Genomic DNA, 58582 nt, shown 5'->3' with positions numbered 1-58582 from the left:
AATCCCATAGGAAAATTGCCAAAAATGGCTTGTGCCCCCCCCCATCGGATGACCCATGCTACGCCACTGTCCCAACTTGCACCTAAATGGAATTGGCCAAATTTGTTGTATTTGTAGGTCAACAGAGCAAAGTTCGACATAATTCAAGAATTATGACATTTATGTCCTCCTATAGAACTGCATATTAAACGGCCAAAATAACCAGCAGGGTTTCTTTCACCTTACCTTGTTATTTCATCTCAAAATTGACAGAAACCCTTCCCTATATTTATTACTAGCATTATTTCAGCATTTTGAGTATATAATAACAATTTTGAAGGAAATCGTACATTAAGACTTTAAAGTGCTAACCCTTTGTTGTTTGGTTTGCCATTTTGTTCTAATCGTAAAATCTGATTTTCAAATCTAATTCACAATCATGTGGCACAGCTATAAAATGAGAAAGCAATTAATTTTGTAGGGTAACATGCATTAATGATAATGTCGCATTGTATTCAAAAGTTACTGATGTCTATTCTAGACCCTGAAAAAAGTGTAAAAAATGCACCAAATGGCTTCAATTGGACCTAGTGAGAAACATCCCACCATTGCATCCTTTATCATATGGGGTGTCTCCCGGTCTGGCCCCCACTTTCAAAATTGTTCCGCCGCCGCTGCATGCCAGATTTTTGGGAATTCCAACTTAAAACTTGATATTGTCTTTATATCATGTGATGCAATCAGAAAAGTTTCCACATTTTAATGTTTTTATTTTGTAACATGTTTCTACGTCCAATTTAGGGCGCATATGGTGCCCATATATCTGTGCCAAACTGCCAATATCGTTTCCCCCTTCATCCACTACCAAAATGATCTTTGCCCCCTGCCCTTTTAGCCTACCAAAAAAATCTCCCTTCTCCTTGAACAAAATTATAGCCTGCTAAAATGAAAAATTGGTAGGAGCAGGAAAGCGGGAACCTTTGAATCGACTTTCATTGGTCTTTATTTATGAAAATTAGGAAATTTATACAATGAAGATTGATTTAAATAGAGGATTGATTTATTTCATTGTTTGTCAAACAAAAACAAAATGTGTGAGAAAAAATATTGTCTGGAAATTTTGCTTTACGAATTTTGAAAAATTAAATAAAAAAATATTGCTCCAAAAATGGAATACTTGTTTTTTATTTGTTTTGTTGGCGGCATTTCGTGATCCATAGCCTCACCCCCCCCCCATTTTTCTCAAAAAAAGTTGAGATTTTGATACCGCTGGAAACCTCTGGCTATATACATAATGTTTATGTTCCAAAAATGTTTTGCAGATTAATTCGTAACACATTGTCTATGGAGCAGTGTAATACACATAAGGCCAAAGTAAATTAAAAAACATGTTTCACGTCCGGGTTTTTGAAAAAAAGGAGGAAGAGAGGGCTTTTTATCTTTTATCGCAAAATCAATGTAAATACCCATAATCGGAGCTATTTTAGCTTATACAAAATGCCTGGGGCTAAGCTTTAGTATACCCTACCACATTTGGTCGTCGCCGAAGCTACCCTAGTTTTAGCCCTGCTACACCGACGGCGCGAAATAGCGCACTATGCAAAATAGGCCTATTTAGAATTATACCATTAAACAAGGTAAAACTACTGAAAAGCATGTTTTTTAAAGTTCTGTGGTATCAGTATTACTCATACCACCGTTCCATAATCTCCCCGAAGTTGTAAACATGACATGTTTAAGCTCACTTTGGACCCCTACATTTTACCCTGACCCGACCCCTGCAACAAATTTACTAGTGACTCCCAGAAGCGAATGAATGCCGTATACTCTTGCTAAATGTTTGCATTTAATATGTTATTGTTATGCAATGTTTAAACATTTTTTGTGATTAGGGTGAACTTACCTCACACTTTGCAAAACTTTTTTGTTTGCTCTATCCTGTTGCTATTGTAAGGCCTTTAGTTCTGGGATTGTGGCCGTAGATATATGGGCTAATCAGGTCATCCCTAACCTTAAAATTGACATAGCTAGGCTGGTCTGAAAAATATAGGGCGAACACTCCCCGCTCTCCCCTAATGATCGGTTTCCATACAACAGGTTTTAGTAATTTGACCTCAGATGACCCCTGGGTGACCTTGGATGATCCCGAAATGACCTTCCAAAACTTTGGCTCTCAATGTTGACTATACCCATCAAGTTCCATGCCCATACAAGTTTTTAGTCATTTGACCTCGGATGACCCTGAAATGACCTTTCGAAAATTTGACTCTAAATGATGACTGCACCCACCAAGTACCATGCCCATACAACAGTTTTTAGTAATTTGACCTCAGATTACCCCTGGGTGACATTGGATGACCCCGAAATGACTTTCCAAAAATTTGGCTATAAATGTTGACTGTACCCACCAAGTTTCATGCCCATGCGACAGTTTTTACTAAAATGACCTCAGATGACCCCGAAATGACCTTCCAAAATTTGACTCTAAATGTTGAATGTACCCACCAAGTTTCATGCCCATACAAACATTTTTAGTAATTTTACCTCAGATGACCCCTGGGTGACCTTGGATGACCCCGAAATGACTGTCCAAAAATTTGGCTATAAATGTTGACTGTACCCACCAAATTTCATGCCCATGCGACAGTTTTTACTAATATGACCTCATATAACCCCTGGGTGACCTCAGATGATCCCGAAATGACCTTCCAAAAATTTGACTCTAAATGTTGAATGTACACACTAAGTTTCATGCCCATACGACAATTTTTAGTAATTTGACCTCAGATGACCCGTAGGTGACCTCGGATGACCCTGAAGTGACCTTCCAAAATTTGACTCTAAATGTTGACTGTACCCACCAAGTTTCATGCCCATACGACAGTTTTTAGTAATTTGACCTAAGATAGAGCCCTGGGTGACCTCGGATGACACCTAAATGACATTCCAAAAATTTGACTCTAAATGTTGACTTAAACCACCAAGTTTCATGCCCATGAAACAGTTTTTAGTAATTTGACCTCAAATGACCCCTGGGTGACCTTAGATGATCCCGAAATGACCTTCCAAAAATTTGGCTCTGAATGTTGACTGTACCCACCAACTTTCATGCCCATACGAGTTTTTAGTAATTTGACCTCAGAAAACCCCTGGGTGACCTCGGATGTCCTTGAAATGACCTTTCAAAAATTTGACTCTAATGATTACTGTAGGCCTATCCACCAAGTTTCATGCCCATACAACAGTTTTTAGTAATTTGACCTTAGAACACCCAGGTGACTTTGGATGACCCCGAATTGACCTTCCAAAAATTTGGCTATAAATGTTGACTGAACCCACCAAGTTTCATGCCCATGCAAGTTTTTAGTAATTTGACCTCAGATGACCCTCGGATGACCCCGAAATGACCATCCGAAAATTTGACTCTAATGTTGACTGTGTCCACCAAGTTTCATGCCCATACATCAGTTTCTAGTAATTTGACCTCAGATGACCCCTGTGTTACCTTGGATGACCCCGAAATGACCTTTCAAAAATTTGGCTATAAATGTTGACTGTACCCACCAAGTTTCATGCCCATACGACAGTTTTTAGTAATTTGACCCCCTTGGTGACCTCGGATGACACCAAAATGACCTTCCAAAATTTGGCTCCAAATGTTGACTGTACCCACCAAGTTTCATGCCCATACAAGTTTTTGTTAATTTGACCTCAGCTGACCCCTGGTGACCTTGGATGACCCTGAAATGACCCTTCCGAAAATTTGACTCTAAGTGATGACTGTACCCACCAAGTTCCATGCCCATACAACAATTTTTAGTCATTTGGCCTCAAATGACCCCTGGGTGACCTTGGATGACCCCGAAATGATCTTCTAAAAATTTGACTATAAATGTTGACTGTACCCACCAAGTTTCATGGCCATGCGACAGTTTTTACTAATATGACCTCATATAACCCCTGGTGACCTCAGATGACCCCGAAATGACCTTCCAAAAATTTGACTCTAAATGTTGAATGTACCCACTAAGTTTCATGCCCATACGACAATTTTTAGTAATTTGACCTCAGATGACCCCTAGGTGACCTCGGAAGACACCAAAATGACCATCCAAAAATTTGACTCTAAATGTAATTTGACCCCCTTGGTAACCTCGGATGACACCAAAATGACCTTCCAAATATTTGGCTCCAAATGTTGACTGTACCCACCAAGTGCCCATACAAGTTTTTTAGTAATTTGACCTCAGCTGACCCCTGGTGACCTCGGATGACCCTGAAATGACCTTCCGAAAATTTGACTCTAAGTGATGACTGTACCCACCAAGTTCCATGCCCATACAACAATTTTTAGTAATTTGGCCTCAAATGACCCCTGGGTGACCTTTTTACTAATATGACCTCAGATGACCCCTGGGTGACCTCGGATGACTCGAAATGACCTTCTGAAAAATTGACTCTAAATGTTGACTGTACCCACCAAGTTTCATGCCCATCCGACAGTTTTTAGTAATTTGACCTCAGCTGACCCCTGGGTGACCTCGGAAGACACCAAAATGACCATCCAAAAATTTGACTCTAAATGTTGACTGTACCCACCAAGTTTGATGCCCATCAAGCAGTTTTCGATAATTTGACCTCAGATGACCCCTGGGTGACCTTGGATGACCCCTAAATGACCTTCCAAAAAATTTGGCTATACATGTTGACTGTACCCACCAAGTTTCATGCCCATGCGACAGTTTTTACTAATATGACCTGAGATGACCCCTGGGTGACCTCGGATAACCCCGAAATGACATTCTGAAAAATTGACTCTAAATGTGGACTGTACCCACCAAGTTTCATGCTCATACGACAGTTTTTAGTAATTTGACCTAAAATGACCCCTGGATGACCTCGGATGACACCAAAATGACCGTCCAAAAATTTGACTCTAAATGTTGACTTGACCCACCAAGTTTCATGCCCATAAAACAGTTTTTAGTAATTTGATCTCAGATGACCGCTGAGTGACCTTGGATGATCTCGAAATGACCTTTTAAAAATTTGGCTCTAAATGTTGACTCTACACACCAAGTTTCATGCCCATGCGACAGTTTTTACTAATATGACCTCAGATGACCCCTGGGTGACCTCGGATGACCCCGAAATGACCTTTTGAAAAATTGACTCTAAATGTTGACTGTACCCACCAAGTTTCATGCCCATACGACAGTTTTTAGTAATTTGACCTAAGATGACCCCTGGGTGACCTCGGAAGACACCAAAATGACCATCCAAAAATTTGACTCTAAATGTTGACTGTAACTTCTTGCCCATAAAACAGTTTTTAATAATTTGACCTCAGATGACCTCAGATGACCCCTGGGTGACCTTGGATGACCCCGAAATGACCTTCCAAAAATTTGGCTATAATTGTTGACTGTACCCACCAAGTTTCATGCTCATACGACAGTTTTTAGTAATTTGACTTAAAATGACCCCTGGATGACCTCGGATGACACCAAAATGACCGTCCAAAATTCGACTCTAAATGTTGACTTGACCCACCAAGTTTCATGCCCATAAAACAGTTTTTAGTAATTTGACCTCAGATGACCGCTGGGTGACCTTGGATGATCTCGAAATTACCTTTTAAAAATTTGGCTCTAAATGTTGACTCTACACAACAAATTTCATGCCCATGCGACAGTTTTTACTAATATGACCTCAGATGACCCCTGGGTGACCTCGAATAACCCCGAAATGACATTCTGACATTCTGAAAAATTGACTCTAAGCCTAAATGTTGACTATACCCACCAAGTTTCATGCCCATACAAGTTTATAGTAATTTGACCTCAGATGACCCTGAGTGACCTTGTATGACCCTGAAATGACCCAAATATCATGTTCATACAACAGTTTTTATTAATTTGACCTCAGATGACCCCTGGTTGACCTTGTATGACCCCAAATGACCTTCCAAAAATTTGGCTCTAAATGTTGACTGTGTACCTACCAAGTTTCATGCCCATACTACAGTTTTTAGAAATTTGACCTAAGATGCCCCCTGGGTGACCTCGGATGACCCTGAAATGACCTTCCGAAAATTTGACTCTAAATGTTGACTGTATCCACCTAGTTTCATGCCCTATACATCAGGTTTTAGTAATTTGACCTCAGATGACCCCTGGGTGACCTTGGATGACCCCAAAATGACTTTCCAAAAATTTTACTCTAAATGTTGACTGTTCATACCAAGTTTCATGCCCATACGACAGTTTTTAGTAATTTGACCTCGGATGACCCCTGGGTGACCTCAGATGACCCCGAAATGATCTTAAAAAATTTGACCCTAAATCTTGACTGTACATACCACGTTTCATGCTCATACGACAACTTTTAGTAATTTGACCTAAGTTGACCCTTGGGTGACTTTGGATGACCCTATATTGACCTTCCAAAAATTTGGCTATAAATGTTGATTGTATCTACCAAGTTTCATGCCCATACAACTTTATAGTATTTTGACCTCAGGTGCCCCCTGAGTGACCTCGTATGACCCTGAAATGACCTTCGAAAATTTGACTCTAAATGATGACTGTACCCACCATGTTTCATGCCCATACAACAGTTTTAGTAATTTGACCTCAGATGACCCCTGGGTGACCTCGGATGACACCAAAATGGCCTTCCAAAAATTTGACTCTAAATGCTGACTTGACCCACCAAGTGTCATGCCCATCAAACAGTTTTTAGTAATTTGACCTCAGATGACCCCTGGAGGGCCTTGGATGATCCCAAAATGACCTTCCAAACTGTTAGCTCTAAATGATGACTACCCTCCAAGTTCCATGCCCATACAACAGTTTTTAGCAATTTGACCTCAGATGACCCCTGGGTGACCTTGGATGATCTCGAAATGACCTTCTGAAAATTTGACTCTAAATGTTGACAGTACCCACCAAGTTTCATGTCCATACAACAGTTTTTAGTAATTTGACCTCAGATGACCCCTGGGTGACCTCGTGTGACCTTGGATGACTCCAAAATGACTTTCCTAAACTTTGGCTCTTAATGTTGACTGTACCCACCAAGTTTCATGCCCATACGACAGTTTTTTGCAATTTGACCTCAGATGACCTCTGGGTGACCTTGGATGACCTTCCAAAATGTTACTATAAATGCACTGTACCCACCAAGTTTTATGCCCATACAACAGTTTTTAGTAATTTGACCTCAGATGACCCCTGGGTGACCTTGGATGATCTTGAAATGACCTTCTGAAAATTTGATTCAATGTTGACAGTACCCACCAAGTTTCATGTCCATACAACAGTTTTTAGTAATTTGACTTCAGATGACCCCTGGGTGACCTCGGATGACCCTGAAATGACCTTCCGAAAATTTAGCTCTAAATGATAACTGTACCCACTAAGTTCCATGCCCATACAACAGTTTTTAGTAATTTGACATCAGATGACCCCTGGGTGACCTTGGATGATCCCGAAATGACCTTGGATGATCCCGAAATTTGGCTATAAATGTTGACTGTACATACCAAGTTTCATGCCCATACGATTTTATAGTAATTTGACCTTAGATGACCCCTGGGTGACCTCGGGTGACCCTGAAATTACCTTCGAAAATGTGATGACTGTAACCACCAAGTTTCATGCCCATGCGACAATTTTTACTAATATGACCTCAGATGACCCCCGTGTGACCTCGGATGACCCCGAAAGGACTTTCTGAAAATTTGACTCTAAATGTTGACAGTACCCACCATCAAGTTTCATGTCCATTCAACAGTTTTAAATAATTTGACCTCAGATGACCCCTGGGTGACCTTGGATGATCCCGAAATGACCTTCCAAAAAATTGACTCTAAATGTTGAGGGGGCGCAACACTAAATAAGCGTCCCATAAGATAACGTGTGATGTCCCTGCAATGTTGAGGGGGCGCAACACTAAATAAGCGTCCCATAAGATAACGTGTGATGTCCCTGCAATATACTTGGCAAAATAAATTTGGTATCAAATTAAAGCTCTGTTTCTGTAGATTCCAAAACTTTTGTCGGCATATATCGATGACCGTTGACTTTTTTCGCTATTTGATTGCAAAAATATGGCCTAAAGATATACTAAATTCACCACTCACATTTCAAAATCGGAAGTTGTCTTCATCCGCCACAGAGAAATGCTTTTGAGATAAAATGTCCGGTTTTTTCTGCATGTTATCATTGAAGACACTTGTCGAATTCATATGAGCTGATATTGAGTGATTTAAAGTGAACATGTCGGTAGGCCTAGATATGGTCGCTACAACCTCATACTCGCCCTGATAACACAAAGAGGTTGGCCCGACGTCGGGTATTGGTCGCCATGGACGGTGGCTGAACGTCGGCTCAGATGTCGGCTGCTCATTGGGTATATGTCCTGCCGACGAGGTCGGCCCGACTTCGGTTCGACCACCGGCCGACGTAATGCCGACTGCTTAAGAGCCGGTGCCGACCCTAACCCGACTTCAACAACGTCGGCCCGACCTTGGAACTACGTTGGACCAACCATTATCCAACGTCGATCCAACGATTGGCAAGTTAGCCCAATGAGACGACCCAGGTCGAAATTCCAGTTGAAACCAGTTGAAATAGGCAACTGGTTTCAACTGGACTTAATTAGGTTGAACTATGTGCAACTGGGTGAACTAGGTTGTCAACTAGGTCTAACTAGGTTGACAACTAGGTCCAACTGCTTTCTCACAGCGAAAGGCCAATCCCAATTCCCAATGAAAACACAGTTAATGTCGGTTTCATTTTAACTGTGTTATCAACTGGGCTTATATCCCAGTTACATCCAGTTGATAACACAGTTAAAATAGAACACCCATTAACTGGGAATTGAAAACACAGTTAATGCATGTTCTATTTTAACTGTGTTATCAACTAGGCTTGTACCCGGGGGCTTGTATCCCAGTTACATCCAGTTGATAACACAGTTAAAATAGAACATACATTAACTGGGAATTGAAAGCACAGTTAATGTCTGGTTTATTTTAACTGTGTTATCAACTGGGCTTGTATCCCAGTAACATCCAATTGGACTTTCTAAACCTAGTTGAAAAAGCATGTCTAGACGTCCAGTTATATACTATTTACAACCCCAGTTAAACACAATTGAACTTTCAAATGCATTTGTTTTCCACTTGAGACTTTTAAACCTAGTTTGAAGGTCAAAATTCCAGTTGAAAGTTCCAACTGGGATGTACTAGGTTCAACTTGGTTGAACTGGGATGCCATTTATGTTTAACTGTGTTTCATATATTCCCAGTTACGATTTAAATTGGATAGGGGGAGGGGTTGATCCTTTACAATTTCAACTACTGCAATATTATATATAAATAAAGAGAAATAATACATACTCTACATACTTGTAAATCAAATACATTAATTTCAAACATTTAGAAAACATCACAGAAATATTATATCAGATTTATCAAATTTGACACCATAGAATTTATATAGTCGAAAAAAGAAGCATATATATATGACTGCTAAGCTCTGAATAATGTGGAAGCTAAGTTGTCCAGTTGAAATTAAACCATCCATGAATAAATCCAGTTCCAAGCAGTATGAAAACCCATTAAAAAAAGCTCAGTTAAACTCCAGTTGGCGAACTAAATATGACTTTAAAAAAAACACCTAGTAAGGAATTCCAATTGATCCCAGTTGAACTGGTTCCATCTCAAATCCCAGTTGAACTGGTTCCATCTCAAATCCCAGTTGAACTGGTTCCATCTCAAATCCCAGTTGAACTGGTTCCATCTCAAATCCCAGTTGAACTGGTTCCATCTCAAATCCCAGTTGAACTGGTATGTACATAATTAATCCCAGTTGAGTTTCAATCCCACTTGGACCAGTTGAACCGGTGTCAAATGAAACCAGTTCAACTGGGATCAACTGGTGTTCTCAAAACGGTTGAACCAAGTTACCAGTTTACCCCAGTTCAACTAGAGCATTTCATTTTCCAACTGGTTCAACTGGGATCAGCTGGTGTTCTCAAAACAGTTGAACCCGGTCCCAGTTACCAGTTGAACTGGAGTCAACTGGAACGTTCCAATTTCCGTGACGGAATTTCATCGCCCAGTTGTAGGCCTAAACACAGTTGAACTGGTATCAAATGAAACCAGTTGATACCAGTTCAACTGGGATCAACTGGAATTTTGACCTGGGGAAAAATCATGAAAAAAAAAGTAGTAGCGTATACTCTGCTTACACCGAGTCTTACACTTACCTAATACCTACTCTCTATTTTACAACGAACACAAATTTCCTAGCTTAATTTACACAAGTCACTTAGGGGTGGTGCAATAATTATGTGTACCAGGGGGGGAATTCTCTAAATGGTCTGCCAAAATCGCTTGCCCCCCCTTTGGCCGTGCTAAAAACCTTTGCCCCCCCCTTTCGCGTGCCAAAAACCTTTGCCCCCCCTTTGACGTGCCAAAAATCTTTGCCCCCCCTTACACATGCAAAATTTTGGGGAACCCCAATTTAAAACCTTAAATTGTCTTAACATATAATGCGGCGCTTATGAGCAGGAAATTTTGCATATTTGAAGCGTGTTAGTAACGTTTTCCCTCGCCTTTTAGGGCGTAATATAGAAACAGTGCCCAAAATATATGTGCCAAAATTGCTTGCCCCCCCCTTTCGACCTGCCAAAAATCGCTTGACCCCCCCCTTTTGACCTGCCAAAAAATGCTTGCCCCCCCCCTTTTGCCTGCCAAAAATCTTTGCCCCCCTATAATTCACCCCGGGGTACACATAATTATTGCACCACCCCTTACCTTAATGGACCTACCGGGATTCGAATCAGGAACCTTTGGTTTATAAATCTGGTGCTCTACCGATTGAGCTACCGATGTTTCTATATTTGATGGAGTGTTTTAAGTTAATATAAGCAATATTTTGATCAAATTTACTGTAAATATTGATAACATTTACTAAATTGGTTGATTTGTTTTCTTTATAAAGTAATATACATGTAAAAATATAAAATTTGGTCAATGGATGGATTAATAACATTGGCCCAACACGTATAACCATATCACACGCAATTTTAAGGTCAATATAAAAAATAAGAGAACAATATTATTCACAAGAAAAACAACAACGATAATAATTAAAAATAATAATAATTAACACTAATATAATAATAACATTAATTATTAAAGAACAATAATAATAATAATAATAATAATAATAATAGGCCTAATAAATAAATATAGGCCCCTATCATCTTTGCTTCTGTCATGGACGTCGTGCCGACGTCCATACAACGTTATAGGTCGGCACTCATTCACCGGAATTTCACCGACCTCAACCCGACGTCGCCCCAAAGTCAGCGAGCCGACATTCACTTAGTGATGTAGGGTCGACCTCAACCCGACGTCGCCCCAAAGTCAGCAGGCCTCAGCAGGCCGACGTTCACTTAGTGACGTAGGGCCGATGTCCGCCCGACTACTTTAGCAGGACCCCGACCCCTTGCCGACTTCGTCGACCAGTCGCCAACGTCGGGCCGACGGCATTGTGTTATCAGGTGATTAGCCGAATTTCGTTCTTACATAAAATGCGTACTGATTTAGTAAGGCGCCCCCTTGACTGTAGGCCTACCCACCAAGTTTCATGCCCAAACGACAGTTTTTAGTAATTTGACCTCAGATGACCCCTAGGTGACCTCGGATGACCCTGACATGAACTTCCGAAAATTTGACTCTCAATGATGACTGTATCCACCAAGTTTCATGCCCATGCATCATTTTTTAGTCATTTGACCTCAGATGACCCATGTGTGACCTTGGATGACTCCAAAATGACTTTCCTAAACTTTGGCTCTAAATGTTGACTGTACCCACCAAGTTTCATGCCCATACGACAGTTTTTAGCAATTTGACCTCAGATGACCCCTGGGTGACCTTGGATGATCCTGAAATGACCTTCCAAAAATTTTACTCTAAATGCACTGTACCCACCAAGTTTTATGCCCATAAGACAGGTTTTACTAATATGACCTCAGATGACCCCTGGGTGACCTCGAATGACCCCGAAATGACCTTTTTTAAATTTGACTCTAAATGTTGACAGTACCCGCTAAATTTCATGACCATACGACAGTTTTTAGTAATTTGACCTCAGATGACCCCTGGGTGACCTTAGATGACCCTGAAATGACCTTCCAAAAATTTGGCTCTAAATGTTGACTGTACCCACCAAGTTTCATGCCGATACGAGTTTATAGTAATTTGACCTCAGATGACCCCTGGGTGACCACGAAATGACCTTCCAAAAATTTGGCTATAAATGTTGACTGTACCCACCAAGTTTCATGCCCATGCGACAGTTTTTACTAATATGACCTCAGATGACCCTTGGGTGACCTCGGAAGACACCAAAATGACCATCCAAAAATTTGACTCTAAATGTTGACTGTACCCACCAAGTTTCATGCCCATCGAGCAGTTTTTAATAATTTGACCTCAGATGACCTCAGATGACCCCTGGGTGACCTTGGATGACCCCGAAATGACCTTCTGAAAATTTGACTCTAAATGTTGACTGTAGGCCTACCCACCAAGTTTCATGCCCATACGACAGTTTTAGTAATTTGACCTAAGATGACCCCTGGGTGACTTCGGATGACACCAAAATGACCTTCCAAAAATTTGACTCTAAATGCACTGTACCCACCAGGTTTCATGCCCATACGACAGTTTTTACTAATTTAACCCTGGGTGACGCCCAGAAGGACCTTCCAAAAAATTGGCTCTAAATGTTGACTGTACCCACCAGGTTTCATGCCCATACGAGTTTTTAGTAATTTGACCTCAGATGACCCCTGGGTGACCTCGGATGACCCTGAAATGACCTTCTGAAAATTTGACTCTAAATGTTGACTGTAGGCCTACCCACCAAGTTTCATGCCCATACGACAGTTTTAGTAATTTGACCTAAGATGACCCCTGGGTGACCTCGGATGACACCAAAATGACCTTCCAAAAATTTGACTCTAAATGCACTGTACCCACCAGGTTTCATGCCCATACGACAGTTTTTAGTAATTTGACCTCAGATGACCCCTGGGTGACCCCAGATGACCCCGAAATGACCTTCAAAAAAATTGGCTCTAAATGTTGACTGTACCCACCAGGTTTCATGCCCATACGAGTTTTTAGTAATTTGACCTCAGATGACCCCTGGGTGACCTCGGATGACCCTGAAATGACCTTCCGAAAGGGATCTGGAAATCGGAGCGTTTTGAGCGTTTCGACAGTATTTTTTGTGGAACATGAGAGCACATCAGACATATCGAATTGCATTCTGAATACGAAGAATGTCTTTCTGATATCAAATAATTTTCATTTTTGAAATTCATGATATAATACAAATTTTATGACAAATTATTAAAATTTGATATTTTTCACATTTTTTGATATATAACAGTCCTCTTAAATTCTTAAAGTATATGTAGCTGGGAGGAAAAGCCGACGATCAATTGAAAATTTTGACCTTTCATACCGGTATTGAAGATATGGATTATTTTCCCAAAAGACCTATTTTTTTTTTTTTTGGTGTTTTGGAAAAGAAATCCATATCTTCAATACGAAAGGTCAAAATTTTCAATTGATAGTCAGCTTTTCATCCCACCTAGGCCTACCACAGATTAGTATAGATCATGTGATTTATAAAGTTTACTTCGAGTACTGTTAAATATCAAAAATATCAATTTTTAATCATTTGCCATAAAATGTGTATTACATTATTGCGAATTTAAAAAAAAAATCAAATTTATTTGATATCAGCAGGACATTCTTCGTATTCAGAATGCAATTCGATATGTCTGATGTGCTCCAATGTCCCACAATAAGGCCGTATAAAATTAATGTTTTGGTTCTCGTCCCTCCCTCCTCAATTTCTGGGATTTGTCAGATTTTTTTGATTTTTTTAGATTTTTCAATTATTTTAGACTTTGGAATGATTTATGAATTTTTCATACATATAAATAAGTTTATTAGAGAACAGGGACCACTTCCAAGTCTTTTTGTGGTACTCTAGGGGTTTATCCTCAGAATCTCACATTTGAAAAAAAAAAAAAAGGACACAACCTATCCCCGAAAAAAATTTGAAAAAAACAAAAAAAAACGCTACAGACAATGCTGATTTTACACTGCAAAAAAAAAAAAAAAAAAAAACACCTCCTCCCTCATCAATTCATGAAAATCCTCTGGACGAGAACCAAAATATTAATTTTATACGGCCTAAATACTGTCCTAACATTCACACCCCATCCCTTAAGAGGGTCAAAAATTTCCAGGGCCCCGGCCCCTCTTTGTTTGTGAACTATACGGTATCCTAAATCATGAATATCGTATCTACTCGAACGCTCGAACAGCCAGGTCGAACAGTTGAACTTGGCAAAAAATAAAAAATTGTAGGCCTACCCACTGATCTCTACACAGATCAGTGATTGTACCCATCCACCTGACCACACGTGCCACCTGACCATCAGGCATATCGATGTGTTTGTACCGGGTATTTCCCAAATTAATCGCATCGCTTTTATTTTTCCCGCAAGTCCCCATGCATCTACTAGTCTCGTTTCCACACGCCTTTAATGTGCCGCTTCGTCGCAATAAGCAAACACGCACATATGCAACAAAGTAGCCACAAGCAGTCTGGGACTGAGACTTATGCATTGGCCGAAGTTTGGCGCCAAATTTGTGACCAACCAATCAGCTTTCGTCGAGTATACCAGACACCAAAATAACCACAAACAAAACAAGGACAGCTGATTGAAGCTGAAGTACCATCAGAACGTCCATTTTGTTTCCATTTTGATATCCATATCCAGATTTGCATGTTTTGCGGTTTTCGCTGATGGTTCCTCTTTTCTTGGCCAGCGAAACACGTCGAATATAAATAGCTTCTTTAACTCTGCTGGAGTGACAATCCGTAAATCGTAATTAATTTGTTGGGTGAGTACAGTGACCCAGTGCAGTGCAGTGTCATGTCATGCATGCATGTCATGAGTAAGCTTACAATGGCTAAATTATATGTACCGATACTTTAAGTTTAATATTTGAATGTTAAATTTTCAATGTCATTGACCATCACGATCGTGAAACTTTAAGGTAGGTCCAATCCATGAAATGAATCAAAATGTACTAGTAGCCTAGTAGGACTTGGCCCTATTAATACGTACAATGAATAATAGTTTTATACTGACAATCAAACCCAACCTTCAGAACCTTCAGAATGCTTATCCTGCACGAAAACGCCTGGTGTGGCTATCTAAACATGCAGCGTTGTCATGCATGCAGCTGACTAATTAAAGTGAGCCTTCTTAGAGAGTTCTTCATGGTCAATATTGTCAAGTTGAGATCTGAAATGCTTCAGGTTTTCTGTTGACTTCACTTCAGCGGGTAAGAGGTTCCATTCCGGAATGGTGTATGGGTAGAGTGCATGTTTATAACAGTCTTTGTTGACATTGATTCTCTTGAGATTATTTGGGTGATTATTTCTGGTTGATCTGCCATTTTGGTCTTGAGGTGTGAACTTGCGGTTGATAATATTTGATGGTGCCAATGAGTTGAATTCTTTGAAGATGATGGTGAGACGAGCTTTTTGGCGTCTTGTAGCCAGTTTTTCCCATTTTAGTTCATGGAGGAGATGAGTAACACTGGTTTCACGCTTGTAGGCATTACAGACAAAGCGTGCCGCTCTGCGCTGTACCTTTTCAACTGTTTCAATGTGGGTGTGTTTGTGGGGGTCCCAAATACTACTGCAGTACACAAGTTTGGGACGAACTAATGTCTTATAGGCAGTGGCTTTAGTCTTTTCGTCGCAGCATCTCAGGTTTCTCTTCAGAAGGCCAAGGATCTTATTTGCCCCGGCAGTAACTTGATTGATGTGCTTGGACCAAGAAAGATCTTTTGACAATTCCACTCCTAAGTAAGGATGGTGATCAGTTTCTTGTAAGATGGAATTTCCCATTTTGTATTGTTGGATGACTGGTTTCTTCTTGTGTGACATATGCATGGTGAAGCATTTTGAAGTATTGAAGCTCATTTGCCAAGTTTGCTCCCAGGTGCACAATGAATCAATATCTTTTTGTAAAATGTCACAATCACTTTGGGATGAAACTTCGCGATAGAGTATGCAATCATCCGCAAATAAGCGGATGTACCCATCAAGCATCATGCCTTGTTCACAGTGGTTGCCTCATTCTTTGGCATGCTAGTACATGTAGTACCATGGAACCAGATATAATGTAGTACAACAAGGAGCTTATTGTCTCGGCACAACGTTTATTCATTGTATTCGAACTCTAGCTTCGAATTTGCACATGATGATCGATAGTTAATACGCACATGCGCATCCGATGCTAGAGTACATTGCTATAATTGTTTTTCGGACGGACATCGGCAACATTTTTTGCACCGGATGCATAGTCATGATCATGATATCTATTGTGTTTGTGTTGAAATTTGGATGAAAGTTATTTCGATAAGTCAAGTGTACATATGTATCTTTTGATTTAAAATTGCCTATTTTGAATGGTTTACAAATTTTTGTTGAAGTGCAATTTTAGCAACATTTCTTCCTAGGCTATATCATGAATGATATGCGTGCATACTTGAGAACTCTAGCTTCGAATTTGCACACAATAGTTTAGGCATTTGATGCTAGAGTAGGCCTACGTTGCTATCGTGTTTCGGTCGGTGGTGCAATTTTATGCACCGGAGGTTATTTATTCTGTTAATGTTGAAATTTGGATGAAAGTTATTTCGATGAATCAACTGTATTAAATGAGTACATTATGATCATAATCGAATCCATGTGTTCCTACAGTCACCCATGGAAAACAGGGTAGGCCCTACTGAAAAGCAGTACACCATGTCCATATGGGCCAATGGATGGTTTGTTTACATGGCAATCATTCCTTCAGAATAGGCAATAGTCCCCCGCAATACAGATTCCAAACATATAAAACTTACCTCATATCAGTTTTAGTTGCCCCTAATAACTCCAAATTGACATGACAATTAATTCTATTTGCTCAATTTCATACCAAAATCAAGGAAAATATGGTTTTGTTATTGCAAAATAACAAGAAAATCAGAAATGTTATATCTGGTCATTTGCAGTAGGCCACTTCAGGTAATCAATATTGGTACTTGAATTGCATGACTCATCAGTGACTTTCTGCTCATTGTAAGAGAGAGTGATATGTTGTAAACTTGATTGCATAACATTAACATTGCCAACTACCATCCTTTGTATTTGAGTTGTCTGTTGATGGTATTAGAACTGTCATGGATGTAATTTCAACATTTATACACAAAATGTCAACAAAACATGCACTGCAGAACTCTATGCCTGTATCGTGTGTGTCTGAGGGCTGATCTGAGGGCTGATGACACACATTCGATGGGTGTATTAAATGAGCAAGATTTGCCTATTTTGGACAGTCAAAAATTTTGTTGAAGTGTAATTTTAGCAACATTTTTGATGCGATTGCATTCTGAACTTCTGAACTTCCGTTGCTTTTAACACGGTGTCATGCTTCAGCGAATCTGACTGAATGCAATGGTCAGCAACCATTAAAAATGTAAAGCTATTGGTGACCAAATTTGTGGCTAGACTTCTCGAGCATGACAACGTATAAGACCATTACCGTACAGGGAATTGTTGAACTTAAGGAAAATAATTTATACACAGACACTGACTGTCAGACATGACAGTCAAGAATCTAGGACTCCCAAAACATCAAAACACCAAAAGCGTTGCCACGGCAATGGCGCCAATGACATTAATACCAGCAATAGCGCCACCTAATAGTGGGTAGACTAACAATATTTTTAACAACATTTTCACGTTTTTTCGAAACAGAAACTTGGTCAAATAAAATGTTTTTATAAAGCTTCTCTCATTATCGCCATTATTATCGATTACCTGTATCGCGATAAATTTTGCTGGTGATATACGATATTGAAAAAGTGCGGATGAACATGCCTACGGCCCGTGGGGCCTCTCACATACATGTACCATTATATGTGTTGTCATCATCAATCAGCCCCTCAGATTCCCATCCCCAAACACCGACCTTCATTGAGTGAAAAAATGAACCCTTATCACTGACCTTTTGGAGCAAAATAGGAACCTTTTTCACTGATCAACTCAAAATATACACCCTTTTCACTGATACAATAATACTCTAGCTCCCGTGGCTTTAATATTTTTTGCTGTGTATGTAAAATGGGCTATTTCATTATAAATGACACGTTCACAAAAATGGCTTTTATCATATCTGGTTGATATAATTAGGGTGATAATGCAGTGTTATTAACTTAATTCTAAGTATGCCACAAACTACAAGCTACATGAGCATTTTACAGAATTCTGTCTATTTTTGTATAAAAAATTGCCAAAAGGTACATTTTAACCCAATTTTGGAGTCCCATTTCATTTTGCCCATGTATTCTGAATTAATTCTTTGAAAAATTAGGTACATTCTATGGCAATGTGCTTGTTGCAATGAAAATATGATATGTGTGGAACATCATGCAAGTTGAATGGTGAAAATTGGTGCAAAAATGTTAAAATCCGTAGATTCTTGCAAAATTGGCATTTTGCGTTAAATAAAAAAATGAGTGTCCTCTCCAATTCATGCCTCCATTTTTGTTAACATTAAAGGAAGTGTCCGGCAATCACAACATTAAGTCTTATATGTTAGAAAAATAATTATCAAGCACGCATCACATGGTTTTATTTCAAACAAACTCATATTAACCATAAAAACGAATAAAAACAGCCATCTCTCAACACGCGATATTCAAAATTCCAGCGCCGAAATTGTCTAGAGCAGTGGCGTCCCAATAGTTCAATGAAGCCTGTCGACAAATGAGCACAAATAACCATGACATCACTGCTCTAGAACATTTCGGCGGGAATTTTGAATATCGCGTGTTGAGAGATGGCTGTTTTTATTAGTTTTTATGGTTAATATGAGTTTGATTGAAATAAAACCATGTGATTCGTGCTTGATAATTATTTTCTAACATATAAGACCTAATGTTGTGATTGCCGGACACTTCCTTTAAAGAGGAAATATAAACCCTTACCCTACCTGTATAATCTGTGTTATATTACCAATTGATGGGACAGGGCACTGATTGAGGAATTCATTTATTTTACATACAGTAGACCACTTGTTCTTGATACCACAGTTCGCGTTAAAATTTGTCCTCTCCAGAACTGAAGTTAATTACTAATTGTTGAAATAAGAAGGATTATATCATAGAATGTGAAATTTGTAGAGGAAGAGTGGTCTTCCTTCTACCAAGGTGGCACATGATTTGGTATTTGTTGCATTTTTGCAAGCCTGTATCCACGATTCTGTTTGCAATTTAACAAATGTCCTCTCCAGCACAATTATGTCATTTCCATGAATTGGTAAACAAACAAAAAAAAAAATTTCAAAGAGCCAAACCCACAAGAAATTTTTGCATTTTATTGCAAATTATGCTTACAAACCACTTTAGTGTTCAAATTATTGTCCAGTTGTTGAGAACACATATGATATTATTCTGCATTGAACTTGGTTAGCTAAAAATTGCAATATTCCTAATTTAACCAGAATATTAACCCTGTTTGTAGTGGATTTTAAATGCTGGGGATCTTTTATGCAATAATATTGATGCAATAATATTGATGCAGCTATTTCTAAAGTTAAAGTATGCTTTATTATGTGTTAAAAATGTGTCCTATCCAGAACAAATGACACAGGAGGGTCTTTTATTTTAGGTTTTCCATGACTAGTACAACAGATTGACGCAGAATACTCACTTATGCATCAGTGTAGCTATTGGGCAGGACAAAATGACTATTTCATGAATTTTTCATGTGAAGATAAAGTTTATCCTTAAAATATGTAGTAATTTTGCACCATTTATCTGGATTAGTATCAATTTACTAATTGTTTTATATTGAAACTGGCATATTTAAGACACTGAAGTGTAAAGGAACATACAACAATTATTACAGACTAAATATGAATAAGTATGAACCCAATGTTGGTTACATATACTCTTTCAAAGTTGTGTATTAAATTGTTTAAAAAATGTCCCCTCCAGGCGGCAGCTATGTTTTACACAGCAAAAATTCAATTTAATTTTTTTAATGGTTCCTGAGGGTTTGACGCTCTAATATTTTGAGAATTATTGACACACCATCTGAACTTTGAAATGATAATGAATTTGCATGAAATAAATGAGTTTGAATTTTGACCCCTTTTGGGACTCAATGTTGTCATTTATAATGAAATAGCCCAAATACCAGTTGGAACACAGCTTGGGCACGGCTTCTGACAAAACATGAAAATCACTACCCTTAACGCCGACTTGTAAGCCCAAGTTGCTAAAAAGGCTACCCTTTTTTGCAAAAAGCATGTAATTGATACCCTTATCGCGGGCTGTGCCACAGGCTGAAAAGCGGTGTTTTTCTGCTCGAGGTTGACTTCAAGTTTGATTTGAGTGCCTCCCAGGGGTACGGCGTAGGACTGGTAAGGCCCTTCGCACTTGATTATTAGTTTCCTGTTTAAGATTTTGAAAAAGGGACGAGATTACTTTTAATTATTAATTATTAATTATCTTTTATTTTCTTTATTTAGTTTGAACTATTACAAGCAACTATTGACTCGTTTTGACTAGAGCGGGCATTTAATTATTTCACAACAATATTTGATTTTATAAATATGGTCGCATGTCATGAATTGGTCATCTTTTGTGTAACATGATGTAAAATGAGAAAAATATCACCAATTTTGATTCAATTCAACACAACTTTTAATGAATTCATTTTAGACCATTATAAGTATATATTTCTGGAAAGCTTATATTACAAGGATGCCAAATCAACAAAGTATAACATCATAATACAGGGTGGGTGAGAAATATACAGGGTGGAACAACAACAAAATTCGCATCTTTCTTGTCATGGTGAATCCCATATTTTTCCTTTTCTGAAAGCTATGTAGTTCAAAATAAATATGGATTCAGAAAGACATTGCATGGGTCCTTCAAACAAATTAGGAAGAAAGAGTTTAGTATTCCTTGCGTTAAACATACAGGGTGGTCAAAAATTGTAAAATAATTTCACAATTTTTATGACATTTTTCAATCAAAACTTTTTTCCTCCATTTCTGGCACTAAAACTAATAGCATAATTGAATTCCTCATCAAATTTCCTTAAAAATATGTGTTCTTTTGAATAAGCAGGGTGACTCGGGCAAGAGATAGTCCATTTCGAAATGTCGGAGCATAGTTTGCACACTTTGTACAGTAACATATAGGGAAAACTGTCTTAATTAGCATTTAATTAGGCAATTAATTGGTTACATCTTTTGTTACAGTTGATGTACTATGAGGTAGATCTACAATCAAGGATGATATATGTGCAATTTGAGGTCCATGCTAGTTGTACTTTTCAAGATACAGAGGTTTGAAGTTTGCCATATTTTCACAATTTTGTGTATAACCCTATGGGGCTCTCCCGAACCGGCTCTGCTCCATTGACACATCTTACATATTGAGGTATAAATCTCAAAGTACTTGTCCAATTGACTTGGGGTTTTTTGTATTTGACAAAGAACATAATTATCTACAAAATGACACAGAACTTTCTACAATAGGTATTATACTTTTAGAATAAACCTAACTTGAAGTGTGAAGAAAGCGTTTTCATGTTACGGCTGCTCCATTTTTGGGTGACCTATTTGTGACATGCGACCATAAGTGAAGGTGGAGTTGTACTCTTTGTTCATTCATCATTATTGTTGATATTATTAAAGTCAGAAAATGGCAAGTAGAAATAGTTGAAAGTTATTTTAAAGGAGAAAATTAGAAATAAAAATAAAATAATTAATTATTTTGAGATTTTCAATTTTGGACGCGGGCGGCAAACAGGAAACTAATTATCAAGTGCGAAGGGCCTAAGCGAGTCTAGTTCAGACCCTGAACATGATCATGTCCAGTAAATTAAATATTTTGTTCTGGGACTGATTATTCGGACTAGTGCACACTAATATTTTACGCAGCTCAAACATCTGTTTCCTTCCTGCATCCAAAACTGAGAATTGTAAAATTATATTTAATTATTTCAATATTTGATTTTTATTTGACATTTTCTCTGTTAAATGACATTTTAATATAACATTAATTTGCTACTTTCTTACTTTGTCTATGAAGTTGATCATGCATCTTATGAATATTATGAATGATGCTGAACAAACAGAGAAAACAAGTGCTGCATTATTTATAGGTTAATGAACACATATTATTTGTTGGGAGAGAAATTAGACAAAATAATGCACACGCGCTGATGTTGATGCACGAGCCCCGTCTCTAACCCAAAGGGGGAGTGCTGCTGCATGCATCAACATCAGCGCAAGTGCATTATTTTGTCTAATTTTTTGAGCAACAAGTAATTCACGATTTCACGTTCATTACCCTATTTCATGCACGAGAAGAAGAATAACAGATTATTTTTCTGTTTTTCTAATGTATTATCACTAAAAATGTTGGAAAATAGAAACAAATATAAATGCATCAACCCGCCCGAAAAATGAATCAATCCTATGTGACCCAAACGCGTGTGAAACACTGCGCGTAGTACGTGGAGTGCACATGTTCACAATCAATGCATGTTGCGTATTTTTCTAACCGCTTTTCTGATTGGCTGCTTCGACATAGGAGTGTATGACTATGAATATTTAATAATGTATAAATAATTAAATCCGCAGCTCTTGGCAAAATGTACTGTTGATATTGGGCTGTGACCAGTGCCGTACATCCGCTGTTGCTTTCATATTCGGCGAGGGTGATTGTAATGACATCCTCAACGTACATACTGTTTACTTGATATTTTTCTCCCTAAATCATCTTGTATACATATGCTAAGTGGGTCAAGTTTACTTGCTGTTTATGTATTTTTTACAAATTAATTTACAGGGGTGTGAAGATAGTCGTAAATTGACATGGATGCTATGGAAAAGTCGCAGGACAACTATGTTAAAACATGTTTTGCCATACACTTTTTGTGCTATGTCATTAGACGTTTTGTTCTAAAAAGGTTGGATGAATTTGTTGATTCGAAAAAAGACATCAGGACTACTACTGATTGGACCACAGCTTTGAAGGAAATCGCAATGACTCCACAGTATATCAAAGTAAGCATTCCAGGGCTGCATATTCATCAAGTAATTCTCCTAAAATTCTTGCCTTAAAGCTAACTTGATTCTTGCAAATTCAACAAATTAGTAAATTGTACAATGTAGCAATCAACCTAATTAGCATCTGTCCTGGGCACTTATCTGCATGCGGTGCTTGTGATAAACTGGACATGTTTGATTGTTTATAGGCAGGGTTGTAGCCACGCCGGTCGGGGCCGACCGGCACTAAAAAATAAAAATTAAAAAAAAATTGCTAAAAATAAAGAAAATCAAAACTTAATTATATATTGATTAAGTAGGTAATGGTGCCTCCAACGAACAAGGTACAAAACACACCAAGTATCAAAGGATGATACAAGAGGATACCTAGAATATATATTCAAAAAATTTAATTGGGTATTGCAGTAAAAAGACTCATAAAAACTACTTAATTTTTTCCACAGAAAGTGACTATTGAGTGTGGCATTTATAGAAACTTTTAATAATGGGAAAGTTCAAATTGGTTCTCATGTTACAACTATTGATTCTTTGCCCTATAGCACTTTTTTGGCTCGCCCTGTAATTGGTAGTATTGTATTTAAAAGACATACATATGAACCTGAATTCCAAGGGGGTTTAATTAAAGGTGGGTAACCTGATTGGCAACCTCTTCTCCTCACTTTACCCCATCAAAATGCTGTCTCAAATGTGGTATACCATATATTTTAGACTAATTCAATAGTTTTTTGATCATATCTTCAGAAATACACCGATTTGGAACTCCTAATTTCAATATGTTAATGAGAAAAATAGGATCTCTCATTTGATATCAATTTATTACATGATCATGATGAATATGATTATCATTAATAAAAACACTGTAGACTACCAAAATCACACTGTATAAAATGTCAGTAATTCCATAAGGAATTAGTCACATTTACAAGGAAAATTTACATGTTCTTTATCCTTTAACCCTAACCCTACCCGTGGTGTTTTTGCTATCGGAAGGGAAAGAAGAAACAAAAAAGGAGAGAAGGTGAAGAAAGAAGTCACTTGGTACCCCCAGGATTCTAACTCGGGACCCCTCGCATGCCACGCACACGATTACCGACATCTAGCTACCGAGGTTTGGTTGCCCGGGCAGCAATTCCCTGGGTATATGACTTAGGCTGATTGCATCATCAAGTCATGTAGAATGCATGCACGCAGAGTAGTTTTAATAGTGAGCTTTAGTGAGACTCAGTTGGGTTAGGGTTAAGTCCGTTTTGCATGGATTTACCCTCATTTTTTAGTTTTTATGATTATTTCTAATTGTTTGGGTTATTTAATTTAATTTCTAATTGTTATTTTTATTATATGACATTCAGGCACTCCCAAAGATTCCCACATCTGGAAAAGACATTGCCATTATATTTGCTGGAAGAAGTCCGGACTCCCCAAAACTAGATAGTCAGCGTGTTCTCAAGATCCTGAAAAATTGTAAACTGTTTCCACGTAATGAGGCATTATTGAAGAAGGTATGAAAATGAAAGTAAATAAACAACTTATCTTATGAGTGCATCCATAAAGAAATATTTTTAATCGTCACAGGATTGGCTACATGTATGAACAGCAACAAACAAGAAAGGGCAATGAAAACAGTTTTAAACCATTTCCTCCAGTTTATTTTTTACATAAAAACAATATAAAAACTTGACCAATAAGTTCTTGTATTATGAACTCAAAGACATCTGTGTGGCTTAAATACATTATACTTGAATAACTACAATGTACATGTAATAAGCATTTATAAACTATTTGAAACATTTTCCATACTTTAGACATGTATTTCATTAAATGGATTTATATTTTTCTTCCCTTGCTCAAATACATACATGTACATGTATTAGTTGGTGAATATCCGTAATGAAGTCAACCATGTATCGACTGCATCTGTGTTACCAAGTTTAGAAGATCGGGCAGTACAAGAATACTTTGAAAGTATGATCCAGCTCCTTGATGATTTGGCTAATGTTGGCTTAGACAACAGTGAACAGCACAGGGGACTTTTCTCAGAGGTAAATTTATGAGTTTTCTCTGTTTACATTAATTAGTATATGTAGTACTGCAGAATGAAAATTCTCATGAATGTGTGTACTACATGTAGTGTCTGATGACATCAATCTACACCTTACCTATGTAGCAAGATCTGATCCGATCAGGAAATTATCAGAAATTTTTAATTTATTAAGACTGGGTTCTAAAGAATTTAAAGATAAAAGAGCAAATGTTGCAAGAATAAAAATCACAATCAAGTATGCTAGTGTCTAAGAAATATGCAATTTTCAGCAGGGTTAGCATTTAGCAATAACCTGTACTTGTGGGTCCATGACCATAATCAGTGGCATAGATTTCTTTTTGACATGGGGGGGGATGGGGTTGGAAAAAATTTCTTGGAAGTATAGCGAATCAAGCACCATTTGGTGACAGAATAAGTTAATAGTACAAATGCGCGCGAAAATTTTGCCATTGAAGCTAAATTGATAAAATATGGTGCAAAAGTGGAATAAATTCGGGCGAAGCGCTGAATAAATTGCATTTTGGGGGCTAAAATGGCCAAATAAGAGGTTAAATTGGTCAGAAACCCACATACAGGCGTCAACATTGGGGGATGATTGTATGGACCATCCCCCGGCAAAATATTGGGGGACATCCCCGGGATCTCGCCTATGACCATAATTTCTTAGTGATTTGCATCAGACCATCCAAACTTTACCATAGTGTATGTATGTAGTAAAGAGTCTGGACCCCTTCCTGGACTGCAAATTTCAGAGGCTAGTGCTACATGTACCCCAGATTTTTCAACATTACAAAGCAGGGCAATTAAATAATAGTTCAATTTTAGCAAACCTGAATTTATGGGCCAGTGCATCAGATCATGTACATTTTGAAGCATAATAATGATCTGCCTCAGTATGCTTAACAACAATCATTATTTTCTAGGCTTGTTATCGACAGAGCTACTGTCGCCAATGTTGCCGACAATGAATTTTTTTTAGATTTTTCCGACAGTCGATAAGAGGCTATCACTGTCGACAAAATAGTAATCAACAATAAATCATGCACGGCTAGTAATTAGTAGTAAAAATATAAAACCAAGAGCGTCACAATCCAGACAAAATGACCCTACAAAAAACAAAGGGAAGCCAATTAATATATGTAGCTAGTTTACACTTAGATGGGTATAGGCCTACCATGATAACACCAATAGAATTGCCATGATCCGAGTTAAAATGCCGTCCAAAAAAGTGCTATTTTAGGGTCATAGAATTCGCCATCGTCGGCCGTCCATGGATGCACAAATAACGCATTGAGTGCTAAATGCGGAAGCTTTATAAAGACTATATTTTTCACTTGTTTGTCGACAAAGATTCAACGTCGGATTCAGAGAAAAATGAAACGATAACAAGCCTATTATTTTCCTCAAAATAATTTTACAAACTTCTTCCAGATGCTGAATGTGGATTCTAAGCAGGCAGCGAGAATGATACAAAACAGTCCAGGAATTGTTGCAGAAGATTTCACTGATATGGCTGGAACTGATGAAAAAGAGAGTTTTAATCAATTCTGGGAAGAATACATCAAGTTACAGTAAGTGTTAGCATTTTGTTTGCAGTTAAAATCTTTCCCACCCAATCTTATGAGAGGTGACCCTGTATGCTACCAGCTAGTGATGGCAGAATCATTACAATTCTGAGGGATGAGCATATTTTGTGCTGGTTTGAATTGGATATTGTGGGTAACAAATATCTAATTTCAGATCATTTTAGCCCTAAAATTTTAAATGGAATAACAGATAGGCATCATGTTAATTAAACAGTCTATGGTTTGTACTAGGTTTGTACTATGCGATACATAACCCATTGAGCTTGTTTTTACCACATTATATGTTTATATGTGGAAGCCTACAGCCATGCATGCCTATTAGTGCGTTCATGCTTCCATCAACAGCCTTTTCTTGTACACCTTTACTGCAGTACATGTTTTGTTTAATTTGTTTTGTTTTATTTCTTCTTTAACCTGGGACACTCAATCAGTTGAAAACACAATTAATCATCTGTTCTTCCTTGAGGCCCACATGTATGCGCTACGGAATTCAGGAATAATTATTAAAGTTTACTTGCACAATTCTATAGAGCAAACAGTAAAAAATACACATTCTGCCCACTGATTGTTCTTTCAAACTCTAACTTCCGTCACATTTTTACTTAACCCATGAAAACAGATCAGGAAATGTAAGGGGACTGATTTGGCTTCATAGGTTAAAGATATGACTAGAAGGAAGAGTTTGAAAGAGCAATCATTGGGTGGAATTGTATCCAGGACCTCAGTATTGCTATATTTGTATTGTAGAGTCGATGTTTCAGGAACATGTAATTTTGAAGTGTTTGTACTGGCCCTAGGTATTGACCATAGATGCAAAAAGGGTAGCTACAATGTACATGTATCTTTAACATGATATCTCTACTTTAGTTAGCATTGGCTTAGATTGTAACTTCCCTTATGATGTTTAAATTGACATTATGGTTTAATGGATGTTAAATGAAATTGTTCTCTTTCAGGGATGATGAAGATGAGGAAATCGGAGAGTCAACATCTGCAGTTGATATGGGAGAACATTTATCACAGATCATCAATTCAAATATGCAAGAAGTAAAAAAAGACTTGAGTGATCTGAAGAAAATGCACATGCAACATGCTGAAAGGCAAGAGCGTACCCATGAACTGCTGAAGTCATCTCAAGGTAAATGTACAATGCAGCAGAATACAAGAAGCAGACTATTTAGGGATTCAATCATGATTTACCATTGTTCATTACTGTTTAAAAACAATGTGTCCACGTCATCTGCATGGTTTATTATGTGACGGTAGCTTAGCTACCAGAGCTAAGTACATGTAGATGCGCTGGATGCAAGTTGATGAACAATGGTAAAACATTGAATCCCTTGCAACAACAAAAACCGCAAGCTACAGATTGTCTAATTCATATGATTATTTTATATGATTATTTTTATATTATTTTATTTCACGTTGTTCATTCTAAATACCGATCTGTTGCAAGTAACGCCTCTGCGAACGAAATAGCAGGACAGTTGACTCTTAGTCTACATCTCAGCAGAGAAGATCTGATCTCGGCCTTGTATAGAACAGCGTCACTGGGAATTCCCCATGTGTATACATTTTACTGCTCAATTTCATATCGGCATCCCAGAGAAAAGATCATCATTTAACTAATTTTCATGTCATGCCGAGAAATATTGGAGTTTACTCAACACATAAAAGTCAACTTTTTGTACTCCTTACTTATGGTAATGTTTTAATGTAGGATAACATAGCGGTAAATTAATGGCACACATTATACCCGCATGCGAAGCATGAACGGGTATATTGCCATTCTGTGGTTTCTTCTTCTCCTCCTCCTCCTCCTCCTCCTCCTCCTTCTCCTATCAAACACATCATTCTGTCAAGGCTAGCGCTAGCTACAAGGGCCCCAGGGCCCATATGTGGTACACTTATGGGCCCTACCCGTGGAAGTGCCTTTTGCCCATCTTGGCCCCAGAGGTCAAAGGTCACGGGCCCCAGGGGCCCAAATGTGAAAATACAAAGCACGCCGTTTCTCATCAAATGAAGCAGCCTCAGGGCCCTGAGTTGGTCCAGTGATAGCCCTAGGGGTACTCTCTATTTACAAATATCCAAGAGCCCCATATGTTATATATTATGGGCCCCAGGGGCCCAAATGTTAAAATATGGTGCAACAGATTGACAAGCCTAGCTCTAAAAGTACAAGATCACTGGGGCTCATATATGACATATGTATGGGCCCTAAGTTGTAGATGTGCCTTTTGCCCATTTTGGCCCCAGATTTACAAGGCTAGGGGCCCCAGGGGCCCAAATGTTAAAACAAAGGGCCGGCCGTTTCTCAGCAAATAAAGTAGCTACAGGGTTCAGATTTGGTACACAGATAGGTCTTTATTATTATATTGTCATATGTATATATAACCTCCATATGTCACATAATATGGGCCCCAGGGCCCCAAACGCTAAAACATAGGGCCGGCCGTTACTCAGTGAATAAAGCAGCTACGATGCCCAGCTTGAGTTTACTGATAGCACTTGAAAATTATACTTCAACATATGTACATGAGCCCCATAAGTCAAATATTATGGGCCCCAGGGCCCCAAATGTTAAAACAAAGGGCCGGCCGTTTCTCATCAAATAAAGCAGCTTCAGGGGTCAGAGTTTGTACACAGATTGCACCTGAGAATTATATTGTTATATGTACATTATGAGCCCCATGTGTCACATAATATGGGCCCCAGGGCCCCAAGCGCTAAAATATAGGGCCGGCCATTACTCAGTAAATAAACCAGCTACAGTGCCCAACTTGAGTCTACTGAGAGCACCTGAGAATTATACTTCAATATATGTTCATGAGCCTCATAAATCAAATACTATGGGTCTCACCAGGGCCCCAAATGTTAAAACAAAGGGCCTGTTGTTTCTCATCAAATAAAGCAGCTTCAGGGCTCAGAGTTTGTACACAGATTGCACCTGAGAATTATATTGTTACTAACACCCACCCCATACACGTAGGACTAAACAGATCCACAGAGAATAGTGTAATTATAATATAGATGACTTCAACGTTAAGGCTGTTCCAGTTAAATTACATACCCATTGGCTGTTCCATTTAATTTACATACTCCCTCTGAAATGGCCACAAAATAGGCTGTTCCATTTAATTTACATACTCCCTCTGAAATGGTTGTTCCATTTAATTTACATACTCCCTCTGGAATAGCTTTCCCATAAGAAGTATATTGTTACTAACACCCACACACCCATCCACCCCATACACGTAGAACTAAACAGACAGATCGTATTATATCATAATAGGAAATACCAGCGTGAAGCGTTAAGGCTGTTCCATTTAAATTACATACCCATTGGCTGTTCCATTTAATTTACATACTCCCTCTGAAATGGCCCCAAAAAGGCTGTTCCGTTTAATTTACATACTCCCTCTGAAATGGCTGTTCCATTTAATTAACATACTCCCTCTGGAATAGTTTCCCCTAATCATATTGCATAGCCTCACTGTGAGTAAGAGATACTGACAACAGCAACCTATGGAGAGTAAGAGAGCGACTCCCCTGAGAGGGACTTTTGCAATTTCTTTATTTTAAGTGCTACGACAGTGCAACCTACTTTCAATTAAAGCTTGTGACTTGGACTTTCACTTTTTACACATTTTCTGCCCAATTGGGCGACTTTTTACAATTTCTTTATTTTAAGTCCTCAGCAAATAAGGACTGTAAGTTTGGGTACACCGATAACATGCGGGTATAGCCGTATTTGTGTACAAATATATAGCCTTCTAGTTAATATTTGTGTTCTAAATTTTGCACCATTGACTTACCCCAACATTACATTGTCACATTGTGTGATCATGATTTTTCAGAACTTTGCAAGTTTTTAAGGGTTTGAATTTAGCATATTTTTAGTTTTAGGTTAGGGTGTAGTTAGAATAGATTAGGGGTTTAGGAGGTGACAGTTAGAATGTTATATAACTACGTTTTTGTAAAGTTGGGTAACTTGGGGTGGCGTTCTTGCTATATAAAAAGCCCCCAAAACAGGATTGAAAACAAAAGAAAAAATCGTATAGGACAAGGCTTTTTGCCAAAAGGTCCAGAGGCAAACTTTTATTTTTTGACCTAATTGTTTTATTGATTAGGTTATAAGAAATTTCATGATAGAACAATGTATTCACATCCTTGCACCATGTTCTACAGCAACAACAAATTTCTCTTCAATTTCACCATATTTTCCAACTAGTTGGAAATAGGCTCGCCAAGCTATTAAAAAACAACACAGTTGACTGACATTATGGAACTTACTTTGAAACTTTTAGTTGTTGTGATGATTGAAATTTTAAACAGTGAACCTTATGGTTTATTTTGCACCTTCAAATTGCACCTTCAGATTATATGCTACCCTGAATTGTCTATATCCCTACTGATATTTTCCTTCTGTCCATTTTCCAAGTGTCTTCTTTTTGTTGTTGTTGTGTTCATGTAAAACAATGTTCTTACTTGACATAGTGTGCAGTGTGATTTTAACCCACCCTTTTTGTCTCGCCTGAACTCGCCTGTTCAGGATGGGACTTAGTATACTATAATAGCCCTTTTTAGCATTACGGGGTGTCAGGATGGATTAAGGGTGTCATGGTGGGTTAAGGGGTGTTAGGATGGAAGTCACGGGCATAGATATCATGTTTGCTTAAATACAGCTGTGCCATCTAGTTTTTCTTCTTTTTGTTATGGTTCAAAGACATGTCACAAAGTAACCACTTATACAATATAATACTTGATTATTTTAATTCATTGAATTTGTATCTGATATTGAATGTTTAACCTTTCACTTTAAATGACATATTTCTTCTCCAGGTTCTAGCTGTAAAGTGGAAGGCGGTAAAGAAAACAAATTGATCTCTGTAGCTGCACATTCAACTGTAAACTTCTATGGAGATAAGCCAACCACAAGCAATGCAGGTACCTACAGTTTGTCCACTCTGATGTACAAAGTGACAACGCTCCCGTATACAGTGCGCAGTGTTGCGCCTCTGCTGAGGTATGCGTGCCTTCAAAGTCGGCACAATGTATGCATTCGCGTCTGTACTTTGTACTAAAAGAGTAGACTGGCCGTATAAATTAGATCTGTAAAAAGCTATTTACTCTCATTTTTCAATGTTTTAAACAGTTTACTCACATAACATAACGAGAACACTAATTAACAGGTATAAATGGTCCTGCCTGGCAGGGTTTGACTTAGGTTTCTGTTTTCTACTGGCTTTTTGGGCCAGTGAGATTGTAAAACTACTTCCCCTGCAATGAATTTACTGGCCCAGTTTTCTTAATATTTTCTACTGCAAACTCAAGAAACTGACAACCAAGTAAATTTCATCTCCCATTTCTGGAACATGGGGAAGAGTCTGTTACATATGGAAAAGTTTTCCTATGAAAGTCTCTTTAAATAAATTATACTTGACTCCAGTGCGTACGTGTTTGCTGACAAACGAGGACACACCCTAAACTGTGGACCTACTTCCAACCGAGGACTGTCCTCGGTCTCAAACTGCTGCATAAGACCTCAAATGCATGCTAGATGCTTTAAACGCTATTTGCCTGAAACCGAGGACCACACGTGTAAAAACTACCGTCCGCAGGGTGATGGCTAAAATTCTTTTTCGTATAAAAAAAAAAAAAAAATCCGCCATTTTAGTCCACGGTTAGGCGATGAAAACATCATATACACACGTCCTCGGTTAGATAGCAAAACACAATGTCCACATTTGGAGGCAAGCACAGACAGGGGTGTGTGCACGCTGTGTGTACAGAGGCGTTCGAGGTCAATGCACAATGCATATATTACCACACAACACACTAAGCATGGCTGTACGGAAGAGGGTATGGTTTTTCCTACCGTACGACGGCATTTTGTAACCAATCTGATTCCTTTTTAGAGAGTAGAATCTGGCAAAGTATTTCTAGGAAATATCGTTTGAGCCAAGTCAATCGGACTGACTATTATCAAGTGAGGGCCGTCTATAGCACGCTACTTTAATGACACAGGGTGCACGTCAGTGTATTTCGCCGTAAATCGAGTGAGAATTTGGCAATACCTTGCGGTGTTCCTGTACGGCGAGGTCTTTCATCAGATTTCCTTGAAAGTCGGGGAAAGTAAAGTTTAATATATACATGAGACAATTAAGAGTGAGCCAAAAAATAAAAGGCTTTCCCTTTATAATAATTGAAGTTGAAAGTAAAAAAAGACAATTTTCTCCCATTGCTTAACTGTGGGACCCCTTTTATTTGAGCAAAAGAGACTACTTTTCCATATGGGGTTCAAAAGGGGTAAAATTCTCAAATGTATCCAATTCAAATGAAAATTAGTATATGTGATCACGATAGGATTCAAAATATGATGGAGGTCATTTCAAGGTCACCAGAGGTCAACCAAAGGTCATAAGGGGTAAAATTCCAAAATTCGTCCAATTTAAATCTAAATTAGAATATGTAATATTGATATGATTTAAAACCAAATGGAGGTCATTTCAAGGTCAACAAAGGTCAAATTAATTTATTAGCTAGATTGTTAGTAAACTTAATGCCTACATTTTTCACGAAAAGGCAATTGTGTTCCAAATCTTTTCAAGGTCATCAGAGGTCACTTCAAGGTCACGCCTGGACTTGGTATCCTTATGAGGCCGCAATATATCTAGTTACTAATTGTACTCTATGGGGAACTTACATACACTCCTGTCCAGAGAGTGCACAAAATAAAGTACAATCACTGTATAAAATTGGGACAAGGAATGGGACTGGCCACCCTGCAACTCATTGTGCTGAGCTCTGAACCAAGAAGGGGATTTGCATGGCTGAATGATTATGAATTGATTACACATTAGAGTAAATGTTCACTTAGTGGGGATTTTAAGCTGCACTCAACCACATGTGTTTTTCCATTTACAAGTCATGAATCAACTTTTGTCCCAATACACCCTGCAGTTAAAAAGCATATGCCTACTGGATTTTGTGACTTTTGAAAAGGGCAGTTTTTGTCTTCCATTTGAGCTTATTCAGCCAGTGAGCTATAGCTAAAACCAAAAATGTGCTACACCTTAATGGTTATGTGTGCAGTCATAATGGTAGAATTACATAATAACATAATATGATCCTTTAAATATTAATTCCTTTCATTCAAGCCTTCACATTATTTTGATAATTTTGCTAAATACATTCCTGATTATCCAAGGTCTTTTAATGTACACTTTTACAAATCTTGCCTCTAACAAAATGCCTGAAATGCTTACAATTCTTAATAAATTAGGCCAACAAAAATTGTTTGCCTGCCCTCCAGTGGGATTTTTGGGGTGGGTCGGTCAGTCGGAAAAATATAGATTTTTTTAATGACTCACTACTGTAGGGGTGGCCTGTATGTAATGAACATTGTTCATGTGGAAAGATACATCAATACTTCACTTCAGACCATAAATATGCAAGATACACCATAGAAATTGATTCAATTAGAACGACTGCAAGTTTATTGGAAACATTGATGCAGGAATGGACAGTTGTAAATGTTATGAGTTTACAGTAATGATTTTATTCTTAAGAAAAATGTTGTTGCCCAAATTTAGCTTTGAAATGAAATTTAGACACAGAAAAAGTAATAAAAAAGCCATTAAAATTATAAACTAAAAACTAAAAAAAAAATATAAGGGCCAACCTGGATTTTGGATACTTTTAAGTTGGTCGGTGGAGGGCAAGCAAACAATTTTTTTTTTTTGGCCCCGGTCGGTGGAGGGCAAGCAAACAATTTTTTTTTTTGGCCTTACCAACTGGAAGTGTGAATTAGGTTAATTATAGAGTCAAATGATTACGTAAAAGTTACACGTCTGGGTTGTCCAATTTTTTTTTTCTTTAGAAAATGGAGAGAATGACAAAGATGGTGCAAGTGGAAACAGCAAGAATAGAAAAAGCCTATCTCCTAATAATGGTAAGTTTTCAACAGTCCACCATTGCCTGGAATATTAGTAGTTTTCCCTATCCCACAAACCACAAGGGGATAATATTTTCATGTCCACCTTTGAATGTCCGATTTCTTACGCTGTATTCAAACTTGTGAAGATGAAAGTATGTGGTACCTTGGAATGGTGCATGATGGGATAAGGAAATAGATGGCCATCATTCTATTGGCTAAAGTATATATGATTCCAGTGTACCACCTAAATGCACAATGAACTTCATAGCTGGTATGGTGATAATGTATAATGCGTTCTGCTGCTTTAGTTTAATAGTATGATGTCAAGTTAAATTTAATGAAGCTTAGGACATCTTATAAACCATGCAAAGTTATCTGCAGATTATCTTTTAAGAGTTGTTAATTAGATATTTTAGTCAAGATGCCATTTTGGGTCATTAGGTCTGGTTAGTTCCCGTACTGCAAGTTGTTCACTAATGCATTGAAGCATTATAGGCTCAACACCACAAATTATCTATTACATGGTTTTCATTGGGAAAATGGCTAATTACTGGTCGAATTTTCTCATATTCAGAACTCTCACAGTTAAACGCCACCAATATCAGGTGAAACTAGATGATTTAGGTGCCAAATGATCAAAAACTCAACATAAGTTGACCTGAGATTTTTCTTGTTTTAAAGCACTGAACCGTAACCTTGAAATCGCAGTGCGCCCTCGAAGCTGAAAGTTACTATGGTAGGGCGAATATTTACTAAAAACTGATGCCATGCAGATGAATTTGGGTAAAATTACAATAAAAATGGATATACCATTTTGAAGCATCAAACCCCAAAATGTACTGTTTTGGCTATATAACTTTCATTGATTTTAAAGCAGTCTTTTCAGATGCCATGCAAACAAATAGTTACTTGTCATATTTCCATGCACCGCCCAGGCCTATTAGTGGTGTATAACCATAAGCCTATAAGGTCATTGATCATTTTGTGTGTGCAACACTCAAACTCTTAAATCTATATGGTGTACTCTTTGCTATAATTCAGTTCAGTATTTGTGTCAGAGTTTCACTAGAAAATGAATGAATACTGACCATTTCAATTGTTTAATTAATTATTATACATTGATGCTAGCGATCTAATAAATTAAAGGTGGACATTGCTTGACCTGTGTTTTAGTTGCTAGATATAATTTTTATGTAGAAGCTTGTTTTAGTGTCCAAGTCTTCTTTTTGCTTGGAAGATTTCCAATTTCAAAAATATGTTTACTGGCCAGTGTTGTAGTCGAGTCCTCAATGTCCGAGTCTGAGTCCTTATGTATCAAATTCAAGCCCTTGGCTTTTCACCAATTATATTAATGGGATCAGCCGGTCATTTTATGTTTTGCCCTATTATCATTATTTATGAATTAATAAACATACCTGGTTCATTTAAAGTATAAAAACCTCTCCGTTATAAAGAAATAAAATTAAAATATCTTTAAATTTCCTGGCATCGGTATCATTTCTTGACATCACTGCAGCCCAAGTATCGATACAGCCGAGTGGGCAATGCTAGTTTTTCCTAGGTTATCCACTTCACTCATGTGTGACTTCTAACAAAAGGAGTTGGTTCCTGTAGTAGGCCCCTATTCCTCATTCAAACCAATTCAAGGCATGACCTCGGAGGTAACTGCATGCCTTTAGTGGTGGCATGATCGACAGGAATTATATTAAACATTATTTTACATCAGGTTCGCCGTCGCAAATAATAAAGGAGACAAGTAGAAAAAGTGATCCGCCTGGGAATCGAACCCAGGACCTCAGGTTTATTTGAGACCTACGCCTTAACCACTTGGCCACGGGAGCTTCATGATTAGGCTGGTTGAAATTCGAACCCATAAGCGGTCACTTAAACTTATCTCCTCCTCCCCGCAAATAGCCCATAGTAGCTAGAGCCGTAAATGCGAGAAATAAATTGCCATCCTCCCTGTGAGGAAATATAACACGGAAAAACAGTGGCATGATCGACGGGAATTATATAAATAAACATTTTTCATCAGGTTCGCCGTCGCAGATTAATAAAGGAAGAAAGTAGAAAAAGTAATCCCGCCTGGGAATCGAACCCAGGACCTCAGGTTTACGAGTCCTATGCCTTAACCACTTGGCCACGGGAGCTTCATGATTAGGCTGGTTGAAATTCGAACCCATAAGCGGTCACTTAAACTTATCTCCTCCCCGCAAATGGCCCATAGTAGCTAGGGCCGTAAATGCGAGAAATAATTTGCCATCCTCCCTGTGAGGAAATATAACACGCAAAAACAGTGGCATGATCGATGGGAATTATATAAATAAACATTATTTTTCATCAGGTTCGCCATCACAAATAATAAAGGAGACAAGTAGAAAAAGTGATCCCGCCTGGGAATCAAACCCAGGACCTCAGGTTTACGAGACCTACGCCTTAACCACTTGGCCACGGGAGCTTCATGATTAGGCTGGTTAAAATTTGAACCCATAAGCGGTCACTTAAACTTATCTCCTCCCCGTTAATTGTTTTCAATTGTCTTGTTCCATTCGCGCTTATTTCTGTGTTGCCAATATCGCTTATCACACGACCTAAGCGCCCGCACAATGTGTGTAATTATGATGTCACTACAGCCCAAGTATCAAAACATGGCGACTTCCACTGATGACTTAAATCAATGAATTACACTAATTAGCAAAAGTGTTTGATTCTAACAATACCGTCAATTTCGATACACCCGAGTACACAGATATTTCCAGCACAGCAAGTCTAGTCTCCACGCAGTCTTGTGTTATATTACACGGTTGAGTGCATAACATCATAAGAGCTGTGTGAGATCTAGTGGAAAATAGATATCTGTTATTGGTTTTTGTCCAAACCTCAAGTGTTCCCTTTACTCAGATTTTTTTTTTATATCAAACGAAAGCTAACAATTCCCCCTAAAACACTTTTTTACATTAGGTCAACAGATCATGCAATTCAAAGTATAGCAAGGCGAATGTGGTAAATCTGTTGAAAACTACCTACCCAAGCACATTTTTTGACCAAAATGTAGGTTTTAAAACTCAAAACCTCAAGTTTTCCTTACAATACTTTTCAAATTTTATGTCATAAAATGAAAGAGCACACTTATATTGGGCTTCATTAGAATGAGCAATGGCCAATTCTCTTTAAATTTAGTTTTAAAAAAAGTATGAAATCTTTTGTTAAATTTGTTCAAAATGCACATAAAGATTTGGTGTTAATTTCTAAAAGGGGTCATTGGGCGTAAGCAGATAAACTCAAGGATATAACTTAACTTCCTTTGCATTTCACTATCATGTTTAAAGCAATGCAATACTAAAATGACAATATCTTTCAAATTTCAACGCCAATCGATACAACCCAAGCCGGCAAATCCACGGCCACATGGTGTCTATTTCGCCCAAACATTTGCTAATCTCTGCATAAACAGAATTGCACACACAACACTTTGGATGAAATAACCATTTCGTAGGGCATGTAAAAGTACCTGTGTGCATTATAATTCAAGCCAAATCATTATAGTAGTATACAGAAACTCCCACACATGAGCAGGTAAAATGACTGATGAATCGATTTAATTAGCTCCCATTTCGGTTGTGATGGCAATATGATCAATTGAAAACCGGCTATTTTTGCAAGCGCCCGACTGCTGAATTTGGTTCCACAGCAAAAGCAAATTCAAGTGGTAAATGATTAAAATGAACTCTGAGCCGAGTCCCGAGTCCTTGGGGTCCGAGTCCAAGTCCGAGTTTTTAGCTTCCGAGTCCTTGAAAAAAGGACTCGAGTCCGAGTCCAGGACTCGAGTCCTCCAACACTGTTACTGGCCCATAGTCATGTCAGTCAGCATTGGGTACCGTATTCGTTCCAATAAGCGCCCATGCCCCAATTAGCGCCCACCTACGGTATTTTCAAATCGCTTAAGGGTACCATTAATGTTGAAGTGACAGAAAGGCGTTGATACAGTGAAATAGCTGGAAGACTACAAGTCCTGTGTAAACTTGAACGTCTCAGGACCCTTTTATAACATACGTAAGTTCATCTCTAATAAATGCCCCTTACAAAAAAAAAAAAATTAGATAAACCAGGTGAAAAATAAGCGCCCACCCAAAATGACTTTGTTCAGCGCCCTGGGCGCTTATTGGAATGAATACGGTAATTTCAGTTGCGGACTGTCAAATATCATGTAGCGGACAAAGTTGAAAATTGCTCTGGTCATATGGATTCAGAAAAAAGTTTTACCCATCTGTGATGATCCGTTAGAATTCTAAGCAGAAAGGTTAAAGGTCACATTCAGATTTCCCCATACCAATCAATGCCGCTCTCAGCTGTGTGTCGTTATATGAAGCAGCTTTTCTACATAGAGGTAACTTGGCCAACCATGCATGGCAATTGACAATAGGACTGGGCAAAGGAATGTGCCATCAAAATATTTATTCTTTATTTTTTCATAGATGTGACAGAAAGTGATTTACGAGAGTGGGCTAATCAAGTAGGAACAGAGTGGGAGGAATTAGCCACTCAGTTAGGTATCACGACTGCTATACCTTGTTTAGGACTTTCAAAAGAAGTACCTGCATGTGTAACCATGACTGTTTCAAAATAGACCGCCAAGAGTCATGCGGGTAACTCTGAGGTCATGAATTGATTTGTTTTGAATAAGGAATACTACGGGAATCAGTGCCTTTTGTTAAAAGTCACACATGAGTAAAGTGGATAACCTCTATAGCCAATATCTATGGGGTGTTCACAAATTTAGGGTCAATGATCAATAACAACTGTCTTTGAGTACTCAAATCAATTTTGATTTCCAAATTTGAACCTTGAATTCTTACAAATTAATTAAATATCACATGCCTGTTAAGTCATGTTGTAACATTTCCATGAAAATAGATTTGTATTCCTTTTCCACAAAATGTTACCACCATTTTTAATTTTTAACCTGAACAGATTAGGCAAAACAAAGAAAATAGATTTTTATCCACCATTTTGTCACACCAAAGATAATGTGTATTTTTCCATGTTTGGTTTTTATAATCAAAGTTTACTAAACATGAGACAAGAGTGCCAGTAGGCGCTTAGGCGTACCGTTCGTGATTGGCTATTTTTCCCACACATCCGATTGGCTAAAAAATGTATAACTTTTGGTATAAGAATGAAGGATTTACTGAGTCTGACATTTTCAGGAAGATGAAGTGCTGCAATGTTCTCTCTGGAATGTTTTATTTGTTCCTGGGATAATTAAAAAACTCTAGAATCCCATATCCAGTCTAGATGTACGGTAATAAAAGCATCTAGGCATATTATTCAAGTCATTATTTCAAGGTTTCAATTATATGCTGTCCAATTGAATCATGAGCACCCTTTTCAAGGCAAATCTTATCACCCACAAATTGTAGCAAAATTGTGCAAGCTTTGAAAAAGTTCAACTTTTGTTTGTAGAAAATGGCTGTGACAAGAATGATACAAATGGATCTGGAGATAGGAAGAGAAAAAGCCCAGCTGCTAATGGTAAGTTAACAGGCCAGTATGATCTCGAATGTCTTCTTAAGGCTGTATTGAGTGTATTCAAACTTGTGTATGCATGGAAACGTGGACTATCTCTAATTTTTTACTTTGTTTAGCAAGTAATAGATTTCCACTGTTTCGGTTCACTAACAAATCCTTGATAAACCAAAGATTTTCACATTATTATCCATTTCAAACAAAAATGGTATCCAAAAATAATACATTACAAAAATGTGAGAAGTTCAGTGGCGTCATATAAAAATGATATTGTCACATTAAATGTCAGAATTACTGCACAAATTGATTGCATAGCTAGCCAATTCATATTGCCATTAAAATGTATGTGATGTCCAATTACATTTCCAGGTGGTGGAAGCGCTAAAAAGAATAAAAGTGAACCAAAGAAGCACGGTATGTATTAATGTGTGTGTATACTCATATGGGGGGGTGTGGACAGTTGATGGATCTGGCATAGTTAAAGCAATGGCAAAGTGTTTGCATGTTAATGATCAATAAAAGCATCAAAATACCATGGAGGACTGTGACATGTTGCAACAAGAAGTACCTTGTGGTTGTTGTTGGGCACAGAACAAATTCCACTTTTTTATTACTACATGGTTTGACAGAGATTGATATTCAAAATCCTCTTGCATGGTTAAAAGTCCTTGCGAATCAAACCAAGTCCTTGGTACATCTTGGACTGCTTCAGTGGTCATAGTATCCCAAATTGAACTCAGTACTGGTGTGCATATTTTAGCAAAGTAATCTTGAATTAAATCTGCCACAGCAATATTACACGTCATGACTCTCAAAGACTTCTTTGATTTGTAATGTATTTATCTGTATTTTTGTAAGTACTGGGGTGTGACATGATCTGCTCCATACGTGGGCCAAAAGAGGCATTTTTGAAAATTGATTTACTATAATTATTACTTTATACAAACATTAGGCTATCATATACTGAAAACACCAAAGGTCTAGCATACTTGGTTCTGAAGTTCTGAAGTTTTGTGATGTGTATTTTCTTATGTATTTTATTGTTTTTTACTCCATATGTTTGCCTTTATCTCTATTTCTAATTTGCCGCCTCACCCCAATGGACCAGATCATGTCACATATGTCAAGCTGAAATTAATTTTATTTCACTTTGTTGCTCCTGTACATTTAGGACTTAAAGGATGGGGAAAACAAAGGTCAATTTGCAACATCAAGCCTCCAACTACAGATACACCTCAAAAGAAGCCTACTTTTCATGTGATTGCAAAGGTCACCAGCCTTAACCCCAGATTTCGATGCAGAAATGAAGCCCTTATGCTGAAAATGGTATTAGATGACGACACAGCCAAGATAGATGCTTATGGATTTTACGACAATGATACAGAATGCGAAAATGTGTATAGTAAGCTTCAGCTTAACAAAAGTTTTATGATGAAGGCTTTTCTAGTGCATCCTTCTAAAGAGGCCCGCTTTAGGAGAGTAACTGATCACAAATGTGTGCTACAAATCACATCTGGCACTGACATCAAGCAAATGGAAGAGAAAACAGCCCCATAGTCCACTGGATACAAAGATACAAAGACTAATACATACTACTCAACAATAGCCAAAGTCATGTGCTTGTATGCTGTGAATTCTCACATTTATTCATGAGGGCAGATGATCGTTTAATTGTGCTTGTATTGTTTGATGGTACATATCTAACTAATCACACCAGTCTTGAATGCCTTTGTGTTACTTGATACAGCATTGCGTGTCTTCGTGCGTAGTAGTTTCATCTCTCACAATTCTTGGCATTAATGGGTGATGCTGGGACTTTACCTGTTGGTGACTAGTCTGTATTAGTCTGTGCAAAGATATTAGACCTAAAGAGTTCTGACTACACCATGACTGTGTGTCACTCATGGAGGACAAAATAGTATACCTCCGAATTATTTCACTGTGCACCCGGTAAACTTTGATTTTAAAAAGTGTTTGTGTTGTGCAAGTAATATGTTTTGCCAAAAAAGCACAAACCTTTGTAACCCTCAAAATTGAAAATGCAAATTATTGTTCAATATCAGGTGTTTGCCGATGTATGCCACAGGTACACTATTTTGGTTTTCATACATGACAAACCAGCATGAACATAGTGTTCAATTGGGAGTCTGTTCTCTTTAGGGGCCATGCAATAATTATGTGCAATCCTGCTGCCCCCCCCCCCCTTTGGCCATCCCAAAAAAATCTTAGCCCCCTTTAGACGAGCCAACAAATCTTTGAATTAGCTTTATACATGCCAGATTGTGAGGAATCCAAATTTAGAACCTTAAATTGTGTATGTATGAGAGTGCCATGGAGGGAGCAGGAAGGATATTTGTCACACTTCCAAGCCATGTTTTACCACATGGTCTATGGTTTTACCCCTTTCTTGGGCGTAATATTGAAATGGTACCCAAACTATCTGTGCCAAATATTATGTGGACCCTTCTTTACCTGCTAAAATTGCTCCCCCCCCCCCTCCTTTGGCCTGCCAAAACATCTTTGCCTCCCCTTCTGATAATTCAACACTCTCTGGGGTACACATAATTATTGAACTACCCCTCAAGTCTAATATCTTTGACTGGAGATCATATTAAAATGGACCAAGAAATGTTTTGTCTTCAGCAACTTACCAAAAACCCTAAAGTACTAGATGTGGTGTTGTAAATAAAATTCAGTTGCTGCTTCCAATCCTAAATAGCAACATTACACCCACCTCTTTTTGCTACTGCTATAAATTTTATAGATTAAGAGAAAGGTGAATTTTATGCAAATATGGGAGATAAGTTATCTTCCATTTTTCTACTGAATAAGAATCTTGTAATCATGACCCATTTTATATTTTGAAGAAAAATAGAAAATAGCCCTCCAAGGTCATGAAGAATGTGCTGTCCTTTTCAGGCCAATAGGTCTTTTGGGCCAATTTGTATTATATTAATGATGTATATACCATTAAATGATATACCATGTAAATTAAGATTTATAAGCCTTTGAAATAATTGAATACCTGAGTGGAAGAAGGGCACAACTCCCAATTTTTTACAAAAATGAGTTAGACCCAGCATATTATTCCTTGTGTATGAAAGTTGAACCAAAATCCACTCTCTAAATAGTCTTCCACATACACATACACTTAATCATGGTTTTCATGGAAGAAAGCCACAAATATTGGGTTAAAGAGGAATTTTGTTCATCCATGAAATCTGCTTTTAACTTTCTTGCTAACATATTACATGCTTCTACTTATGCAAATAATGGATAATTGCCCAATTTCTGTAGCCATTTATAACACATCTGCTTACGGAACTGGCACAAGTTTGCAGTATATTCATAACCTCATTAATATACGCAGCAAGTGCGATCCAATCACAGATAATACGCGGACGTAAATGCAGGTCATTGAAAAAGTATAATGACTGCGTCTTGTGACGTAGCTAAAAGTACGCTCTACAATGACCGTGTTATGTGACGACTGTGACGTGTTACGTGCTCGAACAATTAACGTGGACGCTGGCTGCCGTATTTGGACATCGCATGATTGCGTGCTAGTGTGATTGGTCGTTAGCGGTATTTCCTTAAAGGGCTATTCGATTTTTGACAGGGAAAACTATAGATAAAGTTAAAATTATGTTATGTTTTCATATTAAAAGAAGAAAATGTGATGTAAATTGAATAAAAAAAGTGAAAAGTGAGGGTTATGAATGTGCATCAGTTATGTTCAGTGCCGCCGAGAGCCATTACGGGCCCGGGGGCAATGTGAACACACAGGCCCCTTTGATCAGTGATGACGGTGCAGGACTTCATAAGTGTGTGTGTGGGTGGGTGAGGGGTTGGTGGGCAACATGTGGCATAAATTTCTTTGTAACATGGGGGAGGGAGGTTGGTGTAAAATCCTTGAACATGTTGCAGCGGAGCGAAAGTAGCATGTTTAGCTGCCAATAATCAAATATGAACATTGAAGGAGACAAATGCGCACAAATTCGCAATTTGAACGGCATTTTGAAGTTATTACCTGAACAACTTCCACACGAAGTGCAAACAATTTGCCAATTTGAAGCTAAAATTATCAAAGTATAAACCGTTGAATTGGACAAATGCGCGCAAGCACACAAACATTTGTAATTTGAATTAGCGACTTTTGATCCCAGATTGGACGTATTGAAACAAACTCTGTGTGAAGCGCGGAAAAATTGCCAATTTTAAGGTAAATGATCAAATAATAAAGTGAAGGTTACAATGCGCGAAGCTCGAAAAAATTTGCAATTTGTGTTCCCACGATTTAGCTGCACTCTCCTGATTTCTCGAAGATTTCATTATATCGAGGATGATCATTTTGGCAAAAGCAAAGAGTAAATTCAAATGAAATATTTATTAGAGTGTGTGCTTCAAAGGCTATCTTGTATTTTTTTATAAAATGCACATCTCTTTTCTTTTTTTATGGGCCCGTTACTTTTGTTTGTTTTTTATGGGTCGTAAAAGAGCAAAGAAAACAGACCTTATAATGGACCCGTAAAGGCAAAGAAAAGAGACCGTAGCTTAACACAAATTTTACCAGCGTGCTTCCACTGATAACGGACCTGGACCCCTCCCCCAAATTAGGCTTACGACAGTAGGGTCCAATGGTATGAAGTTATAGGCCTACCCAACAAACACAGAATCAAATTTTTTTTAAACATTAGGCCTAAGCGAGTGTTGGATAAATTGGTTAATTCGTTTTAATAATATTTTGGCCTAAATGTTGGGTAACCACTACCGGTATATTATAGGCCTATTATTAAAGGTTATACGTTTGTAGAACGTTTCATAATGAAACACACCACACGGCAAGTTTATAATCCAACATTTAAATCTTTAAAGCATTTTGTGTTATTGGGTAAAGACCTAGGCCTACTACGTGCACTGAATTCATAATGCATGCGATATAGACAACACCATCAAAACTATTCAATAAAAAAAAAATGTGTCATACATTTACAAAAATAATATCATAGCCTAATAGGCCAAACGCTTTTTCTACAGCTATAGGCAACCCAGTGTTTAACTTTGCTTTAATTGAACTGCTTTGTGATATGAATCCACCTCGAGATAATTCCAGATATATAGTTTTTGTGACCAAAAAGTTTTCCTCTCGGTAAACGACACTAAGCATGCTAAGTAGGCCTATGTCTATAATAATTGTAGGCCTATTATAGTCAAACACTTCCGGCCATGGTGTCAAACGCTTTGCTTAAACATGTTTAATAAATCCTCTTTTTGGTCGATCGAGTCAGGTGAACATGGTGAAAGCTGAAAATTCCTCACTTTGTGTAACTTACTAACTTGATAACTCTTTGGTCCAATATCTTTGCAGATTGCAGAGGGAGTCTTTCTTACACCCGTTTATGACCAAAATATACCAAATTAGTAAGAATATTAAGGCATGAAATCTTAATAATCGACATCATTAGAATAATTTTTCCTATTATGGTAACTTCTTAGGTAACTTTTTTTACAGTGAAAACTTTCCTGCGTAAACAGACAATTCCTTTTTGTGGCCATATGCGTAAAGCTAACGCTTATCCGGCATCAGATCGCGTGTATACTAGCTACGTTAGCACGCACCAAAATATCCATGTACGCAATTAACTACGCATGGTGTCGCAGAAAAATGAATTTTTGACCTATTTTGGTAAATTTACGAAAAAACAAGGTCCGGTACCCCCAAATTTTTTTTGCGCGATTTACAGAGCTTTTTATTTTTCATAACATATATAAAATTAAAAAAATTTGATCGATACAATTTTTTCTACAACGCAAAAGGTTGTCTTTTTTGAGAAAATTGCTGATTTTGCCATTGAAGTGTACAGAGATTTTTGGAAATGTACACCTCTTTTAAAACGGCTGTAGCTCAAAAGTGAGGTCCGGCACCCCAGTTTTTTTTTTACTGATTTATTATCTACACATATTAATGTACAAAATATGTCAATTTAAAAAAATTTGATCGAATGGTTTCGTTACGACGGTAAACCCTTAACCTCTAATTAATGGAAGGGCCCAACTCCCGCTTGTATTAAGACCTGTACTGTTGCCATGGAAACATATGTAATTTCGAATTTATGTAATATTGTATGTTCATGTATTTAAGTTCCCCTGGAGAATGAAAACATTCTGCCTATAAAACTTCCAAATATTAAGTTTTTTCTTAATATCTCAAAAACAGTTTTGATGAAGCTGGGCCCTTCTTCCACTCAGGTATTGAATTGTATGTTTGTCCTATTTATTGTACATTTGTTAATTGAAACAGTATTATACAAATATTGAATTTTCATGAGTAATAATGGTAAGAATATTTGCGAGGTGAAATATGGACCATTCCATTGATTCAACAAGACTTGAATATATTCTTTCAATTGTTTGAATAGAAACAGACAATATTTTGTTTTATACAGCTCATATGTTAATTCTTTTACTTCCACTTAATTTCATAATTCACCAGGACAACAAAATAAACTGACAAGCAGTAAAAAATGTTTATATTTGACAGCGACTGTCTTTTGGAATTTGCAGGAGAGCATTGAATAGCTCTTCTGAAGCCTTCAAGGTGAGCTGTTAAGAGCATTTACAATAGAATATAAGGAGAGAATTAATGGTAAACTAAGGCAAGCTAAAAATTACTCTCTTATATCAGATTTAAGGAGAGCAGTAGAGAGCGATTGCTCTCGCTCTCCTCAAAAGGCCGTCCCTGATTTGATGCAACACTCGTACCATAATTGGCAAGTCCAGTTGGTCACCATGTCACATTTTTATTAGCAGTGTGTACAGACCCGTTCCCGCTCCATATTTTTCAGCATGGTATGGGTGAACACATACAGGTACAGTGCAGGAAACACTCCACATTGACCACTCTAGGATTGTGGTGTGCAAGTTGCAACAGTAAATAAAAAAATGTTAATTTGCAGCTGGTGCTAAATAGAGCAAAAATATTAAGCAAAAGTTACAAGAACCTTTATATGAGTTATATAAATAACTATGAACTGAGCCCGGTGTTGTCACTACCTATTCAAAGGCGTAAAGCATGATAGTTCCCAAAGTAAAAACTACCCCCCCCCCTATTTTGCGCGGTTTCAAGGACGTTTTCAGCATTTGTTACGGTACCCCTATTTTACACAAAAATGGGTACAAATTAGCCATAAGAATTACCCCTATTTTACTAAAGTACACTTTTACAAAAGCAACCCTTTTTAACATTTCAAAAACACACCAAAGAACACAGCGGCCAAACTGGGAAGTCCCTAGTGACGTAATCGATGTAAACAAACCCCAGAAACAAACTGAGTGAGTTGCTGAATATTAGGAATGCACAAAAGTTTCACAAAAGTGAAGTCCAGGAGTAAATAGAACAAGAAATTTTAAGATTTTTTGGGATTCACAAAAACATACCATATTTTTTTAATTTCGAGTACACCGTCGTCAAAAACAACCCTATTTTTTAAATATTGCGAACATTGTTTAAAAATAACCCCTTTTTTCACAAAATTGGGAACAATCATGCGTACACAAAGTCAATGTAAAGTGATAACACCGGAAAACTGAGTCCAATTGTAAATATAGAAACATATATCTTCTATTTAGGTACGGTATCATTGTGGGGAATATTATGTGTTGAATTAGACTTGATGGCAATTGAGAACTGAAAAAAATGACACACATTGGACCTTCAAGTTTCTGTTTTTAGTTTTGGCCACATGGTGTCCCACTGTTGTGGATAAATTCTCCCTACATGTTATAAAAACGATTGTCCCATGTCTTTGTTACAAACCCCAAAACTTTCTTTTAGTGTGTTAGGTAACCATCTGACATCAAATCTTCAAGGATGGAGATCTAGGTTAGGTTACATTGTAGACTAAGTTCAGTGAGTCTAAATTTTGTGGGTAGAGTGTACACAACACTGCTGCTGGTACAATTACATGTAGTACATGTATGTGTACATTTTTAAAGAAATGTTAACTCTTGTTAACATGTTAAATGTTGGCACAGTTTATTGTTGCCTAAGATGTAGCGAAAGATGTACTTTTAAGAGGATTGTAAAGCGCTTTGTTCATACTTATATGCTAAGGCGCTATATAAATTGGACAATTCTTCAAGTTGATGGAACACACAATAGCAAACTACAGTTGAGTACAAAACTACATTACTACAAATAATATTTGTAACCCAGCATGAAAAATGAGGTGCATTGTGGGAAATATTAAAAATGAGATATTCATGTTTTTGTAATATGCATTAATTATTGAACATTTTGATACCAAATTTAAATAACAAACTAACAGTGTTCCTCTCAAAAGTAATGAATGATTCAAAAATATTGATGATGTTGTGAATTGGTAGCTCCTATTACACTTTTATATGTTAGTCTTGTCCACAATCACTGGAAGCTGATAGGTACCAATTGTTTTGATAACGGTCTGTATTATCACAATTGAATTGACATTGAAATTCAGCAATTTAGTGAACAATTTTCACTCTTTTTGTATCAACTCTGTAAATAAAAAAGCAATACTGAAGTTAATGAATATTAAATTTAAAAAATATTGAAAATTATTCACTCCTTTTTAGGAACTTGTAAATAAGACATGTTTTATTAAGATTTTAATCAAGTTTAAAACAACTTTAATCCATCCATTAAAGCAATATTATAAGATTTCTGGTAGATTAGTTTAACAAAATGATATAATTTTTCCCTGTCACAATATGTGATGCGATCAAGCAAAATCAGTCAGAACTCGGAAATATTAATTTTGAGATATAGCCAAACAAAGAAAATATTTAATTGCTCATATTTGGAATTCCAATTGGGTTTTCTCCAAAATGCAGCTTTGTAAATGTGTATTACTATCCTATAAGAAACTGAAAATTTAATATTTCCGAGTTCAGACTGATTTTGCTTGATCGCATCACATATGTTCCCTTTTTATTTTGAGCTGAACTTGAGCAAAATGAAATGTTAAGCTATTTCATTATAGTGCCTAGATCTTGAAAATATGCATGATTTATATTTTTAACAGAATCAATAATTTGGTCAGTTGCATCCCACCTTTAAGTAACATAGTCACCCCGGGATAGTCACTTCAAGTTCATTAAAAACTATCTCCGGTACCAAACTTTCAGAGACGACCTGTAAGGTTTTTATAAGATCAAATCAGGTTCCCTGATCAAATGTAATAGGATTAGGCCAATAAAATTCATAAAATCATTACTTGTCTTTGACCGACCAACAGGTTTTTTTTTCTTTTTTGCCTTAAGGTGGTATTACACCTGTCTGATAAATTTTGTGACTAATTTTGCGTTTTTCTCAAAAAATAACTACACACTGGTAAGAGTTATGTATATTATTTGGGCAAGGAATCCAATTACTTCAAGGAATCCAATTACTTCACTGAAATGTCAATGATTCAAGACAAGTGGTTCATTATATATGAGGTTTATTCTAACGGTACCTCTTTTCTTATCATAAATAACGTACCACTTGTCTTGAGTCCCTGAAATTCTAGTGTAGTTACTGGATTCCTTGCCCTATAATATACATAACTTTTGTTACCAGTGTGTTATTATTTTTGAGAAAAATGCAAAAAAAGTCACAAATTTATCAAGGGGTGTAGTACCACCTTCCTTGTATCTAAAGTGTATATAGTAGTTAGCTTTTGTTCTCATCTCTGTGCTTATGTGTTTTTGCTAAGGTTTAAGTCTATTTTATTTTCTGAAACTTACAATAAGGCCTAAAAAAATTGTTCGATTGGTGTAACATAAGCAAGATTGTAGGGTAGGTAGGTAGGGATTTTTTTCTGTTTTTTTTTAAAGCTGCACATTGTGTAATTTTTGCATTTGATAAAGGCCTTGGAACTTTTTTTATTCTTTTTTTTAAATTTATTTTGATTTTTTTTTAAAATCTTTTTTGCCAAAAAAACCAAGTCAGGGCCAGGCATATTTTTAGGGTTGGTTGGGTTACGCCAATCAAACATTTTTTTAGGCCTAACTGTGATATTAAAATTTTAATCAGATAAGAATGGATATGAATCTAACACATTTTAAATAATTACACTGCAAGCTTTACATGTATTATGGATAATGATAAAAAAAAACATCTGAATGATGTGACCTGTTACATAAAATGTACTTTATCAGCCAACTAGAAGAGAGATAAGGGGATTCAAATTTGCAAAATATAATTGACTTGTATTTCAGTATCATCACAATGAAAACCAAAACTATTTCAAAGTTTACTTTATTGCCTGCCTAATTAACAATAAATCTCTATTTCCAAAATATTATTCTTACGGTACCTTTCCCTGTAACAGGTCACATTTGTGGTAAAGTTGTATATTTTTTCTTTTGCTACTATAGTCCAAGTTATAATACACTTGTGTGCAGACGTTTCGATAACTACCAGTTATCTTGTCTTTCTCAATGCTACTGTTGACGTGACCATTGTTGAACAGCTGTTGTTGATCGCTGCTTGGCAACTCCATCAACAGGTCGTCAAAGATATGACTCAGATTGTATTTGCCCTCATCTCGGATCATTGTGGTTTCTTGTTTTCTGATAGTGATGGTCTCCTTTATCCATCTTGTGTACTTATCACTCTCTTTAGCATGTTATGGACAATCTTTTCCTCCTAATTTAATGACTTGTTGATGGAGAAATCGTTTGGCAACCTTGCTAAGTAGCGATCAACAACAGCTGTTCAACAATCGTCACATCAACAGGAGCATTGAGTAAGATAACTGGTAGTTATCGCAACGTGTGCAAGTGTGTTATAACTTGAACTAGAAAAAATATAGTAAAGTATTTTTTTACAAACTCAAATTATATTGTGGTTTTAGCCAAGACTAATTTTAGTCTCAGATTTTACAGCAATAGCAACAAGACTTAAGCGCTCCACAGACTCCGGGTATTAGACATACAATATTGTATGTACAATATCTACGTATCTAGTCCCAATCTATTTCCAGTCATGTTTAAGTTCTAACGAATGTTTGATGACGAAAAATCGATAATATGTTACATATAATATCTAGCAGAAATATATTATCGATTTTACGTCATCAAACATTCGTTAGAACTTAAACATTACTGGAAATAGAATGGGACTAGATTAATAACGAGATATTGTACATACAATATTTTACGATACAATAAAAAGTCTGAATACTGCTTTACAGAACTGTGAGTGTAATAATCATGACAGATACACAGCACATTTAACCATTAGTTGTCAGGATATACTACCATGTTCCACTTGAAGTTTGGTAGTGATAAAGGGGCATATTTCACTGGTTGCAGTATACAAATTTACAATGGCAGTTTTTGGGCAAACTTGCAGCATAATCGGCGTAATCACGAAGTTAGCTATGAATATTGTCCAAACTGTCATACAATGATACAATATGCTAGTAGTAGCTTTTTATATTCACAGCCATGAAATAAAATCTGAAGCTGTGCTAAAGGGGCTGAAAGATGACTACCATATATTCAGAAAAGCTTCATCTTTACCATAAGGGACTATAAACTGTGAGCATAAATGATTAAATTTTGTAAAAACTTATTGACAGGTTGGGTTTTATTTTTTCAGTAGTCCAAGGCAATTATATTTATCGAAGACAATTATATTTTGTTGTATTTATTATTTGACACCATAGGTGTAATCAAAGATCCTGAAAATAAAGTTAGGATCTTTGGTATAATATAGATATTAAGATGTAAAATATACATGGATTTTCTGTCAAAATTGGGCAATGAATAATTCAATAAGATGTAAAAACAAAGTGAAAATAAATATTACTTTGTACTATTGTATCGGCCTTGTTTGTGTTTGTTGTTCATTCAGCAGTTTTGTTCATTGGCATAGCTGGGGGTTGTAGCATCCATGGCCAAGGATACATAATGCCCCATCCCCATTATTTAAACAATTACACATGGAGCGCGCAAAAAATTGCACAAATACCACCAAGATAGTGAAGTTCAGTGAATTTTGGTTTTTGATTGATCTTTTAAGTGAGTATTTGTGCCGAAATGTGTGCAAACATTTTGACTCATCGCTTGGATGGGGTGTAGAATTGGTCAATTTGGTGTCCCCACTCAAGGTGGCACCCAGGCCCCATCTCCCCCCTCCTCATGAATACTTTCATTGTAATAAACATCAGTATAATTTCAAATGCGCACATGCTTAATTACATATTTTTAAATCGACTATGGCATAGTCTAAAAGGAAACTAATTTGAGGGTTACAAATCTATATAGATTTACATTGATATTAAAACGTTGGTCTTGAGAAAGTAATTTTCTGCATTTTAGGATTGCATTTTTGTCAGTGGCAGGGAAGGATGGGATAATCCGAGAAAAAAATGAGTATAGTGTGCAAATCAGTCCCAATGACTCCCTCTTTTTTTTTTCCTGTCACCAAAAGATTCCCCTTTTTGTCTCGCCTGAACTTTGTTCAGGAGTAGACTTAGGTGTCACTATTTCTGTCTGTCCGTGCGTGTGGGGGGGGTGTGTGTGGATGTCGGTGTGTGTGGATGGATGTATGTATGTATGTATGTGTGTCCGTCCGGAGCTGTATCTGGGGAACCGTAAGACCTACGGCGACGCTACTTGGTGGGAGGAAGGGTATCCAAGTTTGCTCCGTAACCGTATGTTTTCGGTGAAAAATATGCAAATTAACATAGCTAATTTGCATAATTTATCGAAAATCAGCGCAAATTGATAGCGGAGTTTGTGGACAGACTATCTCAAGATCCGTCGGTCGCATGGTAACGAAACCTGGTGACAGGAATGATACACACCTGCTGATCACCTGATTAGTTTTTCGGTGAAAAGTATGCTCATTTAGTTGTTAATTTGCATAATTTATGAGGAACGATTCTACAAATATGGTTGGAAACTGAAGAAATCCGCCTTGTGGAGCTGTATCTGGGGGATTCGTAAGATCCCTAAGCCCTATGATGATGAAACGTGGTAGGGGGTAGTATGACCAGAGGATCTCAACCTGATTTGATTTGCAGCGCAAAATATGGTAATTAAGTACCTAATTTGCATAATTTATGCATAAAATGCAAAAACCTATTTTCTCGGAGACTAAGGGTCGCACATTCTTCAAACTTGGTGGGTGGGTGCATCTTCACCCCAGACAGAACAAGTTTGTATTGGTTAGTGCGTCAAGGTCATCCAGGGGTCATCTGAGGTCAAATGACTAAAAACTGTTATCTGGGCACGAAACTTGGTGGGTACGGTCAACATAACGTGGTAGGGGGTAGTATGACCAGAGGATGCACACTAGTACCCCCCCCCATGTGGCCCCTCCCACACACTCAAAGTTGATGGGGGGGTCAAAAATTTAATGAAATATTGTTTTTATATTGCGCATTACATATATCAATTTCGGTCATGTAGGCCAAGTTATTAGGCCAAAAAAAAAGACTGAAGACTGTCTCTCATGTACACAAGTATAGGAAACTGAATATTTCAAACCACCTTTTTTAGGGTGAAGGGAGCATTTTTTCAAAAAAATGTCTAAAACAGGTTCTTATGTCAAAAATGGTCTATCATACAATTTAGTCTTCATGGGGGGTACCCCCCCCCCCATGTGGCCCCTCCCACACACTCAAAGTTGAGGGGGGGTCAAAATTTAATGAAATATTGTTTTTATATTGCGCATTACATGTATCAATTTCGGTCATGTAGGCCAAGTTATTAGGCCAAAAAAAGACTTTGAAGAATGTCTCTCATGTACAAAAGTATAGGAAACTGAATATTTCAAACCACCTTTTTAGGGTGAAGGAATCATTTTTTCAAAAAAATGTCTAACACGGGTTTTTATGTCAAAAATGGTCTCTTTTGGGGTATGGTATGGTGTCCGTCAAATGACGAACTTTTATTAATCTTTGTCGACCCCTTCCGGGGTATGAAAGATGCATAAACATTACAAAGACAACAGAGGGCGCAATGGCGCCAAATAGTGCAGTCAAAAAAGATACATACATGTACATGTAATTTCTTAGAGGTACACCCGGGGAGGTACAATGTATTATGTAATACAGATTTTACTTGTTAAAGACTAATAGGGCCTACTAATTATGGATGTTTGCTATAAAAGAAAATAAATTTCTGAACAAATATAAATAAAATTTTATGTACAGGGTGAAGATAAAAATAAAATATTTAAGCACACAAGTAATATAATACCAATTTTTAAACCATAGGCCTACAACAATATTCACAAAAGGATGAAGGATAAGTGAGTTGAATCATGAAAATATTTTAATGATAATTTTGATAAATTTGCATAAATTTTTGAGTGCTACATCGAGTCAAATGTTCAGAAGATTATTTCGGGGTCATCCAAGGTCACCCAGGGGTCATCTAAGGTCAAATTACTAAAACTGTCGTATGGGCATGAAACTTGGTGGGTACAATCAACATTTAGAGTCAAATGTTCGGAAGATTATTTCGGGGTCACCTGAGGTCACCCAGGGGTCATCTGAGGTCAAATTACTAAAAACTGTCGTATGGGCATGAAACTTGGTGGGTACAATTAACATTTAGAGTCAAATGTTTGGACGGTTATTTCGGGGTCATCTGAGGTCACCCAGGGGTCATCTAAGGTCAAACTACCAAAATCTGTAGTATGGGCATGATACTTGGTGGTTACAGTCAACATTTAGAGTCAAATGTTCGGAAGATTATTTGGGGTCACCCAGGGGTCATCTGAGGTCAAATTACTAAAACTGTCGTATAGGTATGAAACTTGGTGGGTACAGTCAACGTTTAGAGTCAAATGTTTGGAAGATTATTTCGGGGTCATCCGAGGTCACCCAGGGGTCATCTGAGGTCACCCAGGGGTCATCTGAGGTCAAATTACTAAAACTGTCGTATGGGCATGAAACTTGGTGGGTACAGTCAACATTTCGAGTAAAATTTTCGGAAGGTTATTTCAGGTTCATCCGAGGTCACCCAAGGGTCATCTGAGGTCAAATTACTAAAACTGTCATATGGGCATGAAACTTGGTGGGTACAGTCAACATTTAGACTCAAAGTTTCAGAAGGTAATTTAGGGGTCATCCAAGGTCACCCAGGGGTCATCTGAGGTCAAATTACTAAAAACTGTCGTATGGGCATGACACTTAGTGGTTACAGTCAACATTAAGAGTCAAATTTTTGGAAGGGCATTTCGGGGTCACCCAGGGGTCATCTGAGGTCAAATTACTAAAAACTGTCATATGGGCATGAAACTTGGTGGGTACAGTCAACATTTAGAGCCAAATTTTTGGAAGGTCATTTTGGGTCATCCAAGGTCACCCAGGGGTCATCTGAGGTCAAATTACTTAAAACTGTTATATGGGCATGAAACTTGGTGGGTACAGTCAACATTTAGAGTCATTTTTTTGGAAAGTCATTTCAGGGTCATCCAAGATCACTCAGGGGTCATCTGAGGTCACATTACTAAAAACTGTCGTATGGGCATGACACTTGGTGGGTACAGTCAACATTTAGAGCCAAATTTTTGGAAGGTCATTTTGGGATCATCGAAGGTCATCCATGGGCATGACACCTGGTGGTTACAGTCAACATTTAAAGTCAAATTTTTGGAAGGTCATTTCAGGGACATCTGAGGTCACCCATGGGTCATCTGTGGTCAAATTTCTAAAAACTGTCGCAGGGGCATGAAACTTGGTGGGTACAGTCATCATTTAGAGCCAAATTTTTGGACAGTCATTGCAAGGTCATCTGAGGTCACTCAGAGGTCATCTGAAGTCAAATGACTAAAAACTGTTGTATGGGCATGAAACTTGATAGGTACAGTCAACATGTAGAGCCCAATTTTTGGAAGGTTATTTTGGGGTCAGTAGGGGTCATCTGAGGTCAAATTAGTAAAACTTGTCGGATGGGCATGAGACTTGGTGGGTACAGTCACCATCAGCCAGGTAATTGTGCCCAGCCGAGACCCACCAAAATTTAGGGATCAAAGGTCAAATTCCAATATTGGTCCAATCAAGCTCAAATTGAACAGGCAAATCGCCATGGGTTGTTGCAGGTTCATTTACTTCTACCAAAAGTAATCTTAAAAGCAGGCGATCGCGAAAGCAGGCGAGACTCGTGGTTCGAGAACCGCCTTGTTTTCTTATAATCTCTCACTGAAAATATTTTTTGGTGTCTATGCTCTCACCGAAAGACCCCTAGGGGGGGCCACTGGTCATTGACAAGGGGGTATCATGCGTGGCCAAAAAATCACGTAAAAAGGGTCTTTTTTCACGATCAGGCACTGTACGTACGTATCGTGAATAGGGGGTCAAAAACATGGAAATTAGAGAAAAAGGGTATCTTTTTCACACTGAGATTTACGTATTTAGGGTCCTTCCAGACTCCAGTCCTTCATAAGTTTCATGTTCTTCATGTTTATCCCAGACTTGACTGTGTAGTTCTCTGTTTAGTCTCTTCTTTAAATCCATAACGATTGAAGACTTTGCCCAGCTGGCCCTGATAATATTTTTCCATTAACCCATTCAATGCTACACAACCCTACAACATTCAATGGTGATGTACATTGTACATGCACAGCACGTGAACACTCTGATTTTAATGGAAGAGTTTCAATTCTCCTATATCAAGTCTTAAGTTTCTCATTTCATTTTAAAATGTTTTTACTATTATTTGAATTTTCTATCTTGAATTATGGATAAAAATAAAGATTTTTCAAGCTAATTTTCATGTTGTATACAATTATTTAACCACAAATCTACGAAAGAGGATTGATTGAATTGACCTGTGACCTATTATCCACAAAAAATAAATAAAAGCATGCATGTTATTATCGTCAAAAGCATCAGATTTTTGACAGAATTTTGTCACAATAAGTGATCTTGATTTTATTTAAAAACAAACAAATTTTAAACTTTTTAATAAATTGTGATAACATCAATTAATGAATATTGAAAGGTAAGATGGATATGGTGCAGAATTAAAATACGTTTTTGGATTGGTATCGAATTCTGCAGTCATACACGAATCCTGCAAATCTTGGCTGAACTGATTGAGCACCATGCATCTCAGTCGCTATTTACTGACTTATTTTCATCCTAATACTTTATTCAACTTATGAAATAATACCACTATTATTCATCCGATTCCTTCCAGAAGTAGGCCTAATTGTTGTCATTTTAAGCTTTTAAAATAAATTATTAATATTATGGATGCACTTTTCATCTTTTCGCAATAAGGCCTAGGTCATAAAAAAAAAATCTGACCACTATTTTATGATTTTTGTCTCACTTTGAAACATGATTTGTAGGTCTATCGTAATATTTGGAGGATGGAGAATAAATTGTCGAAACTTTAATAGGGCCTACAAAAATGATATAAAAACATTTCTTGACTTCTTTTTCTCTATTTTCTTTTCTTCATTGTTGTTTTTTCTTGCAGTTTTGTAATTTTTCTTTTCATTTAATTCCCTAGCTCTACTATGTCGTAGTGCACGTTAGTAACCATTGGTTACTGCTCCAAGCCTGGGCTCATACACCTGTTCCGAGTTTTGAACTTTTGATATGCCATATGCTTTGTGTTGTGATCATTTCAATCAGTGGTTCGTAGCAAAGAAAGCGTGATCCAGTTGACCTGGCAACGGCCATATTGTAACGTGCACTACGACAGCGAATAGGCTCTCTGATACTATATAAGTTTTTATATCAGCTTAAATAATGTATGGTAACGTTTATTTTGGAATTTTAAAATAGCTCATATTCTGCCCTGGTAGCGGAGCCATTCTGAGTTACTATTAAAGAAATTAATGAAAATGGAGCTTCAAGTATAGTATTACTTGCTTAGGGTGTCGGAAATATATGTTTTACTTGCTAAGGGGTAAAAAAAACACCAATACTTGTTTAGGGTAGGATATTACACTTGTTATACTTGTTTAGGGGTGTATTTTCAGTTGTTGCTCATACTTGTTTAGGGTGCTTTTTGAAACTCCATGGCCACGCATGATACCCCCTTGTCAATGACCAGTGGCCCCCCCGGGAGTTTACTGCTGTCCGCACATCCCACTTCAAAGTGTCAAGTAACCCCTCGGGGTTTCAGACTTTAACTTGGACCATTTAAAAATCAAATCCTTTAAGGGATCTGGAATGAGCCGATTTCGACAGCATTTTTTGTGGGACATGAGAGCACATCAGACATCGAATTGCATTCTGAATGTCT

At 37.5% G+C, this 58582-nt stretch overlaps 2 protein-coding genes across 2 annotated transcripts; one reads left to right on the top strand and one right to left on the bottom strand.

Moving 5' to 3' along the window:
- The first annotated feature begins 14895 nt into the window (after positions 1 to 14895).
- Positions 14896 to 40782, top strand: LOC140143693 (uncharacterized). The gene is made up of 10 exons (XM_072165508.1): positions 14896 to 14992; positions 23027 to 23244; positions 24597 to 24746; positions 25119 to 25286; positions 26720 to 26859; positions 27831 to 28012; positions 31717 to 31821; positions 34757 to 34828; positions 40277 to 40345; positions 40709 to 40782. The coding sequence occupies exons 2-10, from the start codon at positions 23053 to 23055 to the stop codon at positions 40762 to 40764; spliced, it is 1134 nt and encodes a 377-aa protein (XP_072021609.1). The 5' UTR covers positions 14896 to 14992; positions 23027 to 23052; the 3' UTR covers positions 40765 to 40782.
- On the bottom strand, positions 15342 to 16055 carry LOC140143641 (uncharacterized). The gene has a single exon (XM_072165457.1). It carries the CDS (start codon positions 16053 to 16055, stop codon positions 15342 to 15344), a length of 714 nt encoding a protein of 237 aa, XP_072021558.1.
- Positions 40783 to 58582: the final 17800 nt, after the last annotated feature.

The sequence above is a fragment of the Amphiura filiformis genome, unplaced genomic scaffold (assembly GCF_039555335.1).
Source record: "Amphiura filiformis unplaced genomic scaffold, Afil_fr2py scaffold_25, whole genome shotgun sequence".
In the NCBI taxonomy this organism is placed as follows: Eukaryota; Metazoa; Echinodermata; class Ophiuroidea; order Amphilepidida; family Amphiuridae; genus Amphiura; species Amphiura filiformis.
The sequence above is the reverse complement of the archived record's forward strand: the minus strand, read 5'-3'. Positions and strand labels throughout refer to the sequence as shown.

Coding starts and splice junctions, on each gene's coding strand:
- LOC140143641 (XM_072165457.1), bottom strand. CDS start 16,055: ATGCATATGTCACACAAGAAGAAACCAGTCATCCAACAATACAAAATG.
- LOC140143693 (XM_072165508.1), top strand. CDS start 23,053: ATGGATGCTATGGAAAAGTCGCAGGACAACTATGTTAAAACATGTTTT. Junction 25,287..26,719: donor ACAGGGGACTTTTCTCAGAG/GTAAATTTATGA, acceptor AACTTCTTCCAG/ATGCTGAATGTGGATTCTAA. Junction 28,013..31,716: donor ACTGCTGAAGTCATCTCAAG/GTAAATGTACAA, acceptor TTTCTTCTCCAG/GTTCTAGCTGTAAAGTGGAA.